This window comes from Protopterus annectens, chromosome 14.part0 (assembly GCF_019279795.1).
Source record: "Protopterus annectens isolate FY-2018-M chromosome 14.part0, PAN1.0, whole genome shotgun sequence".
Classification (NCBI taxonomy): Eukaryota; Metazoa; Chordata; order Ceratodontiformes; family Protopteridae; genus Protopterus; species Protopterus annectens.
Window position 1 is genome coordinate 607,526,271 of NC_056748.1, and position 72,089 is coordinate 607,598,359.

Genomic DNA, 72,089 nt, shown 5'->3' on the forward strand with positions numbered 1-72,089 from the left:
AGACTAGTTACAGAAAAGGTGGGAAAAGCAGAAACACAGGCTTTTAGACCAGAAAGTTGAAGGAGATGGAAAAAACTGCCCAAATGGCCAATAAACTACAATTTCTGGGCCAGAGACCGCTCCTCTTGTGGTAGATAGGCTACCTAGTGCTTACCACTCCCACTGACAAGCTAGAAGGTGTCCGTCTGACAGAGAGGCTTGGGGGCCTCAGAAGCTTATAAACAGTCTTGGATACAGCAAATCTGTATCTGGACTAGACTAGTTATAGAAAAGGTGGGAAACAAGTGTAAATGCGGGCTTTTAAACCAGAAAGTTGAAGGATATGGAAAAAAGTGTTCAAAAGACCAATAAACTATAATTTCTGGGCCAGAAACCACTCCTCTTGTGGTAGATAGGCTACCTAGTGCTTACCACTCCCACTGATAAGCTAGAATAGCTTCACTCAACACAGAAAGTGTTGGGGGGCTCAGAAGCTTACATTCAGTCCTGGATACAGCAAATCTGTATCTGGACTAGACTAGTGGGAGTATAGGGAATCACCAGCAGTGCTCACTTGTAGTAGTGATTTAATTTTTGATCTTAGACTGCAGTTGGCAGAATAGGGTTGCAGAATGTTTAACAGAGCTGTTTTTTTTTTCGGCATGATATAATAGTTTGTGTGCCATTTTTAGTTAATTTTAGGATAGTAGTTGTGGTAGTTCTAGCAAGTTCACTTTATAATCCCGAAATCCTGAAATATTGAACTTCAGAATTTCGAGATCATAAAGCAGAAACCTTACAATTCCGAAACCCCAGAAGCATGAATTTTAAAATAACGGATCCTACACTAACCATACACCACACACATACACATACACACACCTCCCCCCCCCCCCCCACACACACACACACACACACACACAAACCTACACACACCCCCTACTTAAATAAACTAACTCCAAGGTCACACTACACAGACAAACACACAAAAACACCACCACACATCTACATTCCCCTCGCACACATACATCACAGTCACAACACACACTGACATACACTAAAGCCCCTAACCAAGACCATTAAACATAAATACTTACCTGAAGTTGCACCTATCCATTCACACACCGCAACACCAGAAGCGCTACTTCAACATCTCTGAACTTCAGGATTTTGAAATTCGCACTTCTGGGGTTTTGGTGTTCTGAATTTTTGGCTTTATTATCTCAGGATTCTGAAATTCGATATTTCAGAATTTTGGGATTATGAAGTGTTGCCATTCTAGCTAGGATATATTTTTTAAAGAGTGACAGTGGTGTGTCTGATGTGGACAGTCAGCAGCAAATTTTATTATATTGTTATAGCGTATTTCAAGTTTCTTTAAATCTGTCTTTTTAAAATTAACAAGAATTGGGGAAGCATACAGCAAGGTTGACAGGAGTAGCGATCTGGAAATAAGTATCCTAGAAGTATCATTTAGTTATTTTTGTTCCTGTATAATATACCCATTTTTTATTAACTTTCTTGATTGTTTGTGATATATGTAGATCAAATATTAGGTTATTGTCAACTGTTACACCTAGTAATTTTGTTTGTAGTTCGGGGATAATTTTTGCGTTATTGCCAGCAGTAATACAGTGGCAGCCCGTGATATAGGACTGCAGCCCCCCCCCCCCAGCTGTGTCCACACAATGGTACATTCCTCCTAGATTTCCTACATAAACATAATATAATCTGGACTGCTGCCTTCCCAGTCCAGATTCAGGAAGGAGGCAGGAGACTGCTAATTTCCTAGAGGTCTATGCGGTGCTAACCACAGAGGCTGGAAGGGGATCGGACTGCAAGGTCTACAGTCTTGACTGTTGGAACGAACAGGAACCGGAAACCAGAACTGTGTCCAGCGCAATGGTGGCTGCCTTGACGTTAGCTGCCTGGAGTTAAGTGATGATCAGGATTATTGCATTGCTGCTTATTAAGTTAGCTGTTAGTGCCTGCCTTGAAGTTGTCTGGAGTTAAGTGCTGCTTATTAAGTTAGCTGCCGTGAATGGGATCGCAGAGTTAAGTGGAAGGGTTGCATTGTGCTACAGAGGTTATCAGGTGTTACTGCCGTGAACAAACAGGATCACAGAGTTAAGTGGAAATGGAGGTGTGTGTATCTGTGTGTGTGTGTGTGTGTGTGTGTGTGTGTGTGTGTGTGTGTGTGTGTGTGTGTGTGTGTGTGTGTGTGTGTGTGTGTGTGCGTGTGTGCGTGCGTGTGTGTGTGTGTGTGTGTGTGTGTGTGTGTGTGTGTGTGTGTGTGTGATGCCCCAGTTGTTGTATACCGGTGGCTACACAGAACCTGGTGGTGGTTAGAGATCAGGCTTAAACCCTATACCTTGAGTGTAGGTAACAAGAGTCTGAATTCCCTACCCACCACCATTTGTGAAATTTTTGCAGATTTTTGCCTCATATTTTGTTCTGTTCTGTTCTTCATCTGTGGTTTCTGAATACTTGAATCCTTACATATTTGATGGTGCAATGTTGTTGCCTCACATCTACAGGTTCTCTGGTTTGATTCTTGGCTGGGGCGCTTTCTGTATATAGTCTGCATGTCCTCCCTGTGTTTGTGTGGATTTGCTCTTGTGTCCTCCCATGTTACAAAGACATGTGTCTGCATTATTTCTCCCTGGGCCTCTGCTGAATATTATTGTTTTTTTGTTCCAAGTCACACTTTCCTGGTTAACAAGTGTTAAATAAATAAAATTGACAGGCATTTGAATTTCAGACTTCATATTCTTCAGAAAGTACATAGTAACACAAAACCTTTTATTCTAGCAATTTTCTAAGTTTATAAGATGAATATTTGAAATTTATCCCTATTTTTGGGACTGTATTCCCCCATTATTGGCTTTGTCCAGGTTTTTTGTGCTAAGGTTAAGAGCTATGGTGAGAACTGAATTCACTGAATACATTTGAGGGCTGTATTCCCCCATTATTGGATTTGTCCAGGTGTTTTGTGCTAAGAGATTGACAGTTATGGTGAGAACTGAATTCACTAAATGGTAACTATTTAAGTTTCACTCTTCCTCTCTTTCATAAAACAGCTGATTTGGCATAGTGGTATGTTACTCTGAGTGTTTTGCACAGGGACCTGGGTTCAAGACTGGGCAGTAAAATGTATGGTGGTAACACAGCTTTTTTTTTTATTCTAGCAACTTTCCAAGATTATACAAGCAACGTTTAATGTATCCCTGTGTTTTGGGTTTTGTCCCCGCAACAAATTTTGGCTTTTTCCAGATTTCTTGTGCTGCGAAGTTGAGAGATACAGTTGAGTATTGAGTAGATTTTACAAGGAGCAGAGAGCTGCAGGGGAAGAAAAGTTTAGTGCTGCTTATGCTGAGTCTGCTTGCATTGTTAATAGCACAACAGGTAGCGTACTTACTTTTGATGCAGAAGGCAGTGGGTTCAAAACAAATTTAAAACACCCTCTAACAACTGTACTGTATTATACAAGGAATATAATTTAATACAAACAGGAAGGTGTATCACACAACACGTGTTTTATGTGCAAGGGGCCTATCATTTGAAAACAGCCTAAAGTTAATCTTTATACTACCCAAATGTGTGTTCTTTGAATGTGTATTTCAGTGCTGTTTCAATGAATGTGAGTTTCAAGGACAGAGAAGTTTAAATGCTAAGTCTATTTTCATTGTGAGACTGCATTGCTTTGTTCAACAGCTATCTTAGTGTTTGTGCTGTAAAATGCAAAATAAAACTTTCAAATGAAATCCAAATCATCATAGAAGTAAAGCAGTATTCATATTGCACTGTTTATGGTAAATGGGGCAAAATAGCCAAGTAATGGGACATTGGAATAGCTGCAGGGGGTGGCTCCATTCAACCATGATTTTGTGAGGGGGGAGGATGGCAAGCTCAGAAGCCTCAGCTCAGCTGAACTATACCTCTCAACTGTCCAGATTTTCACAGAATGAATAGCTTTTTGCTTCTTATTTTTGGTTTAATCCTCATAAAATTTTTGGTTTTCTGGCAAATCATTTAGGAATTAAATCACTAAATAATTACAGGCAGTGAGTTTCAGACTTCATAACCTTCAGAAAAATGCATGCTAAAGCAAGACCTGTTGTTCTATCAGCTAAGTTTATACAAGAGCAATTTTTGGTACTGTTTGTATGTTCTCCTAATACATTTGGCCTTGTCCAGATTTCCTGTGTTAACAGGTTGAGAGATACATGCAAATTGCTTTATAGAATTGGGCATATCCAAACCTCTCAACTGTCCCAGATTTTGGCTCAAAATGTTGCTTTCCCTCTAATAATCCCTCCACAAAATGGAAATTTTGAAAGAAAATGTGGAGGGTTTACAATTAATAAATAACTGTAATAATCAGAGTTCCCAGAGAAAAAATTTGCTGTTCTGAAAAACACACACACAACACAAGCACACCAAAAACCTTATAAACCTACACTAAACCTTACATACACAACTATCTATGCACTAACCTTAACCCAAACCCTAAGGTCTGTCACTACCGTACACTTACCTTACCCACACCCTAACCCTAAGGTCCATCACTATTGCACACTTACCTTACCCGCACCCTAACCCTAAAGTCCATCACCATCACACACTTACATTACCCGCACCCTAACCCTAAAGTCCGTCACAATCGCACACTTACCTTAACCCGTTCCGTAACTTTTGCACCACAGTGGAGAAAATGTTGAACTGCAGAAATGTTCAACTTAATTCTTTCCCTGGGAAAGAATTCAGACTTCCGTGGCTTCGACATTTTCATTTTTCGAACTTCCAAGTTCGAACTTCTGGTGTTTGACCTTCTGGAAGTTTGATTACGTAATAGGAACCCCTTGGTTCAGACTTTGATTTCCATTTACTGGTAATTGCTTTTTTTTGTCAGCCACCATAATTAGACTAAGCAAGGTCTTACTATGTCGAGGCAATTCCAATTCTGTATCATAGGTCAAAAACTTATTTCCTTAGTTACACCAATTTGCTCACCCAGTATCTGTGACAGAGCAGTGTGCATGGAATCTTTAAAGTCTACCAATTCATTACACTCCCAGAAAATATGTTCCCAATTACATCTTTCTTCCCCATCTCACTTCCAACATATGCTGCCTACCTGAAGAAAAGTTCTTTGGAGTCTGTTTGCAGTATAAAAATACTGGGTCTATAACACATTATCGAAATTCCAAAATATCGAACACCATAGGCTTGACCTTGGAATCTGGAAATGTGATATACTCGAACGCTCAGAACAGCGAATTTTTTCCCTTGGAAAAAATTTGCTGTTCTGAGAAAACACACGCACAGCACAAGCACACCAAAATACATAATCCACACCATACACACTTCATAAAACCCTACACTAAACCATACATACACTACTAGCTATCCACTTACCTTAACCCAACCCTAACCCTAAGGTCACTAACTAACACACACTTACCTTACCCACTCCCTAACCCTAAGGTCTCTAACTATCGCACACTCACCTTACCTGCTCCCTAACACTAAGGTCCCTAACTATCGCACACTCACCTTACCCTCTCCCTAACCATAAGGTCCCTAACTATCGCACACTCACCTTACCCGCTCCCTATCCCTAAGGTCTCTAACTATCACACACTCACCTTACCGTCCATTCGCACACTTACCTTAACCTGGTCCGTCACCTTTGCACCACAGTCGAGGAAATAGTGAAGCCGCAGAAACGGCCCACTGAATACTTTCCCTAGGAAAATATTCGGTGTTCTGCAGGTTTGCTATTTCAAGCGTTCACTGTATAGGGTTCGATATTAGAATGTTTGATGTTTTAACACTTCAGTGTTCTAATATAGACCCAAAAATACCTATGTAAATACTGCCAAGCAAAGATCCTAAATATTCTAGTCTTTGCTGCATATCTGGGACACATACATATATCCACCATTGTTTCTTTGTGAATTGCTTATCCAAGCTCTCTTCCCAATCCTTTATAACCTTTTCTCATTGATTCTTATAGTTATCATGCAATATTTTATATGCTGTACTAATTATTCCTTTTTTAACATTTTAGTAGCAGCTTCTGTTCTAGAGTCTAATAAAACTCTACCAGTGCTGGCCTTTTGCTTAAGATCCCACTATTTATTTCTCTTTGCCTGTACTCTGATATCAAACCTTGATAGGGAAGGCAATCTCTAGCCTGCAGTCCAAATCATTTCTGGTTTCTTCCCATTCTATTACCTTTCCCCCTAATTATTTGCTCCCAGCACCTTGGTTCTTTTGTCAGTTTTCACCAATAAATTCCAGCCATCTCTTTCCTATATTCTGTACCCCTAATTGCAATCATCCCTATAAGCAGAATCTCCTTTCTGCATTCCTGTGTTGGCTTAGTTCTTAGAAAACTTTCTGCTACTTTATGAATATAATATTTTGCATGGTTATTGCTATTCTCCTTAAAGATCTGCATCCAAAATCTCAGTCTCTTCTTGTTTTTTGAGCTTCTCTCTTCTTTCATCATCATCTCTTTCCACTTTGAATTATAGGTTTCTGCTTATGCTCTGTGTAGGGCTCTGAAATACCCCTTCAGATCACTTAATCACAAATTGCCCTGTTCAATTGGAAGAATCAGCTTATCCCACTTGACTCTTGCCATCTTCTCCTCCCAGATAAAATTATTCAGCTCTTTAGTAATTGCTATCCACAACTTTTCCTCCAGGTGATAAAAATATGCCTAACCTGTCTATAAAACTAAAGGGGCATTTAACTGCTTGTGTCTTACTATCCATATTCATATAACAGAGCTTCTGATTCCTCAGTTTTTGTATTATCTTTCATTTAGTCTCTTTCCACATATCCTTAGCTGACACAGGAATCCTTTTTATTCCATACTCCTAAATACTTAATTTTATCATGCCCCATTAAATATGGATATTGCTGAACCAGTTCATGTGTGGGTACATAATTTACAGCTATTGTCTTTGTTTTAGTTTCATTAGTTTTGTATCCCAAACAAATTTGAAACTGCCTTAAAATGTTCCATAGTACTGAAATGTCCTTTTCTGGTTTTATCAGGTATAAAATAATGTAATCTGCAAATAGAGCCAGTTTTTCTTAACTACCATACCAATTATATCCTTGAATTTCTGAGTGTCTTATTTTCTTTGCCATTGGTTCTCAATATAGTGCAAATAACAAAGAGGAAAGAGGACACCCCTGCCTGGTTCCTCTGCTAAAACAGAAATTAGTAGAGAGGAACCCACCCACTTTAATCTTTGCCTCCGATCCCTCATATAGCCTTTTAATCAGCCTTATAATTTTATCTGGGAATGCAAATGTTTTCATTTGCCTTGCTCATAAACTCCCAGCTCACTTTGTCAAATGCTTTCTCTGCATCAAGACCCTCCAACAACAGTGGTATTTGCTTACACTCAGCTTCCTTCTGAATCATAATTTTTCTGTTAATGTTGTCAAATGTTTGCCTCCCCTCCACAAAACCACATTGATCATAAATATCAATTTTGCCATATCTTTTGCCATTCTTTTAGCCATTTTAGACATCAACACTTTATAATCATGGTTTAGGATTGAAATGCACCTGTATGAAGCTGCATCTGATAGGTATTTACCCTATTTAGGTATTACAGCCACCACCACTTTCTTCCAAGATGTTGGTGCGTCTCCTCCTCGTAAAATACTGTTAAACATAACCTTCCAGATCTATCAGTTTTTCTCTGCTAGCTTCCAAACTTCCACAGAAATACAGAACAAGAAGGGGAGCAATTGCAGAATCCTAAGCAAAAAGTAAAGGATCACCTTGATAATATGGATGAGTTTATAAAGACTGCAGTTAAGCAACTGTTTTTTTATGATAATGCCAAATCACAAAAACTTTTAGCGCAATGACTGGGCAACAGAATGTAGAAAGTGTTGTCGCCAAGCTTAGGGAACCTAAAACAAGGAAAATGATAAGAGATCTTGTAGAGGTACAAGAAATATTATGGAAATTTTATGAAAGTCTGTATAAAGTAGAGAAATATGGAGATCAAGAAAAGGTACAAATGGGAATGCTTATGGAAGAATTAAATATGCCAAGGTTAGAGGTAGATGGGGCTCAATTACTAACAGTCAGGAAAGGGGGAGATAGTGCAGATATTTTTAACAACAACTTGGACAGTTATTATGAGAATGATGCCTTGGTATGCTAGCAGGCTAGAAGGGCATTATTACACATACCTGAAATATTTGTATGCAATACCTACAGAAGCTAAAAAGTGTTATGGGATTGTCCAAAAGAAACTGCAGAGAATGTGCTTCAACCATAGTCCTATTAAGAAAAGTAAAGCCATGAATGTTGGTTTCCACAGAGAATTTGATGCTACCATTAACCCAGTGCTATTATTATGTACTCTGAAAAAAAACTGAAGTTACTTTCACTTCCCTTACTTAGTGGGGCAGAAATTATTCCAGTATTCCCAGGATTTGAGATGGCACAGATATACTAGCAGTGGAAAAGAGTCTCCCAAGGAATCCCTGGTGAATGGACACAAGGACCTATCTTAGTATAACTGGCTATTTCAGAGTGCTGTTTGTGTTAACCACTTGTTAGCAAACAATGTCACTTTAAGGAATATCTAAATTGTATTACTACCAAGCTGTTATTGCAGTGTAGACCAAAAAAACAGCTGCAAAACGTGGAGCAAGTAACACAAACTTGTAGGAAAAACCACCTTTAATAACAAAGCAAAGCTTTCGGGCAGAACCCTTCTTCAATACTAATACAATCAAGTCTGCATACTAGAAGCTTATATACAGGTCTAGAAGTCACATGATTAGCAGCCAAGAATCATGTGACGAGCAAGTCTTAAAGTGCAAACAACATAATAAAACTTTAAAAAAATCAATTAATAATATTACGTAATCTAGTTAAAATTGGTTTTAAACTGACTTTGCTGTTAATTCCTGGATGTGAATCAGCAGCTAGTCTTAAAATCCATTCAAATTCCTTAGTCTCAAGGTGATTATTCAAATCTCCACCTCTGGCACTAGGACAATTAAAATCAATAACTCTAAACTTAAAAGAATGTTCAGAGCCATGAATAGTGATATGCTTATATAGTGCATTATTTTCACAACACCGTCTGATTTCTGAATTATGATCAATAACACAATCTTTCAGCTTACAAATAGTTTTTCCTACATAGAACGAGGTGCAGGATTTACATGTAGCCAAATAGATAACACCTGAAGTGTTACAAGTAGCTGAAATTTTAAAATTGAATACTTGACCAGTGCTAGGGTGTGTGAAAATGTCACTACCATTACCAAACATCTGTGCACAAGCAATACAGTTAAAACATTGAAAAGTTCTGAAAATGGATGTTGTTTTGAAAACTAATATTTTTATGTTTAACAAAACTTTATATTTACAGTTAACAGGAATAGCTATGGGTACCTCAGTGGCTAACACATACGCTAACCTAGTCCTTTACCAATGGGAACATAAACATCTGTATAGTAATAGGAATCTTTCTACCTATATTAGTTTTTATCAAAGATTTGTTGATGACTGTTTAATTGTTTGGAATGGTACACTTCATGATCTGGATGTTTTTGTTGACTATTTGAACTCCGCAACTGATTATTTGAAATTTAAAATGCAACTTTCTGAAAATACTATGTGTTACTTAGATTTAAAAATCCAGCTGAATGATGGAATTCTTAATACTTCTGTATATAAGAAGGAAGTTAGCTGTTGTAAATATTTACATTACAGTAGTATGCACGCTCCACATATTTTCAGAAGTGTGGTAAAATCACAATTTATTAGGACAAGTAGGCTCAACACAGATGATGATGTATTCAAGTTACAACTGGATGATTTGATAGTGGAATTTACCTCAAGTGGCTATGATGCCCACCTACTTAATAAGTCAAGAATTGATATTTTAGAGGCTAGGAAGACTTATTTGAAACCTATCAGCTTTAATCAAGGGCAGGATATTTCATTAACTACATCCCAGAAAAATAATAACAGCAATAAAGAGATGACTTCAGTTAGATATATGACTACTTTTAATAGAAGAAGTCACCTGGTTAAACGAATTATCTCAAGAAATTGGATAATTTTATTAGCTTCAGATGAAATGAAAGCTATTGTAGGTGATAAGCCATGCTTCTCTTATAGAAATATGAAGACTATCAAAAGCTTATTGTGTTATAAAGATTTTTATAAACCTAAGCCTATGACATTGGCTATTAAGCATGGAACATTTCAATGTTTTAACTGTATTGCTTGTGCACAGATGTTTGGTAATGGTAGTGACATTTTCACACACCCTAGCACTGGTCAAGTATTCAATTTTAAAATTTCAGCTACTTGTAACACTTCAGGTGTTATCTATTTGGCTACATGTAAATCCTGCACCTCGTTCTATGTAGGAAAAACTATTCGTAAGCTGAAAGATCGTGTTATTGATCATAATTCAGAAATCAGACGGTGTTGTGAAAATAATGCACTATATAAGCATATCAATATTCATGGCTCTGAACATTCTTTTAAGTTTAGAGTTATTGATTTTAATTGTCCTAGTGCCAGAGGTGGAGATTTGAATAATCGCCTTGAGACTAAGGAATTTGAATGGATTTTAAGACTAGCTGCTGATTCACATCCAGGAATTAACAGCAAAGTCAGTTTAAAACCAATTTTAACTAGATTACGTAATATTATTAATTGATTTTTTAAAGTTTTATTATGTTGTTTGCACTTTAAGACTTGTTCGTCACATGATTCTTGGCTGCTAATCATGTGACTTCTAGACCTGTATATAAGCTTCTAGTATGCAGACTTGATTGTATTAGTATTGAAGAAGGGTTCTGCCCGAAAGCTTTGCTTTGTTATTAAAGGTGGTTTTTCCTACAAGTTTGTGTTACTTGTTATTGCAGTGTCACGGAAGAATGTGGGGATGGACATATATAACATACAAACAGTCCAAGACAGGCTGAAAAAAATTAGTGTTGTAACAGAACACCAAATAAAAGTAAGGTGTACAGAAGAGTGGTCTAACCAGTATTTACCATATGGTACTGAGACCTGGGCAGTAAAGGCAGAGCAGTTAAAGAAGCTAGAAATGCTGGAGATAAAGGGCCTGAGATAGTTGATATTATACACACTGTAAGACAGATGAAGAAATGAGGACACAGCAGAAGCCAAAGTAGCTCCAATTGCAGAAGTGATCAAAGAGAACAGATTACTGTGGTTTGGGCACATATGCAAAAAATCAGAAGGCATTGAGTTGGGACAGACAGGAAAAAGGCAAGAGGAAATGAGGGTGTCTAGCAAAAGAGGTGGATGGATTCTGTGGGAGAAGACATGTGACAGTCAGGCATGAGTGTCAAAGAAGGTAGGAGAGTGGCACTGAATAGGGAGAGATGGCAACACATGACACAGCACCCCAACCCCATGTAGAAAATGGGAGAAAGGGGGGTTAATGATGATGATGAGAGCTGACAAAATGAGTCACATGATGAAGGTTTCACTAAGGATAGCAAGGCCTTGGATGATCCCACAGCTGAGGTCATACTCAGATTTTAAACTTCTGTACAGCTCTCTGTTGAACATTTTGGCTATAGCACTTTGTTAAACTGCATTACTGTAGAATGGGTCTAAGTGGAAATTGGGAGGGGAATCATAATAGAGTGCTTACTCACTTTCACTCAGCTTTGGCTTCACTCTGGCATGTGAACCTTCACTTTATGACTGGCACTATGGTACTTCATGAGTTCAAGGATAGCATAGAGAAGCTGGATACCTTTGTCAAGGTCATTAATCAAAACTGAATGTAATTTTGCACACACAGACTAAGATGCCTTAACCTAGTGAAGTAAATAACAATACCTGTACAGGAAAAGGTGTTAGCTGGTTATGGATAACTAGCTACTGTCAGCCACATTCAGCCATGTAAAAGGTGCCTTCAGGTGACTGGAGACAGGTAATAATGTTGGTCCTTCTTCTTGGAAAGACTATCACATCATACATAGCATATGGAGCTAGAGTTACTTGATGCTGATGATGTAATATCATGACTATTTCATGTAAAAGTCCAGCCAGCCAAAAACTGTGTACCCAGTTTATGTGTAGTACACTTCATCTGTGCAGTTATGTGTGATGAATGCTGCTTTCCATGTCCTGATACAATTGTACGAATTATAAATGAATGGATTACAGGTAGTAAGATGCTATACTCTGCTTTTGCTATTAATCAACAGCAGTTATCCATATGTCAAGGAAGTGTATTATGAGCTTCCAGAGCTGTAATTCCTACCAAGCTAAGTTGTAAGGTGCTGGATCCTACACATGAAGGGTACTTGGGGAAGGTCAAAATGATGTCCTTTGTTAAAAGTTTTGTGCATAGAAAAGAAGATTAAAGATTTAGAAAGGAATTGCACTGGTTGGGAGATGAGCCTGATACACCACCCTCAGCACTTCCGCACCCCTGGAATGATCAGCACCACAGCAATGTAATCATACTAATCTTATACACAGATTATACATGGGCCAGATGATGCAGTGTCTATTGTTCCCCCTCAAAAGGTACAACTCTGCACAAGAATTTTATAGAACAACCTCACATACACAACCTGCTGGCCATGCAGCTCATAGACAACAGACATAATTCATTGTGCTACACTGCTTAGGCCTAGCATTTTATACCTTGTATCTTGAATCAGATAAATTCTGGCTGCAGCAACAAGTGACCACAGTATTAGCCATTTGCATTTCTACACTCTACCTACATTTATGCAGCTTGACTTTTCTTGAAGCAGTATAATATTCCAGGCATTGCCTTTAGCTGTCTGCCCAAGACTTTCCTAAATCATATGTAACTTTGCATACTGTATGTACTGTATTTTCCTTCATGTAAATGTAAATCACAAATGCACAAAATGTGTATTCTGTATCTTACTATATGTATAGTATTGGACTATCTAGTTATTGTATTTTGCTTATATTTCTGTGGAACTTTTCTCCTCAGGCCTCTGCTGAAAACAGGCTTCTGGCCCAGTCAGACTTTCCCGGTAAACAAATGTAAATAAATAAATAAGTGTATGTGTGTGTGTGTGTGTGTGTGTGTGTGTGTGTGTGTGTGTGTGTGTGTGTGTGTGTGTATGCTTTTTGCTAAGCATACATTTTAACTAATTTAATGTTTCACTAGCTGTGTACTGAAAGTTGTGCATGGAAGCTTTAGTGTTGTGAGAATATGCCATTACAAAAAAAAAAAAGACATCCAAAACTGATGAGAATAATTTTTCTATCTTTATATTTGAAAGTTGGTAAAGAAAAGCAAGCACAACTAAGTTAATGTTTCTTGCCATAGTTAAGTAACTGTTCTAGTTCCAATGGCATAGAGGGATAAAGCCATGGCTACAGCTAGGTGAGCCAAGTTCATTTAGCAGCTTTTACACAATGATGGGGAAGCGCAATGACAATGTAAAGCCTGATGATTCCTTCTTGGGGGGGATTATGAATATGCTGGGGTATATGGGCAAGGCACAAGCAATGGTGCCTTACCCATCCAATAAACTGATGCTTCATTGTAAAAGAGTAGGCATTTATGGGGCACATCTCAGTGTGAAGGGGCATTTCCCTTTGAACCCATTGTAAGCCCCACCCCCACCCCATCATGATACCGGGTAGCATGTTAGTGGGAGGTAGGGCAAAAAGAACAACCTGTTAGTGAGAGGTAGGGCAAACAGAACTACTGGTTAGTGGGAAGTAGGGAAAACAGAACAACCTACTGGGAGCTGCAGTATGGCATTGCCTTACCTAGCTCTGGCCCATTCCCAGTGCATGGTGGCTTGCACCCCTTTGAATCTACACATAAGGAATTGGAGGACTCCCAAGTGCAGAAGTCTTCTGAAAAGGAGACCCTCCAGGTATAGGTCATACCACTGGGCCATCACATGTGGGTAAACAGCTGATAACAAGAATATCAGGAAGCTGGTAATGAAGGAGCTTGAGGTCAGTAAAGATGTTGTGAAAAAACTGCCTTTTGTAGGCCATGAGAAAAGATAATGAATGTTTAAGAAATATTGCCAACTCTGGTGCCCAAAAATCTCATTTATTTCACTGGGATTTGGACATTGTTAAATTTGATCAGGATGACCTATTTGCATTCAGATAGCTGAAAATATCCTGTGGGAGGTGTAACCTCTAGAGAGTACTACAGAAGGAGGGATACTTCCTACAGAGTCAGGGGGAGCATTTCAAACCATTTCTGATGCTAAACAAACTTTAAAAGAAATAAAAAAGATGTTTTGCAATTATCATATAGAAACATTGTGATCAAACCGGTAATATAATTAGCCCAGTGAAAAGTATTTGTTCTCATTATGTTTTAATTATTGGGTTGAAATGCTAATGTACATCTAAAATGTTCATTTACTAACTAGTTCAGAAACTCACTTCAAGAGAATGTTTTAAGGATCAGATGCAACAAATGAGGTCTGCTGAACTGAAACAGCTTTTATTCAACACGTTTTTGTTAACTTGAGTAGGCTGCTGGCAAAAAATTCATCATCTGAGTGCTTTCAGGTGCAGCACAGTTTGTCAAGGCTGTTTAACATTCTGCATTGAATGAGTCCTTTTATTTAACATACAAATCGGCCCTAATTAAACCCATTAGCATTCCACTTGTCTTTTCTAAAAACTGACTCATGCTAATAAAGCATGAAGAGATATAACTCATTCACCTTCTATTACTGCTAACATTACAGTAATCAGACAAAGCCTTTACTTTCAATTTTCAAATATGACTAACTGAAACTGTTGACTACATTCCTTTCCCAAGTAATTTAGAGACCAAAGTATTCATGGACAATGTGCTTCTAATAGTAAATCGTATTATCTTGTTGCCATAAAAGCTACCAAAACATCCAGTATATGAACAGAAATGTTCTATCACTATCGTTTGTTTTTATACATTTGCCAGTTGGAGAACATTTTTGTTCATGTTTATTTTTCATTTCTAATATCATTCAGATGCTAACTTCTAGGTCTCTTCCTCTTGAGCTTACCCATACCTGTATATACTGCAACCCATTTAGAAGTTGTTGCTTTACACTGCTTTGACAGCAGAATGAGACAATTAGTTCACATAGTTTGTCCTTCAAATACATTAAACATTCTAACTCCCCTTCATTCCTCCCCCCTTTCCTTTCACTCCTTCTCTACCTGTCATATGCCCTCTTGAATGTTCCCATGATTTCCCTCTTCACCTTCTATTTTTGGTAATTCATTCCATGTGACCTGAGCCCACTTTGTAAAGATGTATTTTTTACAAATCTAGAAAGAAAAGAAACTGGGCCCTGTTAAGTGTGTGCTTTCCTCTCGGAATCATTCTGTTTATAGTGATCCATTCAGATGTCCATAGCATGATATTCTGCAACAATAAATAGTATGACCTACCTCTTCTAGTATCAAATCTTTGGTCTTACTTATTCTCCTCCATGCCACAGGCCCTTCTGGGAGCTTTCCTCCAAGCTCCTTCCTGCAACCTGATGCCCCTGTCTTTGGGCAGCATTCAGCATTGCACACCATAACCAAGTTGCCACCTGCCTGCACCTAACACAGCAGCAATATTACTTTTTGGACACCAGAAGCTATTTCCCCAGCATTTTGCTTTTGGCTGCCATGCCCCACTCACTATTTTGTTGGCTGTCTATTACAGGTGCGATTGTCACCCCCAGATCCTTTTCCTGCTCTGCGCCTGTAAGTTCCAGTTCTTCCAGCAAGACATTCACACAGGGGTCATTGTATCACAAGAGCAGCACCTTTCATTAACTGTACTGAATCTCACTTCCACTGTTTTTGTCCATTTGATCAGTCCTTCCTTAGACTCTGTCACCATTCTCTACCACTGCATCTGTCTTTGTGATATCAGAGAAGATGTTGCTCCTGTTTTGTTTTCCCACAGATGTTTTTGCGAGTCCTTAAAGGACCATTTTCTCTGTGAAAGGAATGAGATCATCCCATTACTCTGGGACATACTAGTGGGGAGTTTAATAGGTAACCCTCATTTTCCTAAATATTTATTTACAAGGGATGTGTCTTGATGCATATTTCTGCCTAACACCTATCCACATTTTGCTTCCCTGTCTCTTCTTTCATATTTTTTTATCTCCCATGTGTTTCTGTAAAAGTTTCTTTTGTCTTTACTAAAGGAAGTGGCTTTTTTTTCTCTGATCAAGTCTTTTCTTTCTTTTATAAATTTCCTACAAATTCCCTTTTATGTTAATTAGCATGCCTGCCTATTTTCTACTGTCTGTGTTTCTTCATAATTCCTGATCATTTAGGTTTTTTCCTTCTTCACCCATACCTCTTTTGACAGTCACAGTATTTTTTATATATTTAATAAATAATTTCATATATCTTAAGTTCTTTCTATGTGCTTGTGCTTCCAGTTAAAACTAATGTGGTTACCACAAACATTTTCACTCTTTCTTATGCCTAGAATACTTTACTCTGACAGAACTTTCTTAACATTTGGATCAGAATTCTACAGTTATTTTTTGTGAAGCAATAGCAAAACATGGGGAAGGTGATAATAATGTGATACATATTATCTCTTTAGTAATATACCCTTTATTATTGGACACTGCTGTTCTAAACTGTCTTCACGAAGCTGTCTTGCTGGAGAGGCCAAACTCTTCCTTGGGTCATTTTAGCATTCAAATGTTTGGATGTAATAATTAATAGCAAGGACCTTAATCACCTTTTCACAGTATCAATATTGTTTTGAAAACTGGATAAAGGTTATTTTGGTTCACCTTTCTGAAGGACAAGGGTCATTTCTCTTATAAGTGCATGTAGCACTATCAAGACAATCTTATTCAGTAGTCTGTTTTTGAATCAGTTAGAGTCAGTTTGATGTGTGTTTGTGTGAGCATCACTGAGCAAAGTAATAACTGAAGATTCTCAGTGAAGCAGCATCATTAATGCACTTATCCTGTAGCCCTTTGTGGTTTAGGGGTTCACCCTGCATGTCTAATTGTTTTTCTTTTGACATGTGAGTGGCACAGTTATGAGTTAGCATTATTCTGAATGCATTTTACCAGAAAAGTTCCAGAAGAGAAAGTTTAATTTTAATTAATCCTTTGGCCTAGGCATCATCTTTGATCATATATTCAGCAATCAAAATCAATATTTCTATTACACTTTCCAGATTCATGCAAATTATGTCAGGTATATACCAGTTAGTGATTATCATCAAAATGCTTGCTTTATTTTGCCCTCTAGTAAAAGCTAATTATTTTATCAGCTCAGGTACATTTTTTTGTGTCCAGTATTGTTACTCTAGTAGCATATGTGTACAAATCAAATTACATGCTTTTGTGGAATCCTATCCTATATTTTATGCAATATCCCACATTGAAGTCTAATTTACTTTTCTGTTGTAAAAACAGTAAAATGTTAATGTTAAGTATAGTATGTGTTGAGAATGGCAGTAGTTATGGTGCATATAATGTGGACTGTTCTTGTAGACCAAATGAAAAGTATTCTAAATACTTTAATTGCTGGGTGATGTGTTCTAAGGGGATTGTATTAAGAGTTTACATGTGTTTAGCTGGTTATGTTAGGATTTGTTAGGACTGAGTCGTGGGTTGGTTAGCAGTTCTTTGTCTTAGCATTGCTGTTGTGAGACATTATTAACAGCATGGATTTTTACTAGACTACTCTTCAAATGATGTGAGTGGTGGTGCTGCGTTAGCATTGTCGCCTCACAGTAAGACGTTGTCTGGTTCGATTCTCAGCTAGAGCGTCTTCTGTGTGGAGATATGCGTCAATGAGCGTACCTTCGTTGAAGGTTGTGAGTCAGGGCCGGCAACTCAGCATGTAAAAATCTACTGCCAATCATTAGCGGACCGGAGTTCCGCTGTGGCAACCCCTCACTGGGAAAAGCCGAAAGACACAACAACAACTCAAATGATGTGACAGTCATAATGCTATGATGCTATTTTATGTTATCTATTCTCTGTCTAACTGAAGGATCAGCTAGGTATACATAATTTTACCTTTCTAAAAATTGGTTTATGTGAGATAGCCAAATTAAATAGTTTTTTGCAGTCTGCATTCCATTCATGTGGTAGCTAATAGGAAACCTTTTTACTTTTCAGCATTTATTTTCCAGTTTGAAAAAAAAATCATCTGGGTACATTTCAGTTTGATATGTACAAAAAGAAATAGGAACCACATTTTCTGATTTCAGATAAGTTAGCCAGTGGTTCTAGTGTGCCCATCCTGATTAAAAGAGATTTCCCATGTAGCATATTACAGATTAAGAAAGATACCCAAGGAAGATTTGTTATAATAGAGGGTATCTAGCTACTCTTCTGCATCCCTTTATTTTGATTTCAGTAGCTGTACTATGTTAAGATGGAGACCATTTCTTCTTTCCAGTTTTCGAGATTTACCCAGTTTCAACAGTCAGAGTTTTGTTTTTAACTATAGATTGGGACTGAATTCTTAGCTCTCCCCTAGATAAACATGGATCATGTTTACCTTATAATAATACAAACATACAGATATTATCAGATTTCTATAACAACATATGACCTTTTTGATCCTTATCATGTTTTACACCCAATGGGGAAATAGTTCATTTTCTTTGCATCGTCAAATAGATCTTGTTTAAAGACTGATTTTTTTTCTGTTTTCTGGAAGCTTTCAAAGTTCTAACCTTGAATATCAGATGATTTATTAATCCAGCTGAAACTTACTATGCAGCCAAATAACAAAATTTGTGTCAGCTGAGGTTTAAATTTATTGCTACTTCAAAATAAGGAAGTTGAAGATCATTTCATAGTGTTGATAATTTTACTATTCATATGCCATCAAAATAAGGAACTCCTGATTGTTATTAAAAGGGCTGCTTTCAAAGCCACTGTTAGATGCCTGTTGATTGGTAATATATATATATATATATATATATATATATATATATATATATATATATATGGGTCCCCTTCAGAAGGACAAATGGCTGAAATCTCGAAATGCATATGGTCATGACCATATGCTCGAAATTTCAGAAGCTCGACCTTCTGAATGGGGATCGGCATACAGCGCAGAACAGGAGATTTCCCTTTCTGTGCTGTAGTGTGATCTCGGAGTTGAAATAAATAAGTAGCGGGGGTGTGGGTGGTGCAGGGTGGTGCCCCCCTGCAGAAACATTGTTTTTTTTTTTTTTTTTTTTAATTTTCCTTTCAGAAGGTTGAGCTTCTGAATTTCGAGTATTTCAGCCATTCGACCTTCTGAAGGGAAATTATATATATATATATATATATATATATATATATATATATATATATATTTAGGTCCACTTCTAAATCTCGAGATCTAACAATCTCGACTTTGAAAATCCTGAAGCCATAATGTTGAGGTTGTGGAATCTCAAAATTGTAAAACAAAAAAAAAAAGATGACAACATTTAAAAACATGTTTTTGCAGGGGGCAAGCCCTCCTGCACCCACCACACCCCCTGCAACATAAATATACTAATTCCGAGATCGCTGTACAGTGAAGAGAATGGTAATATAGATCACTATATGGTGTGGAACGAGAACTTTACCATTATCATCACTGTAGTGCGATCTCGGAGTTAGTATATTTAATTTGCAGGGGGGTTGAGGGTGCAGGAGGGGCTTGCCCCCTGAAAAAACATGTTTTTAATTTTGTCATCTTTTTTTGTTTCTTTTACAATTTCAAGATTCCACAATCTCAACATTATGGCCTCGGGATTTAGATAGTCGAGATTGTGGGATCTCAAGATTTCGTAGTGAACCTAAATATATATATATATATATATATATATATATCAAAAATGCAAGTTAAGATGAATGTTTACTCCTGAAAACTGCATTTTGCAATTAGGCTCCATATTTCAATGTAACTTTGATCCTGATAACTTTACATCATTAATTGTTACACAGTATGAACTTATGTCACTGAATGCTTCTTCTCCGTTATTTTTATCTGCTATCCATGCCAAACATGCCAGTTACTCCATCAAAACTGCTTATTAAATCACAGCTCTAATGATGTATCATCAGTAGCAGAAGTTAGTAAACATTGTGCAAAACCAGAGGACAGTCTCAATATATCTTACCAAATGTAAATGGGAAACAGGAAATTCATCCCTGGTTTGGCACCTGTGTCATTAATGAATAGAGGCAGCCTGTAAATGCTTTATCTCCCAGGCCTTTGCTTGTAAATGTTTCATTTGCCAGAGATTTAGGATGCATGGCTAGGCTTAAAAAGGCCCTAGATGCTGTTACTGTCCTATACACATATGGAACTATGAACCTATGTATGTGAAAATATATATATCTAAAATTGCTTGTATAGATAAAACTAATAATGATTCCTGCCTAGATTTTCTTTAGATGCATTCCCAGAAAACTATATTTCAAAACTGGTAACTCACATAATGCTGGAGGAAATTATTCATGATATATATTGTTTCTATTAAAACAAAGCTCCAGGATCTACAAGTTTTTCTGTGTCATTTTTTAAGTTAAAAATTCTGTTAAGTCCAGTGTTGGTAAAATTGTACAGTTATATTTAAAATAATGCCATCAGTGATAAACATATTAACCAGTCAAGAACAATTTTTATCTTTAAACCAAATTCAGATCCTCTTTTAATTAAAAAATATCATCCAACATTGCTGATTAATCTAGACAATATGATTTACTCAATGATACTTGCTGAAATACTTCAACTTGTTGATAATTAAATTGTATCAAAATTCCATTAGGAATTTATGAAATCAAGATAGAACCATGATAACAATACTACATTAGAACTAATCTTCCATCATAGCATGAGTTGGGAGAACCAACATGGACTGTTTGCAATGATTGCAGTCAAAGCATTTGACTGTACATGTTCCCTTTCTATTTTAAATATTGCAGAAATCTGCCTTCTCAGACAATTATATTCATGCTATCAAGGTCTTGTTTGATTCAACTTCCAATAGTTTAGCAGTCAATAGGAGATCATCTTCTTATATAAAGATTTCTTACGTGTACTAAGCAGGAGTGCCCTCTATTAACCCATGTCTTTCTTTCTCTTTGTAACCATTTTTTAGATTCCTCCATGTACCTACTCTAATAGGAACTAACTTCCTTAAGAGAAATGTTTTGCTTTCCTTCATTTGCCAATGACAAATTCAGCTTGATCTGTTCTCCATTTTCTACAAGTGATCAAAGATTATAGCAAAGCTCCAGATTTCAAGTTAAACATTAAAAATCAACCCCTATTGCTTTGAATGCCTTGAACAAAATAATTAGCTTTTCTTTGGCAACTAGTATTCATGTCTGTCTGAACAAACTTAAATATTTTGGAGTTAACCCAATAAGAAGCATTACTTCACATCTGTTTATAATTCAGTATAGAATTCTATTCTGATACACATTCTTCTAATTAGTGTTGATGTTTTCGTAAAGCAATAGATATTTTTCCTGACAGGAATCAATTTGCTGCAATGTATACATGAATTTAATTTACCTTTCGCTGAATCTGTACATCTGCAATTCAAGCTCCTCCAAAGTGCCTTCCTGACTCACTATAAATTAGTAATAATGGGCAGACTGTCTCCCCATACAGTAACATCTGTGGAGAAAATTCTGTGGTGGATGTTTTTATATCTTTTGGACATCTAAAGCCATCCAGCCTGTTGGCCTTTTCTGTTAACAATTCAAAAGTAATTGTGAATATATTTGCTTGACGTACATATTTATCATCTTTTGAAATAAAATTCTTATTTAGTTTGTGTACTAACAGCTTGTATTAAACTTGACATGCCAAACACTGTACAAAAAGTAGTAGTATGCATTTACTAAGAAAGCATGTGATTAATGGAAGTATAGACAGAAAAATCTTCAGGTCACCATCAAATTCCCTAGCTTATGTGTCAGTTTTGACAAAAATTTTGTTTGAAGACGAATCTCCTTAATATCACATGCTTGTTAATTTGTATATACCATCTGCAAGGTAAAATTTTAGTTTTAGAGCTATTTAATTAATACCCTCAACTCCAGTGTTACTTGCTATATTATTTTATAGAGTTATAAATAATGGCACTTACATATTATTGCAACCATGCCTTCATGGCAGTCAGGTACGCTTTCTCGCTAGCTTCCACCATGCTCCACTTTGTATGCAGCTTAACCATAAGCTACCTCGGGATGCACATAGTTATGAGCATGACAGGAACATTTAAATTCATTTTTCTTTTACAAACAATACATCCTCACATATCTCCCTCTATAATACTCTCTGTATCAAGCTTTCTCTGTGGCCTGTAATTATCCCTACCATGGGTATGACCTGTTAGTATCACTACCACACGTTATAAGTAACCTGTTATTTGTGTCTGGAGTGTAATACTATGTGTTAATATGCTTTCAAATTGATTTAAATTTAAGAAAATAATTAAAATTTATTGTTAATGCATTGCACTGTAGCACCTACATTTCAATGCATTTCACAAAGTAAAAGGCAGTTTCCCTTGTTTGTATGCAATTTCATGGAACATTTTAAAAATGTCTTTAACTATTACATGTACAGTCTTGGGAGGGAGAACAAGAAAGCAGGTCAGAAGCAAAAATATGAAAGTCAGACTATGGATCAAATCTTTTAATATATAGTACACTAGTAGAGTTATTAACTAATTGATTGATCGGATTAAGTAAAGATCAACCCACTATATGTTGTGTGGATTTTGAATTTGATATGGAATCGTTCAGTGTTGAAAAAACTAAAGATTCAGTATTATAATGTACTTGGTTGCGGTAATACATCATTGGGAAAATCAGTTCATGACTAAAATATTACTTTTATATTAAGATGTATTTTCTTTGCATAATTGTTCCACGGTTAAGCTGCATACACAGTGGAGCATGGAAGAAGCTGGTGAGAAAGCGTACTTGCAACTGCCGCAAAAGCGTGGTTGTGATAATATGCAAGTACCTAAATAATTGTATTTATACTTTGGCTTTGGCTTTTTTTTGCACTATGTTTTTGCTGAACTGTTCTGAAAATAAAAATCATGATTTTTAAATAAAAAACAGGCAAGCAAATAAATAAACACATACTATACATTCATACATATAGATAGATTAATAAACAGATAGCTATAGATATACATACGTACATGATACAGATATAGATATATACATACATACATGTATAACATCTGGGACCCATAATCAGAATAATGCAAATAAAAGCTTGTAATTGGTGTCACCAGACCCCACCTGACTCTACTTCTCACTTTTTGATGGAAAACTGCAGCACACCACAAAGTTTAACTCCTAGTCCTTAGACATCAAATCCTAATAGCACAAACACTATGTAGAAGACATACGAAAACCTTATACCAAAGGGGCCATGGCCAATATGTTTAATTGACAGCAGCAGCTGGTGAAAACTCTGTGACTGAAAACTTTTCTCTGGCAGAAAATATAATCAGAAAATTAAAATTTGGAGATCCTTGTTAAGTAACTTTATTTATTAATAGTCAAAGTACTTATAGCTTCAAATTCTTCAAAACTTGTAATTTTCCTGTCAGAATTTCAACTACTTGATGAAGAGAGAAGAGACATCAGCATGAGCCTCTTAAGAAATGATACTCAGGACTCTCGTGTTACAAAAGACATCCTGTCAATAATATCTAGTATGTAGGATGTCTTACCAAAAGTGGACAAACTGGATAACACAATAGAAAGTTTCAAAGAGACCAGAAAGAAGATGTAACATTTAGAAATTCTTATGAAACAACAAAGCACATAAATCAGCATTATGGAAGAAGCTTTAAAGGATCATGAAAGGAGAATTACTGAAGGTGAATCTCAGATTGAATTTCTTTTAAAACAAAATGACTAACTCATAGATAAAGTTGATTTAGAAAATAGACTGAGCTGAAATAACATTAGAATGTATGGTGTATCTGAAAAGTATGAGGGAAACAATATAATACATTTCCTAACAACCTGGCTACATAAAACATTAAATCTACTTGAAACTTTATATTTTGGAATTGAAAGGGCACATAGATCGCTGAGAGCACCTTCGAAGAAGGAAAAATGACCAAAGAGGTTCCTCACTAAAAGAATACAGGATGTAAGTAACAGATCCTATACAGACTGCCTCAAGGTCCTATCCCTGTATTCTGTCTCCTACTGGCTGTTGAGGGGCGATCTATGCCTGGCATGCAAGCCATCGTCAGACCCCACTCTGATGGACTTCCTAAATATCTGCAAAACAAACAGCACCAGAATTGCCTTTTCTAAAGACTTAAACCTTACCTGTGATATAAGTAGGACCTGCAGGAAAGATAGGAATGTATCCCACAGACTACCCCTTCTCTGGAAAAGGCTCCCTATCCATGTGAAGCAGAGTTCCTCTCTAACCTAATTCAGTGTAACTTGAAAAATTGGATGGGGAACAGGAAATTCATCCCTGGTTTTGCACCTTTGTTTCTAATGGACACAGGCAGACTGTAAATAGTTAATCTCTGAGGCACCTGTTTGTAAATGTTTCACCTCCCAAGCCCCTGCTTACACTTTTCAAGGGTACCTGGAGTAAGATATTTGGGATGCATGGCTAAGCTTAGAAAGCTTAAAAAGGCCCATGTAGTCATTAGCCTGAAAAACACCTATGAACCACCACCATGTTCAGTTATAGTTAAGTTAATGTCTAGCTTAAAATCATCATCATTATCATCATCATCCCCCTTTTACTATTTTCTACATGGGGTTGGAGTGCCATGTTAACTGTCACCATCTCTCTCTATTCAATGCCACACTCCTGCGTTCTTCAACAGTCATGCATGACTGTCGCAGATCTTCCCTCACACAATCCATCTTCCTCTGTTCCTTTCACCTTCTTCCTGTCTGTCCCAAATCTTCTTCACCAGATCATCTTCTGCTTTTCTGCACATGCACCCAACTCTCTTTGATCTTTTCTGTAATTGGAGTTACTTTGGCTTCTTCTGTTATGTCCTCATTTCTTCCTCTGTCCCTCAGTGTGCATCCTACCACCCGTCTCTGCCACTTCATTTCCATCACATTTAGCTTCCTCATCTGCTCTGCCTTTGCTTCCCAGATTTCTGTACCATACAGTAGTACTGGTTGTACCACTGTTTTGTATACCTTGCTTTTCAGTTTCTTTGGCATTCTTCTGTCATACACTACACCTAACATTCTATGCCAGTTGGTTGCAACCCCTCTGATTTTAGCTTTGACCTCTTCATTCAGACTTCCTTTCTCTTCAACCAACCCTCCCAGATACTTCAAGTTATTAATCTGTTCCACTATCTTCCCTTCAATCTCAACTCTCAGCTTCTTCTGATTTCCCCAATTTGCTGCAATTACTACTGTCTTATCTGTCTTTTCATCCCATGTGTCTTCAGTTTTGCATTCCATTCCCCTACCCTAGGGTGGGCTCCTCTTCTTCTCTCATCATAGGCTGTGTCTTGAGCAGTACATCTTCTGTGGGGTTTTCTTCATTTATAAGCTGCTGGAAGTATTCCTTCCATCTGCCTTTGAAGTCCTATGGACTAGTGAGCAGGTTGTTGCTGACATCCCTTAAGAAGGGTGTCTAACTATCTTCTTTATCTTTCTGTCACTGCCTTCCAACCAGATATAGGTTCTTTGTGCCAAGTACTGAGTCACTTTCCAGAACTTGGTAGAGTGCCTCTGATACCCTATTCTTTGCTATTGCAACCCCTTTCTTAGCTTCTTTCTCAGCCAATCAGTATCCCTTCCTAGCCTGGTCTGTCTTTTCTATCTTCCACTTTTTCCCACATTCCTTCTTTCTTTTGATGACTTCCTGGACTTCTGCCTTTCACCACTAGCTTTTCTTATGTACCTTATTTTCATACCTGGCATGGCCAGATATCTGTTCAGTAGTCCTCACACATGTTGTTTTGAGGCACTGCCATTCTTCCTCAGCTCTACCTATTTCCTCATTTTCTTGGGGTGCTAGAGCCCTGAGTGATTCCTTGAACTGTTGTACTTTCTCTCCAGTCAACTTCTAGGTCTTCAGCCTCGTCTCTGTTAACCTTAGAGCCTTGTCTGACCACTGCTTGCAGCTTATTGTGGCAACCAGTTGTTTATGCTGTGGGCCAACTTTTTCACTGGGAATGACTTTTTAATCATTGATTCTACCCCAGTGCCCTTTCCTTACTAGGAAGAAGTGTACCCGAGTTGCATGTTGGCTACTCTTATATGTGATCTTGTGACTGTCTCTCTTTCTGAACCATGTGTTGGCTGCTATCAAGCCTTTTACCAGACAGAAGTCTAGAATGGCCTCTCCTTCTTTATTACTGTTGCTGCACCCATGTGGACACAGGCAGTCATGATATCCTGTTCTGTATACCCCGATATGTACATTCATGTCACCCATTATCAACACCAAGTCATGGTGTCCTACTTTATCTATTAGGTCCTGTAACTGCTGTATGAATGTACTCTTTTTCCCAGTACCACAACCCTGCCATGGGGAATAGGCTGATATGAATAATACAGCTCTGTCATTGCACTGGAGTCTGATTACCATGAGTCTGTCACTAATTTTGATGACATCCTTTACTGCCTTCTGAAGCCTCTCTCTCATCACAATTCTGACACCATTTCTATCCCATCCTCCTTCTGGGTAGTAGACTCTGGATCCCAGGCCAACTGGATTTGCTGCACTAACCTTCCATCTTGTCTCTTGGATACATAGGATGTCCAGCCTCCTCCATACCATCGTGTTATCTACTTCCAAGGTCTGTCCTCTTAGTGAATCTACATTGAGTGTAGCAGTTCTTAGTTCATGCTTGGCAGGTTGACTGGTTTTATGTTCAGCTGTCACTCAACAGAGCTATCCCAGGTAACCCAGGCTGGGCAGCTGGACACCAGCCAGCCAGTAGCATATTGACTCAGGACTGCTGAGCTTTATAACAGGCACATACTGGCCAATAGGTGCACTTACACCCTTCCCACTGGTAACATGGTGTAGGTCAGAGTAGGCAGGGTCCTCAACCCATTTATCACTGGTAACTACCCATGCCCATTTGATGACATTAGTCAACATGACCGAATCAACTAAAGCCATATTTTACACCCACATGCCACATCATGCAGTCTGTGATACATGCTCTCCTATCTTGAGGATACTACACACCACAGTAGATGCCCAATGTTGTTGGTCTATGCAACTCCTCCCCCTATAGGACACCACAAAGAGTCTGTATTGATTCCCAACAGCTTACATTCCTTTCTAAGTTTGAGATTGAAACATTCAGTATGTTTTCCTGGAGGTGGGAGGAACCCATACAGACACAGGGAGGATGGGAAAACTCCAAACAGGCATTGGCCGAAGGTCAAGATTAAATGTTGTACATTGTGCATGGAAGGTGAAGACATTAGCTATTTTACCAACTGGTCTAGCTTAGAAGAAGATCAAATACTAAACAGCATGGTCCAGCCCACCTATTAAAATAGGTGAATATGTAGTCAGATCTGGTAATGCTTATTCCAGTAAAGTAATGAGTAAAAGAAAATCCTGCTTACCACTAAAAAATGAATAAAAAGAACAATATTAAAGCCACTTTGATGTTTCCTTTCCTACAAAGATCACATTATTTCTTTCTGAAGGAACCAAAATCTTTGACACACTGGAGGAGGCATCCATTTTGTCATCAAAAGTAAAATCCTTAATACTGAAAACAATGGATTGGAACTGTATACCCTCAAGAGAAAGACTGAGTTGAATTCCTGGAAAACTGCTTCTAAAATTTAAAAGTTTATAATCAAGTGACCTGTATACTCTGATTGCAGTACTTCTATTTTCTGAAACAATGGCTTTACCCTTTGAGTAGAAGCTTTGTATTAAACGTTAACCTTCAAAATATGTAAGTATGTGTTTATATTTTAAGATAAAACATTTTTTATGATAAGGAATATAAATGGTTAGTTTTATTATATTTACAGTAAAAGCCTTAATATATTTAATTTAACTAGATTTATAAATGTATTTATAAATGTTAAACAAATACTTCCTGTAAGAGAATGCCATTAAATTATAAGCAATAAGATTGGTAACTTTAACACTGGATAAGTTATGAATTTCATTTTATTTGTTTAACTTTGCATAGTATATGCATTGCTGCATTAATTGAATGTCATTAATTGAATGTCAGCTTAAAAACCTCAGCTTTGGCCGGCTAAGAACTAGCTGTATTCAACTGGATGTATAAGAGAATTTAAGTGCCTTTATCTGCACTTTTTTTTCCAAAAATACAGTATTTAAATTGATTTTAACTGTGTTGCTGGAATATTAACTGAACTGGAAGTTAGTCAGTGTTTGCTGAATTTTGTTATTTGCTAGTAATTATAGATGTGGGGGCAGCCACATTCTTTGATTTCCTGTCCTTGCCTATTTAAGTGGTACAGTGTGAAATATTTTCTGCTTAAAAACCTCAGCTTTGGCCGGCTAAGAACTAGCTGTATTCAACTGGATGTATAAGAGAATTTAAGTACCTTTATCTGCACTTTTTTTTCAAAAATACAGTATTTAAATTGATTTTAACTGTGTTGCAGGAATATTAACTGAACTGGAAGTTAGTCAGTGTTTGCTGAATTTTGTTATTTGCTAGTAATTACAGGTGTGGGGGTAGCCACATTCTTTGATTTCCTGTCCTTGCCTATTTAAGTGGTACAGTGTGAAATATTTTCTGCTTAAAAACCTCAGCTTTGGCTGGCTAAGAACTAGCTGTATTCAACTGGACGTATAAGCGAATTTAAGTACCTTTATCTGCATATTTTTTTTCAAAAAAATCAGTATGTAAATTGATTTTAACTGTGTTGCAGGAATATTAACTGAACTGGAAGTTAGTCAGTGTTTGCTGAATTTTGGTATTTGCTAGTAATTACAGGTGTGGGGGTAGCCACATTCTTTGATTTCCTGTCCTTGCCTATTTAAGTGGTACAGTGTGAAATATTTTCTGCTTAAAAACCTCAGCTTTGGCCGGCTAAGAACTAGCTGTATTCAACTGGACGTATAAGAGAATTTAAGTACCTTTATCTGCACTTTTTCTTTTCAAAAAATACAGTATTTAAATTGATTTTAACTGTGTTGCAGGAATATTAACTGAACTGGAAGTTTTGACTCTGCTCTTCAGTTAGTCCCACCCACCCTCCCTGTTTTTGTTTTGGTGTTAATCTTAGTGGCCTTGAAACTGCCCGCCCCTCTTGTAAATTTGTGTTTGGATACTCCTTCTGGGCCCATCTCATTTGCTCACTCAACTGAGTGCAGTGAGATCATATTCTGATTTCAGGCACTCCTACTGTGTACAAAGAGAGCATCTGGGAAACAGAAAAAAAAATTTAAGCTTGTTTCCTGCCTTTCATGTTAAGTGGTATAGACTATTTGTAGGCTTCTGAGCCCCCAAGCCCTTCTGTGTTGGAGGGAAGCCTTCTAGCTTAGTTTTTTTTCTTATAACTAGCCAGTTTTCTAGTTTCAGCACTCAAATCTGTTTCTTTGATCTCAGCACTTGTTCAGAAAAAAAACAAATAATTCATCTGCTTTTACTGTACTTGTGTTTCTACCTACTTTATTTTACTTTTGCATCATCTTAAAAGTACTCAGTTGTATTTATTACTGCTTGGCGTAACTCATTCTAAGCCTTTTGGTTTAAACACTTGGGCTTTGGACCAGTTGTTTTGCACTGAGAGGGTTTGTGGTCTGCACTGTGGTGGCAGAACAGGTAGCTTACATCCTTCTAGGTTGGGAACTGCTGATTGAGGGCTCAATGTCTTTTATTCTAAAAGTGTATTAATTCTGGTTTAAGCACTTGGGCTTTCAGGCCAGTTATTTTACATTAAGAGGGTTCGTGGTCTGCACTCTTGTGGGAGGAGAGGCTGGACTCTGCCCTTCTGAGCTGGGAATTTCTGGTTAAAGGCTTATAGTGCATGCATATCTGAACTGCTTCTTACTGAAGTTGGTGCGCCTTGTTTGCTGTGGCATAGACTGGATTCGGGCCTGCTGGATCTAGCTTTGTTTGTGTAACTTGAGCACTAATCCAGGCATTCTCTAAAGTATTCAATTGTATTTATTACTGCTTGGTAGTAAATTGATTAAAGTGTAGCTATCATTCTAAGTCTTTTGGATTAAGCACTTGGGCTTCAGACTGGTTGTTTTACATTAGGAAGGTTTGTGGCATGCACTGTGGTGGCAGGACAGGTAGCTTTCATCCTTCTAAGTTGGGAACTACTGATTGAGAGCCCAGTGTCTGTTATTCTTAAAGTGTATTAGTTCTGGTTTAAGCACTTGGGCTTAGGCCAGTTATTTTACATTAAGAAGGTTCGTGGTCTGCACTCTTGTGGGAGAAGAGGCTGGACTCTGCCCTTCTGAGCTGGGAATTTCTGGTTAAAGGATTATAGTGCCTGAATATTTAAACTGTTTCTTACTGAAATTGGTACACCTTGTTTGCTGTAGCATAGACTAGATCCAGGCCTGCTGAATCTAGCTTTGTTTATATGCTTGTTGTTTGTTTGCTTGTTATTTCCCTGGAACGCTAATTCCACCTAATACGCGGCTTCTCAGCACTTCTGTGGATCACTAGTGATATCTGCATTGCTTACTGTACTTATTTCCTTGTTTCACTTGAAAGAAAGTTACTGTTTGTCATTTTTGCATTTAAGTTACCTGTAACACATTGCACTTAAGTTACCTGGCACTTGCTCACTAAAGCAATTATATAAGTCAGCACTAAAAATTAAAAGCACTACACCCTCACTCCCCACTGGCCCTTGTTTTCAATTATAAAGGAATTCCCAATATTATTCTAGCATGTCCAAAGGTCAGTTGTCAATCTCCTCTCCGGCCCAGCTGGTGAATCTGGGAATCATGAGGCAATGTTACAACTGCCTCATGTACACAGACAACCCTCTCCTCCTCCCAACAAATTCCAACACATGTGAGAGATGCAACCATATAGCCAAAATGGAGGCTAAGCTCTCTCAACTCAGTACTGGCATAACCAGTCAGGAGGAGAAGGAAACCACACTCACTACAATTCCAGTCTCACATAGACCTACCACGACAGCAAACCAAACACATAATCACACAAAAACATACTCGGAGGCTCTAAATAAAGATCTGCCTAAGCAGCAGAGACCTCCAAAGCAGACACCCAAGCAACCGCTACCCCAAAACAAAACACGTGCAACACATATCTCACAAAGCCAGTGTGCCGAACAGTCACAGCCCTTAAGACTAAACGACACACCTGATACACTTGTAATAGGTGACTCTATCGTCAGGCACACTGACGTCCCGCTCACCAGGCTGCACAAGTTGAGGGTCACGGTGAGCAGACTGTCGGGCGCTAGGATCCGCCACATAACACAAGCACTCGGGTCACTCCAAGGCAAGTACAAATATGACTCAGTCATTGTCCATGCTGGTGTGAATGACCTGAGATGTACCTCCTTGGACTACATGAAAAGAGACATAGAGGAGCTCTCTAAGCATGTAGCCCAGGCCGGTATGACCCTGACCTTGAGTAGCATCTTACCCTCACCAAGAATGATGCCACAATATGAAGACAAGATGATCAATTTCAACAATTGGCTTAAGTACTGGTGTCATTCAAAGGGGATCCAATGCCTGTCAGCTTGGGATGATATGCTCGACAAGCCACAATGCTTTGCTAGGGACGGCTTGCACCTGTCACCCCTGGGCTTTTGGATATTGGCAAAGGCTCTTGCTACCCCCATAGTGCCTGTTTTAGGCAAGGCTCAAAAGACAAACCCACCTCCATAGGTATCACAAGGGATAAGAAACAAAGGTAATGCTACTCAACGCCAGAAGTCTAAACCTCAAGATATACGCACTCAAAACTCTCCTTAACATGGAGAACATCGATATCTGTGCAGTAACAGAAACCTGGTACAGGGCTCCTGAGAGCACTGCAGCACTACCAGGTTATACCTCATACCATGCTTTTCGGCCCCAAAACTTGGACCGAACCACAAAAGGAGGGGGAGTATCGATATTCATCAAAGATTCCCACACCTCCAGGTTGGTGGCAAAGCACGAAGCATCAGAGACTATCCATGTGCAGCTAACAGTGGGTAAAACTGCCTTCCAGTTTATTGCCTGCTACAGACCACCCTCCCAAACCCAGGAACCCCACTCGGCCTTCCTGAGAACACTGGAAAATATGAAGGTCTCTCCAAACACCATTATATTGGGCGACTTCAACTACCCAAACATAGACTGGGAGCATTACTCTAGCTCCAACACCCTAGCCCAAAGCTTCCTAGAATTTATAAACTCAAATGCTATGGAACAACTTGTTACCACTCCCACAAGAAGGGAAAACATACTGGACCTGATCATCACCAACATGGAGACTCTATGCTCCAGACCAGAAGTGTATCCCTCACTGGTAAGATCAGACTATAAACTAATCTCACTGGATATTCACATCCCGACCCCACCCCCTGCCCAGAAAACCACAGTGAAAAACTTCTCTAAAGCAAATTTAACACTTCTCAAAACCGAGGTGGAATCCTTCAAAGCCCCCGGGCCTGTGGAAAATACGGCCCAGACCGCAGAATCCTTTATAAATGCATTCTATGAACACCTTCAGGAATGCATGGATCATGCGATCCCAAATAAAACCAAGACCCAATCCTCCAAAAGCAGATGTCCTGTCTGGTGGACCCCAGCCATAAACAAATTATACAATAGAAGGAGGAAGCTACTAAATGCTAGAGCAAAATCCCAAAAAGGGAAGGCATCACTGATCAGTATTAGCAAAAAACTACGGGCACTCATAAAATTGTCTAAGGCCAGCTTCAAGAGAAAAATTGCACAGGACACTAAGGATAATCACAAGGCTTTCTTTAGTTATGTTAGGAACCTGGGTGGTAATTCCCAGATATGCTCAGAATTAGTCCAAAATGACAAAAAATACACCGAACCCACAGACATTGCCAACATCCTAGCTGACAGGTTCAGTGCAAACTTCTCCCCCCCCCCCCACCAAAAGGGCAAATATCTATCCCAGCAGAGTGCTGCCACTCTGACATCTCAGATGCTCAGGTAAGAGCCGCCCTCTCCAAAGCAAAAAACACAGCATCAATGGGACCAGACGGTGTTCCGGGCTGCGTCCTACATGAACTCCAAGAAGAGCTAAACCCAAACATAAAACTACTGTTCAATCTCAGCCTTACTACAGGATATGTGCCCAAAGAGTGGCGTACAGCAACAGTGGTCCCTCTCCATAAAGGTGGTGCCTCAACAGATCCTGGAAACTATCGCCCCATAAGCCTGACTAGCTTGGTCTGCAAAGCTATGGAAAGGATCATCATGGACCTCATAAATAAAGATATTGGGGACCTACAGACATTGGATCCTACCCAGTTCGGCTTTGTTAAGGGCAGATCCTGCCTCTTAAACCTGGTTGATTTCTTTGAAACAGTCACCAAGGCCATTGACGAGGGGAAGGTGGTCCACACAGCCTACCTGGACCTCGCAAAAGCCTTTGATACAATACCCCACTCGGGCATTATAGATAAGCTCACCAGCTTAAATATAAACCCCTATGTCACTAGATGGATTGCAAACTGGCTCAAGGATAGAACCCACATGGTTAGAATTGCTGGAGCCATGTCAGACTCCAAACCAGTTACAAGTGGTGTCCCACAAGGCTCAGTCCTGGGACCTCTCTTGTTCGGTATATATTTCTTGGAATTACAGGCCAACATGGAAGGACTGTGGCTGACCAACGTTGCAGATGACTGCAAACTGGGTGCCATAATCGACTCTCCAGCCGACACAAGCATCCTCCAAAAGGGCCTCATAGAAACAGACAACTGGTGCCAGAGCCATGGCCTCAAGCTAAATGCCAAAAAGTGTATAGTCATCCCCTTTGGCAAAAACAAAGTGCCCACAAATTACCACATAGGTGGTAATCCATTAAGTAAAGAAGAAGTAATTAGGGACCTAGGGACCCAAGTTGATAGCAATCTCTCATTTGACAACCACGTGGCCAAAGTGGTTAGAAAAACATTTTATATAGCCCACCTAATCATGAAGGGATTCACATCTAGATCAGGGGAGGTCTTCGTGCCTCTTTACTCATCCCTCATCAGGCCCATAATTGAGTACAATGCCCCTTTTGGGATGTACCTTACCAGACACCTGCAGCAACTGGAAAGACCCCAAAAGTACCTCACCAAGAGGATCAAAGGGCTCAAACAGATGCCATATGCTGCCCGGTTAAAGAAACTCCAGATCTACTCAGTGGCATACTGCCTGTTCAGAGGCGATCTGTGCCTGACATATAAAGCCATGTCCAACCCGGAATTAATGGACATGCTGCACCTCAGAAAATCCAAATCCCATCGAGCTACGCGCTCGAGAGACTTGAACCTCAGCACTGAAATAAATAGGACATGCTGGAGGGACAGATTCATAACCCAGAGGCTCCATTCACTCTGGAATAAAATCCCAGTCCAGGTTAGGCAGAGTTCCTCATTGACTCTCTTCAAGAGGAATCTTGATGAGTAGATGGGAGATCATAGGTTTACCCCGGGTATCACTCCTGTGTCACTGTTAGACAGAGGCACAGTATACTAACCTCAAAAAAGGGCATAGCAAATTAAATTTAAAATGGGTGGCGAAAGCCAAATACATTCTGGCTAGGCTTATAAATGCCCTAGGGCAGATAGCCTAGTATGAACCTATGAACCTATGAACCTATATCTAAGTAATGTACTAATTAGTAGTGTTGAAAGTACTGGTGATTTTGTTTTCTTTGTTCCTATGTAACACATTCCTTTTACACTTAAAAAAGCTTGAGAAAAAAAGAATGTTTCAGTTGTCAGAATGCTGGATTCTTGCATACTTTGCTTCCCACCTTGAGCTGATCTGAAGAAAATCTAGTTCATCGCTGGTGTCTGTGAAAACAGAAAGGAACTTTCCTTTTCAAGTATATATATGAGACGTCTATTTAAAATAACATAATTTTTTTCTTTTCTTAGAAATGAAAAATTGGTAAAACAAAAGCTATAGTATTGTGAGCTGTTGCTGACATATAATTTGCTTATATTTTGCTGATTGTTAATAGCTTATGCTGTAGTGTTATTGTCTCTAACTGTACATATTAATGGAAATAAGTAAAGTTAAATGTTTGTTGCTGATTAGAACAGTTTAAAAGAATTAAGAAGATTGAGAAACCTACAGTGGAAATTAGCCACTACTGTATGCTGAGAGTGTCATTTTCACATGCTGTAATCAAATTTTAATGTCAGGACGTGAAGCTTAGATCAGAACAGCAGTTCACAATGGCTAAAAACACGCATTCAAACTAAACAAGCAGGACTTTTATATATATATGGTTCTAGGTTACATAACCGACAGCTGCTTTCACCGACAACACAAACATCGACACCACATAATCAACAAACCATAAACACGAAACCTCACATGCCCGACAAACAAATAACCGACGGTCCACAAACACGAAACCTCATACGCTGCACACACCACAATAACAACAATCAACTAACAAAACACATCCCCTGTCCAAAAACCACAAACAGAACACAAGCACACCAAAATCCTCACAAACCCACACTAAACCTCACATACACAACTATCTACAACCCTAACCCAAACCCTTATCCTAAGGTCCGTCACTATCGCACACTCAGCTAACCCGCGCCCTAACCCTAACTCACTTAACCCTCCCCTAACCCAAAATATACTACTACCGCACACTTACCTAACCCGCGCCCTAACCCTAACTCACTTAACCCACCCCTAACCCAAAAAATACTACTACCGCACACTTACCTAACCCGCGCCCTAACCCCAACTCACTTAACCCGCCCCTAACCCAAAAAATACTACTACCGCACACTTACCTAACCCATGCTCTAACCCTAACTCACTTAACCCGCCCCTAACCCAAACACTATCACTACCGCACATTTACCTAACCCGCGCACTGACCCTAAATCACTAAACCCACCTCTATCCCCACAGACCGTCAATATCCACACTTACCTTACTCGCACCCTAACGTCCGTCACCACCGCATACTCACACAGCCTTTTTCCAAGTCACTATCCTTGGCGTCGGCATTTTGATCTGTAGCGTCGGTCTTCCGCATGTCGATCTTCTGGCGCCCGCTAATCCGTTGTCAGTGAAAGCAGCTGTCGGGTATGTAACCTAGAACCATATATATATATATATATATATATATATATATATATATATATATATATATAGTCAAGATTGCTTGTAATGCTACAATTCAAAGAATAAACATGTTATAAATAATGTGCATATGTACAAGGAATGAAATATCTGCTATGTAAGATTAATAAAAGAGCAGTATCTATTAGAGCTAATAATTAGTTCTTTGATGGGAGATTTTAGAAATACAAGTTATATAGAATAAATTAGAATATTAGCAAGAAAACAAGACAGATATATATATATATATATATATATATATATATATATATATATATATATTTTTTTTTTTTTTTTAAATAAACTACTTATAAGAAATATATGTATTACATATATATGCATATGGCAGAAATCTGCATGTACAAGATCTCATATAATTTATATAGAAAATTATATAAAATATTTGAAAATATCCTGAAAGCTGAAATTTGAAGCTTGGTCATGTGAACCTTGAAGCTTTTTGCATATTGTATGTTATTAGATTCACAAATGTTACCAGAAATAACATATGTCAGAAATCAGAGCTGAAATTTGAGTCTTATATTGCTCAGTCAGTACATCTATTTTGATAGAAAGTAAAGAAGATTTTTCAATATGTTTCAACCCAGGAAGAGAGAATGGGGTTTGAATTAAGCACATTGTAACATTTGAATACAATATAGACTGCAATTGTTTGACTCCATAGTAATAGCAAGGCATTCACTTTTACCTCAGTAATGTATATATTTTTATATTATTTTATGTTTCACTATTTATGGTTCAGTGTATTTGAAGATATGGAAAAAAATTAATAAAAAATTATTTGAGTAGTAATGTACATATTTTTATGAGTTAGTTTAATAAGCTAAAGGATTTTTAAATGTTTTGATATTTCTCATGTTAAGTGTGTTACATAGTTTTGTGATATAGATACTTGTACTTTAAAAATGAATTCAGAGCTTTTGTTAGATCTATAAAATATGTGTTTATCTTTTAGCATGATGAATATATATGTTCATTGGTTTTCCTTTTGTATAATAGGTTAGTATAATATTACCTGTCACCTGTAAGTTTATAGATATCTTTATCTCTTCAAGTCTCACTTTGTTCTCTTTATTCATTTAGAAATTTAGTTATAATAATGTTGAATGAGCAAATAATTTAGGAATATATAATGGGTAATTTATACTGCTGTTACATAAACAGGTATATAGTGCACTATTTGTTGGATTATTTAATATTTGTGATTAATAGAAGTGGATTATTAAACTTTTACATAGTCTTGTGGAAAGATTTAAATGGCAAAATATTTAACTAAATTACTAATCTCTTGTTATTTTTAACTTACATATAATATTATATTTATTATTTGTAAGTCCTAGTTGCTTTTGGCTAGTTTTGTGATGAACTTTTAGGTATTGGTAGTTAGATAGTATAGTAGTTTGTCCATTTGATGAGCAAACTAAGAACTTTGGTATCCATGGTACATTGTGTTTTATTAGTAATATAACAGTTATAGTTGTAGGATTGATTTTGTTATTTTAGTAGTTTAGTTTGTAGAAAGGAATAGTTCAAAAACATTTGTAATGTTAACATAATGTTGGAGGAATGCATTATAGTCTTATATACAATTAAATTAATATGGTAGATAAATGTGTCATATTATCTTTTAAAATAAATCTTTTTTAAATACAAAGTATGGATAGTTTTATCTATGATCTATTAATGTAAATGGATTAAATAGGTGCAACAAATGAAAATAGTTAATGAGATATCTAAAATTCAATAGAGGAGACAGTATATTCTTGAAAGAGACTCACTTGATAGTTAAAGATATACAGTATTGAAATAACTTAGGTTACAAAATGTTATCATCTGCTTCTTTTAACAGAAAGAGGAGAGAAACTGCTGTACCTTGAAGAAAATCTACTGTAATGCTTAAGGCCATGGAATCAATTAATGATCCCAAAGGAATGTATAAATTTGTAATAATTAAATATAATGGCAAACTCTATACACCAGCTAAAGTTTACTGGATCCATGGAATATGTGCAAGCATGGCTAAAGATCACTTATACTTACTACAAAGTCATTTAAAGGGTAGTTTGATTTTAGGGGTCTATATTATAACATCGAATGCTCAAAATTTCGAATGTTATAATATCGACCCATTTCAGTCGAACAATCATAACATTCAACACTCAAAACAGCAAATTTTTTCCCACGGAAAAAATTTGCTGTACCAAGAAACATACACACACACAACACAAGCACACCAAAACAACTGCAATCCACAAGCATACACTTAAAATCCTACATCTAACCCTACACTAAACTGTACATACACTACTATCTATCCACTTACCTTAACCCAAACCCTAACCCTAAGGTCCGTAACTCTTACACACTCACCTCACCTGCACCCTAACCCTAACTCACTTAACCCGCCCCTAACCCTATAGTCTGTTACTATCGCAAACTCACCTCACCTACACCCTAACCCTAACTCACGTAACCCGCCCCTAACCCTAATGTCTGTCACTAACGCACACTCACCTCACCCGCGCCCTAACCCTAAAGTCCCTAACTACCGCACACTCACCTTACCCCAGTCCGTTCGCTCACTTACCTTAACCTGGTCCGTAGCCATCGCACCACACTTACCTGAACCCAGTCCATAACCTCCGTTCGCTCACTTCCCTAAACCCAGTCCATAACCATCGCACCACATTGCTGTAAATAGCAAAGCCTTGGAACGGACCACCAAAATCTTACCCTAGGTAAAATTTTGATGTTCTGAGGCTTTGCTATTGTCAGCTTTCACTCTAAAGGGTTTGATATTATAACATTCAAAGTTTTAAAACTTCGATGTTATAATATAGACCCGATTTTAGTAGGGGATTTTAACTGGATATAGAAGAGACAAGTGAACAAAAGAAAGCTAAAATTCTGGCATCAGATAAAGCACTAAACAGATGGAATAATAATAATAATTTAGTTGAAGTAATCGAAAACCATGCATAATATATTAAAATTATTTTTTAAAATTGGATGTGGTTTCTGTAAGGACTCCTTACCTTGGATTTTTTATTATGGATTTTTATAATGGATTTTTAAATAACTTAGAAATATTAGTCAGTGTAGGAATTGCAACTAATATATATTTTGTTAGGATATTTTGGTTAGGATTTTGAAATGATTGGTGTTGTACTTGTATTTGTATCTGCACAGAAGAAATGAGCTACATCTTTAAAGTCCTGTTTGACTAATCACTAAACAAGCTGTTAATTGATATGATTAAGAATTATTCAAATGGTATAAAATGGTCCCAGTGACTTATGTTAGTAGATCTGATGAAGCGTGCGCTCCAGCACGTGAAAGCGCTTATCTTCTGCAGTTTTATGGAATAAAAGATTTTGTGGATTATCTTGGACTTCTCGTGGTGTATCCTGATTACTGTTTTACTTTTTTGAATTCTTCTACACGTTTTGCAGCAGGATACTTTGGGAGCACCAGCGGTAATTTTTTCGGTTTGTTAATTGAGCTTGTCAAGAGTTTGTACCGCTGCCTCCACGCTATGGAGAATGTCGAAATAGAATTAGACTATAATCCTGGAACAAATATGATTTTACCCACTATAGAAGCATTTCTACCATCTATGAACAATCCATTGCTTACACTAGACTTTGCTGATATTAGCAGTGCAAGGGTACCTAGGAATGTACCAGGAGTCAATATGACTGAATTTTTTGAACTAACTAAAGAACTTGAAAATAATTTATACAGATTACAGAGACTCTCCTGGCAAAGAAAACACCTACAGGCTTGCATTCACTTTAAAATAATACCGAGAGGAATGAGAGTTCTCTGTATGCCTACGTATGGCCAAACATATCCCAATCTGTTAAGAAAATGGCAAAATTTAAACATTGAACTTGGCTATAAATATATAGATTTGTTACTTGAACACTTTGAACCCATAGAGTCAGAACTCCGCACGAAGACTGACTCACTATATCAGACATTAACCGAGCGGTTCAAAACTGACATTTGTATACAAAAATTAAATGATATCTCGGCTCAAATACGTTTATATGGAGAGAAACTTAAAAATATAAAACAACGTAAATTGGCCCGTGATGTACAAGATTTCAAATCAGGGAATATCTTTGTATGGCCGAGAACAGTAAATACTACCATTCATAGCACTACGCCTGATACTGTTTCAGATCGGGTTACTGAACCGGAAACTGAAGGAGAGAGTAGTTTGAATTTGGCGCCACAATCTGATACTGCTCGTATAATCAACACTCCGAATCTCTCCTGTTTGGAACACAATACCAGCAATGTGGACACATCGACCCCGCCACCTAACCAACTGGCCCTTCATCCTAATGATGATCCGTTAAGAACAGGAGCAGTTAGACGAACCAATTCCACTGTCAATACGCAATTGAATGCCCCTTTTCCAATCCGTACCTACCACTTGAACAGAGGGAGATCCTTAAGCAGAGGACCGAGGAAACGGAAGGTATCCAGAGACAGATACGAGCAGCCGAAGATGAAAAGGGACTGGAATTGACTTTGGTACATAATCTTTCTATGTATCCTCTATCGACTTCTGAATTGTCCCTTTTGAACAAAGGACTTAATTTTGTGCCTTCGCAAAATAGTAAGTTATCTGAGACTGTAACAGACTTACGGCTTTTTGCTAGAAAAATAGCTATTAAGTTATTTTTTAATAATACTAACAATGAACAAGTTAATATGAATGTGAATATGTTTAAGCGTAACAGTAGCTTTAGTCCTGCTTTACCACCGACTGTAGAGAGTTTTGTTAAAATCTGTGAGAAGGAAATATATGCATTGTATGCAAGTAGAAGCATTAAGAACAGGTATTTTAATCTCAACAAAGATGAATGTATCTCATTGAGTAAATTGAGGAAGAACACTGATATAACAATACTACCCGCAGATAAAGGGGGTGGGGTAGTATTGTTAGATAGAGTGAATTATATAGAAATTGTGGAAAACATGCTCAAAGTTGATGACACATATAAGGTTCTTACTAGGAATGAAGTAGTAAAAACAACGAATGAGGTCAAGGAGAATATATATGATCTCTTGATGTGTCGTCAAATTAGCAAGGAAATTTACGATTATTTTTATGTTGAAGAACCACTGGTTCCAATTTTGAAATGTCTTCCTAAAATACACAAAGAAATGGTCCCTATACCTATGAGGCCGATTGTAGCAGGAAGACATTGGGTAACATATTATATGTCTGTTTTTATAGAAAAGGTTCTGAGACCGCTGGTAGATAAAGTCAGTACTATATTGAAAGATACATTACAACTTTTGAAAGATTTGGAAACAATAGATCTTAGATATACATGCAACCATGACTTAATACTAGTCACGTTGGATGTTTGTAATTTGTTTACTTGTATTCCCAATGAGTACGGTCTTCAAGCCATTAGGGAAGTAATGATAAAAGACAGTAACTTCTCCACTGATAGACAGACCCTTATAGCGCAACTACTGGACATGATTCTACACAATAATATATTCATGTTTAATCAGTCATATTACTTACAGACATGGGGAGTCGCCATGGGGACACCATGTGCGAACTCCTACGCGAATCTTGTCTTATATCACTGGGAACAAGAACATCTGTTCCACAGTGAGTGGATGGCGAAAATAGTAATTTACAGGAGATTTGTGGATGATATCCTACTCCTTTGGAATGGGACTAGTGAGGAATTACATGAGTTTGTTGGATATCTACAGAATACTACTGAGTTTCTCAAATTTACATATGAATTCTCAAAAGAGAATGTGAACTATTTAGATCTGGCTATATCTCTTGATGCAGAGAAACAGATCCACACTGGTTTATTTAGGAAAAAATGCTGGAAGAACACAATGCTAGAATTTAGCAGCATGCATCCCAGGTACATCTTTACAGGGATAATAAGAGGACAGTACTCTAGAATTCTGAGAATATGTAAAGATTTAAATGTTTTATATGAAGAAGCTATTATACTAGAGAGAATTTTTGTAGAGAGAGGATATAATGCAACTCTAGTTAAAAACATTGCGAAAGAATTACTGTCCCTCACAGGACATGAGTTATTACCTCAGAATAAGCCTATAGAAAAAGGAGTAGGTAGGAAATATAAATCCAAGAAGTATAGTTCAACAGTTGCCAAAAGGAAAGTCCCACAAAGAATAGTTAGTTATGCTATGAAATATACAAATGATAACTTTGAAATAAGAAAAATTATAACAAAACATTGGAATATACTAAGTTTAACAGAAGATGTTCATAAATTAGTGGGGAATAGACCAACATTTGTCTTCCAGACCTGTGACAATTTAAAAGAGATATTTTCGAGAAACATCCATGGAGACCACAAAAATGTGAGTCACAATATTAAGAAAGTAGGAACGTTTCCATGCTTGAGTTGCAGGATGTGTCAATACATCACCGCTGATCAGAATTATGTGCATCCAAATGGCTATTTCAAGTTTACACCAAGAGCATACACAGATTGTAACACCAAGAACCTAATTTATATGGCAAATTGTACACAATGCACAGCATTTTATGTAGGTCTTACGAAAAGAAAATTAAAAGAACGAGTGTACAATCATGTGTACGATATAAGAAAACAAAATGAACTAAACGCACTTGCTAAACATGTTAGAGAGTTTCCGAATCATGGATTTAAGTTTAGGGTCCTGCAAACACTAAAAGAGAATATAAGGATGGGAGACATGAACAACCACCTACATAAATTAGAACTAGAGTGGATTCTCAGAACAGGAGCACACAGGGAACCAGGTATTAATAACTACTTATCATTAAAACCAATTTTGAAATAATAAAGTAATTTTATCAGCAGAGTAATATATTTGTATTATGACACAATTCATTATATATTAATATTTTGGAATGAAGATGGTATGAAGCATTATACAAACAATAATCGTTGTTTGGTTTTTATTAGAATTTTTAAACATTTTTAGTATGTATAACTAAGTAGATTCAGGTATTAATTAATTAAGTTTCACTTGATTTAAGAGAATACCAGGGGTTTTGTTATATATAATTGACCATAATCCAGTTAGAGTATAAGAAATACCATCCATGATACTTAGGAATATAACCAGTAAACAATAATACATACATAGTGTAGTTTTAGAGTTTATAGAAACAATTAATATTTTTATGATGGTTTTCACATGTTTTGCACATTTAGATAGGTATAATATGAGACTTCTATTATATGAGCAATGATTTATTTAATATTGTTCTTAAATAGCACTTTATTTGATTATATAATATAAGTTCTAAATTCTTAATATCTAAATTAATTAATAACTAGTTTTTATAATACCACTTTATACATGATATTTATTATTATTTCTTTGGTATATTTCATAACAGTAATTATAGGAGCAGTTGCATTCAAATTATAGATTAAACAAGTGGATTTGGCTGATAGTGTATTAGAAATATATTTATTTATTTATTTATATTAACTCAGATAGATACATGTTTCTACATTGAATGAATTTTTAGTATCTCCAGTACATACCTATAATATGTTTATAGACAATTAAATAAATAATACCAATTCTTGGAATCAATACTGTCATAGGTGTTTCGTTTTTTACAATCAAAGGAATATAGAATTGTACTTTACAGTAAATTATAGGTACGTTTAGACTTATACATTATACAAAATCATGAATATAGTGTCTAGAAATTAATTCATGATTCCCGTACACTATGCAATCTAGGTACAAAATATATTTAATTCAGGTAACAAGATAGTTTTGGAGACTGAATGACCAGAGTAATTAATATGGAAATAAGGATCACAAAAAATATTTTAGGACATAGTACACAAAGTTCAGTTCAGAATAGACAAAGTAATGTGGACTGCGGCTTGAGAGCAATATGAACTGCTCTCTATAAATCACAAGAGAAATAATATAACATTTACACTCTAGATGCGCTCTTTGTTTTTAGTAGACATAGCACATAATGTCAGTACATAGGGAATCAGTAGTTTAAAAGTAAAATGAACGACTCATTGTTGGAGCGTTTATGAATATAGATCATGATGCTTAATGAGAGCAAAAATTGTAGATAGGATCGTATGATTGATGCGTGTTCATTTTAATATACATTTTTTGCATATTAGTTGAATTTTATACTTGATTTATTTTATTGTCACACGCATCCAGATTGTAGGTTTCTCATAAATAAAATAGAAATATAAACACTGAATAACCTATATGGAGTATGTGAGAACGAATGAAGAACAAAGTAATCGAAAACCATGCATAATATATTAAAATTATTTTTTAAAATTGGATGTGGTTTCTGTAAGGACTCCTTACCATGGATTTTTTATTATGGATTTTTATAATGGATTTTTAAATAACTTAGAAATATTAGTCAGTGTAGGAATTGCAACTAATATATATTTTGTTAGGATATTTTGGTTAGGATTTTGAAATGATTGGTGTTGTACTTGTATTTGTATCTGCACAGAAGAAATGAGCTACATCTTTAAAGTCCTGTTTGACTAATCACTAAACAAGCTGTTAATTGATATGATTAAGAATTATTCAAATGGTATAAAATGGTCCCAGTGACTTATGTTAGTAGATCTGATGAAGCGTGCGCTCCAGCACGTGAAAGCGCTTATCTTCTGCAGTTTTATGGAATAAAAGATTTTGTGGATTATCTTGGACTTCTCGTGGTGTATCCTGATTACTGTTTTACTTTTTTGAATTTAGTTGATTTAATAGTAAAAGCAGAAGATAAGTAATTGTTCATCACTCATTATTCTTATGGGCATGGGACTCAAACTATAATTGATGGAGTTTATGCCTGTACAGATTTGCTTAATAAAGTAAATTATTTTAAAACTATTCCTTGTTCTTTATCTGATCGTAATGCACTAAGTATTAATATATTAATGGATATAAGGAAACTTCAGATTATTTATAGAATTTCACCATATATGATTAAAATAAAATATTTTATGAGTTATCTTAAGGAACAAATCAAGATTTTTTTTATCTTTGAATGATAATGGTCACCTTAGTAAAGTAATACTATGGGACTCCTTAAAAATGCATATTAAAGTTACAATGGGAAAATGGGCTAGTCATAAAATAAAAGAGTGGGATAAAGAGTTTTTAGAAATGCAAAATGAAATACACAAGGTGAGGTTTGAACAACAAACAAAAAAATTAGATAATACTGTAAACAGTTTTAATGCATAAAGTGGAGATAGCTTTAGAAAAAATAAAATTGCACAGTTATTCAATGGCTTCAAAAAATCTCCATAGATTTAGCTAATAGAAGTAACATGTTACACAAAAAGGCACAAATCAATCATATCTGAAATTCTCACACAAATAAGCTTACTTCAGACATGCTTAATATTTTTAAAACATTTAATGAGGATGTTATTAAAGATAAAAATAATATTCTGATGACTACAAAATTGACAAGAGTATAAAGGAAAATGTTATTAATAAACTTATTGGCCAACAAATATCTCTGTTGAATAAGCCTATTACTCTACTAGAAGGTAAAGAAGCTTTAAAAAAGGTAAAAACAATAACACTCCAGGGTTAGATGTCTTAAGTATGGACTTATATAGTCTGCTTCTGTTAAATATTTTAGAATTACAGTGTGACATATTCAGCATAAGTCAGAGTGACAAAATAAATCCTCCCTCACGGAATTTTTTTGTAATCTCACCTATACTTAAACAAGGAAAGGATAATACGTTTGTTTCTTCATATAGACCTATTTCGTTATTAAATGACGACTATAAAATATTTGCATACATCTTTGTTACCAGGTTAAAAGATATAGTAGATTAATTAGTTAAGATCAAACAGGATTTACAGTCAGTAAATTAACATATGATAATATAAAAAGGGTAGCAACTATCTTAGATTTAGCAAAATGAATGAACAAGATATTGGCCCTAATTAGCTTATTTATTGAGAGAGCTTTTAAGTCTGTAAATTGGAATTACTTGTTTAAAACTTTAGAAGCATTTGCATTTCCCAAACAATTTATTGGAATATTAAAAAAAAAAAAACTATAGAGACTCCAAAGCATATGTTATAATTGCATCTTACATTTCTCAAGCATTCACTTTAAACAAAAGCACAAAGCAATGATGTCCCTTGTCCCTTCTACAATTTGCATTAGTTGTCAAACCCTAAGTTTATAGTATAAGAAGCAATGAAAAAATGTATGGATTCTCAATTACCAAGGATTGTCAATTTAATATACAGCTTGTGCAGATGATATTTTGCTAACTATAGGAAATTTATTTATTTTATTTTATTTTACATTTGTTGACCAGGATAGTCCGACTAGATTCATGTCCATTTTTAGTGGAAGCCAGGGAAAAAAGCTCCAAAATTTATGAAATAGTAATTTAAAGTCAAGTAAAATATAAAAAGTTATATACAAGAAAGTAAAGTGTAAAATGTTTAGCAGAGAAAAAACTGATACACAGTTCAGAGATCTATACTTAAACTTATACAGTTTTGCATAACACACAATATATACAACTGACAGTCAGAACAAAAGTTCATCTCTCTCAGATATTATTATTATTATTCCTATTACTTGTACCAGGATAGGACTTGTAAATACGAGTTAGGGAAGGTAGACTGTGGGTAGACATTAGTCAGGTTTGGTACAGGGACATAGCTAGTGAGATTTAAAATAATTGGTTAGATTTTTTTTTGTTTGACTAAGTGAGGGGTTCAGAGTTAGGTCAGAAGGAAGCATGTTCCAGATTCTGCCAACTGAATTAGCAAAAAAGGATTCTCCAGATTGGTTGTTGGTTTTGGCTGTCTGAATCAGAAGTTTAGTAGAGGATCTAAATAGCCTGGCATTTTTGTTGGGATAGATAATGCAGAACAAAACACTATTCCCCATTATATGAATATATGGATGCTATCATCGAAGGCAAATTGATCTATATTGGAAGCTTTTCCAAGTTAATATAAGTTAATTATAAATAATAATAATAGTAACAATAATAATAACAATAATAAAAATGTTTATGCAAAATTCTGGAACTTTTTAGTTGGTAGTGGATTGAGTGACTCAATAGATGTTAAGAATAAAACTTTGTTACTTAATTCAGTTAGTCAAATTGTCTTCAGTTTTATACTGGAAAGTTTTTATGTGGAAATATATATATGTAAAATGTTTGTGATTCCCTATAAAATCTTTACGTTTAGTAAAATGACTTCTTCAATCTGTTGGAGATATAGTAAAGATGCAAAAGCTGATTAGACACACACATGTTTATGGACTGTGAACAATTAAATGTATATAGAGAAGAGAAAAGTATGTTTTTTAAGAAGTTATGATCTGATCATTTTTCTTTGACTAGATCAATAATATTAATTAATGTTCCACTCTTTTATCTGTAAAAGTAAAACAACAAAAAGTGTTCTGTAATCTCTTGGCAGTAGTTATTACAACAAATTGGAACTTGAACTCAGTTCCTACATTCAAAGAATTTTTAAATTTAATAGCAATACTAAGTAAAACTGAAAAAAAGTGATCAGAATAAGATCAATACATTTTCTAAGACTTTTAGTGGTTGCAATAGCCTTGAAATGTTACTGAAATACTGTGACTCTTAATGTGTTAATTATATAAGATTACCTTGATGAGTCAATGTATTCCTAACATTGTATAACAGTATTAGATGTTGAATTTCTTTTTTTCTGTGTATATATTGTAAATATGCTAAATAAACAGAAGTTTTCTTAAATAAAAAAGAAAGCCTTATACAGCAGTACAATTGCAGGAAAGAGGATAAAACTTACTAGCAATCATATATATTATATATTTTGTGACTGAAGCAGTCTCTGAATTTTTAATTTGTTTTCATTAAACTATATTTACAGTCAGACAAAAGTAAAGATTTGATTTTTTTTATGTAGCAGCTTAGAAATTTCTATATGAATGCCCTCAAACCCTGGAACTCATTTGAGTTTTACACCACGAGTTCCAGGCTAGATGAATTCACTCAGTTTAGTACACAGACTGATTTATTAAAATAAAAAAAAAAAACTTCTGCAGTAAAAGTTAACAGCAAAGCTTCAAACTCTTATACCATTAGGAGCAAGTAACACTTCTCTGGTGCATCGGCTTTCAGAAAAGCCTTTTCAGAGTACATCTTTCTGCTAGTAAGCGTACACTTAAATACATGCATTTAATCTATTAAATAATCATCCAATTAAGAATTCACTAAAAAAGCCAACTAAAAAGGTTAACTTTTAATATTCTATTTTTAACCTTCTTATATTAAATGCTTTCAAGAGAATTCCCTATTCAAACCTCTGGGAAACATTGTATCATATTTTAAAATAAATATTACTTCCTTCCTTCTTAAGTTTTCCTTAATTTTTTCATCAGTACCAAAGCTAGTATTCACTTGTTCCAATTTGCCACTTTTAGTAGTGGAGCGAAGGGACAATGGAAGTTTGTTCCATGAGTATGCAGTTGAATGACTGTAAAGTGTTTTTCCAATATTTTTGTTAGGATTGGTCACCTGAAGTATTGGGTGTATAGGGTGTAATTATGGATGTAAGGGCAGGGCAGGAGTTGGGGCTATATAGGATGCCATGTGCAATTTGTAGTTGCAATATTTAAAGCATTGGGGGAGCTCAGGCCATCTTAAGCTTTTCAGGAATATACAATAATGGGATTTGTAGCTATTACTGACTGTGAATCTGGCTATCTTGTTATAAGTGGTTTCTAGTTTGGTTAAGAGATTATTTTGGAGGTTAGTAAGTATGGGAGCAGCATAACACAGGGATGGAAGAATAAATGTTTGAGCCAGTATAGGTCTAGATTTGTTAGGTATATATTTGTTGTTGCAGTGTAGAAGACCTAGTTTTTGATTGAACTTTTTGATACAGTTTAAGATATGTAGGTCGAATTTTATTTGGTTGTCTATAGTAATGCCAAGCAATTTGGTGTTTGAGGCAACAGTGACAATTGTGTTATCTAGCTGTCTTGAGGAATTTTTGGAAAGAAAAGGAGAAGTGCGGTCTCTTTGGGATTGTGAAGCAGGTTGTTTTCAGTTAACCATTGTTCTACTAGGTGCAAAGATTGCTGAGTGACTGTGGAGATTTTGTATATTGTTGGAGGTGTTAATAATTTTGGAATCATCTGCATATTGTATTAGGGTAGAGTGGGGGCAAGAGACATGGAGGTTATTTGTAAATATATTAAAAAGTAGGGGGCCCAAGACAGAGCCATGGGGACCCCTGATCTTAACAAGATGGAAAGGGAGAAGGATGTTTACCATCTGATAGACTGATATCTGCTTGAGAGGTAGCTGTTAAACCAGGAGGTAGTGGAGGTAGTGAGTTATAGGCTGGAAAATTTGTTTAGGAGGATGGGATGAGAAACAATATCAAATGCTTTGGATAGGTCGAGGAATAGAGCTGATGTGAGTTTATTATCTATGGCTTGGGCAATGCTGTGTATGAAAGATAGGAGGACATTGGTAGTACTGTGCAAGGGTTAGAAACTGTGCTGTGTGGGTGTAATTAGGTTTGCCTGTAAGAGGTGGTTTAGTATTTGTCTATGTATACTTTTTTCCAGTATCCTGGATAAGGGGGATAATATGGTAATAGGCCCGTAATTTGAGGGTTCTGTAGAATTTTCTTCCTTGTGGAGGGGTATTATGAAGAGTTTTTTCCAGATATTTGGTACTGTATTTTCTTGGATGGCTCTATTTCTAAGTATAGATACAGGGTAAGCTACAGATCTGGCTGCATGTTTGAGAAATAATGGAAGGAGTTTGAGGCTGACGGGAACAGGGTTTGAGTTTGTTAAGAAGCGATCTGATGAAGGAAGCTGCTACGAGTGCTAGTCAGAATGAGGGAAGAAATGAGGTGGGAGGTGGAGTCTTAATATCCAGAGTTTCTGGTTTATTAAGCTTTTCTACTGTTTTGATGAAAAAGTTGTTAAGTAGAGTTGCAGTTTCACCAGAAGGTTTCTTAGGAAAGGGGTTTGGTGAAGAGGGGCTTCCTGGAGATAGTAATTTGTTTACTGAGTGCCAGAATTTCTTGGGGTTGGAATGTGGGTTACTCAGAAATTTTTGATAGAATTTTTTTTTGTCCAGTAGGACCTGCTTTTTGGTTTGGTTGTGAAGTGGTTTATATAACTTCAGGTGGAAAGTTTTTTTTCTATGTTCTCCAGGCACTATCTCTGTTATTCATAAGTGATTAAGTTGCCTGGTTTAGCCATGGAGCATAATTACATTTTAGCCTAATTTTTCAACTGGGAGCCAGGGTGTTTAGGGTTTCTAGGAATATATTGTTGAAGCTTTGGACAGCCTCATCAAGGAGTAATGTGTGTAGGAATGACCAGTTACAGTTGACAGTAATTCATTTAGGGTGACAGGGTTGCAGTTTTTAAGGTTACAAGATTCTCTGTATTGATCACTTTTGTTAAGATTGGGAGAGTGCCTTACTACTGAAGTAGAGAAGTGGTCACTAAGGAAGTTAGGTAGGGTGGAATGGTTATGCTAGCACTGGGGTTAGGCTATTAATATTCAGTCGATGACAGAGCCATTCTGGGAATTTTTTGCAGGTGCTTGGGCAAGTTGATCAGCCTGGTAAAGCCATAAAGGTTTATAGAGTGGCTAGTGGTGGGAGTATTAACAAGGTTCAAGTCAGTATTCACATCCCCAAAGATGAAACCATTTATTATAGTGTTTTCTGCCTACAATAGTGTAGCTAGTAGCTGTAGCATAGTTTCCCACCATTCCTCCCTATTGTTGTCTTGTTCTTAAACTTGGTGGCTTTGCAGTTGCCCACCCCTACTATAAATTTGTCTGGAACACTCTTCCCAGTCTGGTCTCATTAGTTCATTCTACCTAATACAGAAAGAACATTTGGGAAGGCCAACCCCTTTAGTTTCTTAACCTTGAATTATATTCTGCTCATCCTTTCTCCCTTTCCACTTTACTGGAAAAGAAAACATTTCATTCAGATGCTTTCACAATATTTGTGTTTCCTCCTCCTACTCTATTACTTCATCCTGCTTTTTCTGCTACTTGTTTTCTAAACTGTTCAATTGCATCTTTTTTGCTGCATTTATTACTGCTTGTTTTTAGCCTCTTTAAATTGTAGGTGTTATTCCAACCCTCCTGGTTTTGGTTTAAGCACAGGCTTTAGGGCTACCCCTTAGCTCTCCCTGGCCTCTCTCCCTCAGATTCTGACAAATATGGATGGACAATTTCCTATAGTTTCTCATGTCAGCCTGGTTGATATGGGCATCATGAGACAGTGTACCAACAGCCTCATGTACACGAACAGCCATCTACTACTACCACCTAGGAACGCAAGTTGTGAGAGATGCAATTACATTGAGAACCTAGAGTCTATGCTCTCTCCCTCACAAGCAAGTATATCTGGCACTGAGAAGGTTGTCAACACAATTACTACACCTCAGACACCACCCACAACTGCACAACACACATCCACATATGCAAAGTTTCTCAACAAAAACAAACCCAAACAAAGGATACCTCAGAGGCAAAAATGCACACAAACGCCACAATCCTCCACACCACATACCATGCATAGTCCACACACATGTGTCTCGCAGCCACTAAGGCCTAACTATAAACCCAACATATTAGTCATAGGAGACTCCATTGTGAGACATACAGATGTGCCTCTTACCAGGCTGGATAAGGAGAAAGTCATGATTAATTGTTTGTCAGGTGCCAGAATCCGCCATATCACACACGCGCTCAGGTCTCTCAACAATAGGTACTGTTATGACTCTGTCATACTCCATGTTGGGGTGAATGACTTGAGACATACCTCCCTGGACTATATGAAGAGAGAAATGATTGAGCTCGCTGAATATGTGCCCCAGGCAGGTATGTCCCTAGCCTTAAGCAGCATTCCACCATCACCCAGATTGTTGCCACAATACAAACAGAAAATGATTGACTTTAACAATTGGCTTAGTTTCTGGTGTCATTCCGGGGGGGATCCAGTACCTGACAGCCCGGGAAGATATGATCGACAGACCATGATGCTTTGTTAGAGATGGCCTGCATCTGTCTCATCTGGGCTTCAGGCTTCTGGCAAAGGCCCTTGCCTCCCCCATAGTGCCTTTTTTAGGAAAAGTCATGAGGTCGATACAACCAATATAAAACTTTCAACACAGTGCAAATTAAAGGTCACATTGCTAAATGCTAAGAGTCTAAACATGAAATTGCACTCATTGCAAGCATTCCTAACCCTGGAAATTGCTGGCCTTTGTGCAGTCACAGAAACCTGTTTCAAAGCTGTGAAGAGCACCCTAGCCTTACCTGGTTACTTATCCTATCATACATTCAGACACCAAACTGTGGGCAGCAAAGCCAAAGGAGGTGGAGTTTCAATATATATTAAAGACATTCACACCTCCAGGCTGGTCAAACAGTATGATGCACAGGAGACACTCCAGGTGCAGTTAACCATTGACAAGTCCCCGATTCAAATCATAGCTAGCTACAGCCCCAAAATGTGACTCAAGTTGCCCACTCCACCTATCTGGACCTCTTCGAATCTATCAAGATTCAACCCTTTACACTGATCCTGGGTGACTTTAACTACCCAACCATAGACTGGAAAAACTATTCATGCCCGAACACAAATGCCCAGAGATTCTTCGATTTTATCAATGCAAATGTCTTGGAACAGCTAGTCGATACCCCCACAAGAGGTGATAATATCTTGGACTTGGTATTAACCAACACGCGTAACCACTGCAGCACCCCTACAGTATCATCCTCCCTGGTAAGATCTGACCATAAAGCAGTCACTTTCAAAGTCAGCATATCCCCTGACCCCCCTCTAGCTAGAGTCAAACAAAAAACCTCTCCATAGCTGATTACAACCTCCTGAGGGATGGTATAAACAGCTTTACAGCCCCCTCCCCCCTCTGTAGAAACTGGCACCAGTGTCCAAATTTACGCCAAAAAATTATATGAGCACTTATATAGATGCATGGAATCAGGAATCTCTGACAGGACAAAATCATCCTCAGCAAGGAAGAGTAAAACTGTCTGGTGGACATCTGCAATAAATAAACTCTATAACAAAAGGAAAAAATTGCTGTCCAGGACCAAGAAGGAGCAGGTGCCCAATTGAAAGAAATCTCTCCTTAGCCTGAACAAGCAAATAAGAGCACTAATGAAATCCTCTAAAGCCAACTTCAAGTCCAAATTGGCCACATCTACTAGAGGCAATCATAAGGCCTTCTTCACATATGTCTGCAATCTCAAAGGAAGCACCCAGATCTGTTCAAAACTGGTGGTCAAGGACACCACATGCACAAATGCTATAGATATAGCCAACCTACTGGATGACAGATTCAGTGAAAACATCACCCCTCTACCCGCCCAATCAGTAAATCAGGACATTCCCAGTACCTGCCCCACTCCCCTTATCTCTAGGGAACAGGTCATCACTGCCCTCTCAAAGGCAAAAAATACAGCCTCCATGGAATGCAATTACATCCCAGGCTGCATCCTACATGAACTCAGGAATGAACTTGCAGCACAATTAGGCACCCTATTCAACCAAAGTCTGAGTACCAGCTATGCCCCAGCCAAGTGGAGGACAGCCACTGTCATCCCTTTACACAAAGGTGGAGCATCCACCAATCTGGGAAATTATAGACCTATCAGCCTAACTAGCCTGATCTGCAAGGCCATGGAATGGATTATCATAGACCTCATAAACAGGGACATTGGCAACCTCCAAACACTTGACCCAACACAGTTTGGCATTGTCAAGGGGTGGCAATGTTTATTAAATCTGGTCGACTTCTTTGAGACAGTCACCAAAGCCATGGGCAAGAAGAAGATGGTGCTCACCACCTACCTTGACCTGGCCAAAGCCTTTGACACTATTCCCCACTCAGCCATAATAGATAGACTCTCTCAACTAGGCAACAATCCATATGTTACCAGATGGGCAGCAAACTGGCTCACTGATAGAACCCACCTAATCAAAATAGGGGAAGCCAACTCAAGCAGTAGACCCATAATGAGTGGCATACCCCAGGGATCAGACTTGGGGCCTCTGTTATGTGTGATGTACTTCTCTGAGGTGCAGGCCAAAACCAGTGGCCTATGGCTGATGAAGTTTGCAGATAACTGAAATCTGGATGTGATCATCAGTTCCCCAAATGATGTGGATGCCCTCCAAGAGGTTCTCACTCAAAAAATTGACTGGTGCCAAAAACATGGCCTCAAGCTGAATGCCAAAAAATACATCATCATCATCCTTTTTGGGAAGAATGACATCCCCACATATTATCGCATTAATAACAATGTCCTAAGTACGCAATCAGTAGTGAGGGATTTGGGCAACCAAGTTGATAGCAACCTGACTTTTGACTATCATGTTGCTTCTGTTGTACAGAAAGCTTTCTACATGGCCCACCTCATTAGTAAGGGTATGTCATCCAGGGACAAGGAGATCATAACATCCATGTATTCTTCCCTTATAAGGCCAATTATTGAGTACAACACTCCCTTTGGCATGTACCTCGCAAAGCACATGCAGCAGCTGGAGAGACCACAGAAGTTCCTCACCAGGAGAATCCAGAGCCTCAAACATCTACCCTACACCGAGAGGCTAAAAGCCCTGTCCCTCTACTCAGTTTCATACAGACTTCTCAGAGGTGACCTCTGTCTGGCATACAAACAATCTCAGACCCCGCCTTGATGGGACTGCTGCATGTCCACAAGTCAAGCTACACTCGAGTATCCCACACTTGCAACCTCAACCTGGTCTGTGATATTAATAGGACTTGTTGGCAGGACAGATTTGTGTCTCAGAGACTCCCCCCATCTGTGGAATAGACTCCCTCTCCAAGTCAAGCTGAGTACCTCATTATCCCTTTTTAAGTGTAACCTGGATAACTGGATGGGAAACCAAAAATACACCCCTGGGATTCCATCTGTGTCCCTGCTGGACAGGGGCTTTGGGTGCTGACTTGTCTAAACATGAACTAAACTCTTGACTAGGCTTATAAGGGTCTTGGGGCCAAAAGCCTAGTAACTTCTAATGATTCTATGATCCTATATAGAAATCCGAGAAAGAAACTGCTCAAGTATGGGAACGTTTTTACCTGGGGGTATATAGATCACTGCAATGGCAAGTTTTTTGTGTTGATTTAGGTTATAGGTTGCTATAAGTATTTTGGCTGGGCAGAAATCAGGATAGCTATTGAGAGGGGAGAGAGAGAGAGAGCTTGTCAGAGTAGAGTACAGCTACTCCTCCACTTTTTATTTACTTCATTCCAGTCAAAGAATATTATAACTGGAGGGAGAATTTTGCAGTTTGTAATATGAGTTTTTAGCCATGTCTCAGTTAGGACAAGTATATCTGGGTTATATTGAGAAATCCAGGCATGAAGGTGGTTGCTTTTATTGGCAATGCTTTGTATATTCATTGACAAAAAAGGCTTGTGATCATAATGAATTATTTGTGAGGCAGTTGGAAGGGGAGGTGCTGTATAAGTATGGTTAGAATGCTGTTGGCAAGGGCCTGGGTTGGGATGAATATCACCAGATAAGAGTAGTACTGTGCTTTGAAGTATTTGTAGAAAGAAATATTTGCAAAGGAACTGATGTTTTGTTTTGATGAGAGGTTGGGCATTCGGTATATACAATACTTTGAACTTGTTAAATGATATAGTGGTGTGGTTAAAGAGAGAGGGGGCAATAGGGGGGTTTCTAGTTATTTGTATGGTGGGTAGTGGGATAAGAGAGTGTGGGAGATGGGGTGGTAAGCAGGAGAGGACTATGGTAAGTGGTTAGAGCTGAGAAAAGAATTAGAAAAAGGAGTGAGAGAAATAGAATTTTGAAAGGTATAACTTTGGTTTACGTTCAGGTCAGAAGGAATTAAAGAGTAAAGAATGTATTTAAGGTTAGTAGAAGAAATCATGATTGATTGAAGGAGTTTTATTAAGTGAGTGACTGAAAGAGTTCATAGCAGGTAAGGCTCAGGGGAAGGGGAGTGGGCATTACAATTAATGGTGATGAGGGGTATGAGTAGAGGAGTTGGGGTGTCTATTGGCTAGTATGAAGGTGGGGCAAAGCAGGTTTACCTATAAAGGAAATGATGTCAAGGGTGTGTGGGAATGGGGGTAGGTAAGGGAGCGGAGTGAGTCCGAGTGCAGCGAGGGCGAGCAGAGTAGAATGAGCCAGAAAACTGAACCAGGCTGGCTTCCAAGAAAACAATCAGGAAACCCAAGTTCACTCAATTCCAGGTCAGTGTATTGTGTATCTTCCTAATAACTAGAAATCTTGTGCTACTAATCTAGTACAGTATAGTGACAAGGACTATCACCACTACTACTTCTGTAGGGAAAAACATTACAAGTATGGGCTGCAGGTACATAGGTAAACCTTTTTCAAGAGAAAGAAAGAAATTAGTTTTAAGTAATTGACCTAGGATTACAAAAGGAGGAGAAATTGGGGGGTACCAGTAGTGTACACATTAACAGTAAAAGGCTATAGCAAAAATGTCTTCAGTTTAGAGGACAGATTAAAGACAACTCTAACATACACTAGTTTAGCTGAAAGCACTTTAGCATTCCACCAATGCAGGGTCTCACAGTGCAAGGCAACTGGACAGCCTTTGGTTTATTGGAGGTTGGCCAGGACACAGATAAATCTTTTGCTGAGGGGACTGGAAAAAAAAGGAAATGTAGGTAAATATTATGTCTGAAGTTTTAAAACACTCTGATTGCCAAGTACTAAGAAGATAGAGGATGCAGGGGAAGGGAAGCATACCTTGTAAGAAAAAGCACAATTCTTTGAGCAACACAAATGCAAGGAAATCAGAAAACAACCCACAAAAGGTAACCGCAGTTGATACCAAGCTATTATAACATACATTACACTATATGTATTGTTATAAAGGTATGAAAAGCAACAGTAACTACTAAGATGCTACACACAATTTAGCATTCTTCATTAAAAGTCAGTAATAACAAAGGTGGTATTATACAGAAACACAGAGTCACTTGTATCCCTCAGAGGTTACAATAAGTACTATTCTAATTGCCAAGCAGGTTACTGATATAAAAGTGCAGACAGCAGGTGACAATATTCACTTTAATGAATAAAGCAGCATTGTACTATTTTTAGATGATTACATAGTTATATTCAATCCTGGAATTGTCTTGATGTTCAGGATGGTTTCTTATTGCTTTTCGTGTAATGATACCTCATATTATCACTTTACAGGGTTGCACCACTGTGCCAAAGTTATTTAACAATGAAGTTGTCATTTGGCTATGATGTGCTCTAATCTGTTTGTATTCTACCGAATGGTATGATATCTGTATAGTGACTGCACAACTTGTGGCATACTTCTAGTTCATTTGCTATTGGAGAACTGCAATTTGCAGAATTCATTGTACCACAATATTCCATAAAAATCCTGTGTCTAACACATTATGTAGTTCATGCTTGTCCAGAATGGTTTCAATAGATGAATCTTGATAGTAAAGTCTTTAGATGTATTATTAATGTACCATCCTCAGAAATTTCTATTTGAACACATTCCATTTTTTGTTATTTACACTATAGTGCAAAGGTGGAGGTAACCAAACCATCCAAAGGACTACTACACCATAAAAACATTTCCTTTCCCAAGAGTATATTTTCCTCCTTTGAGAATTATCCACATACTTTTCCCATATCAAAAAATGATAAGTTAACAGTTTTGTGGCATCTTGTAACATTTCTGTCATAATCAGCTTCCTCAGTGCAAACCATGGAATTTGTCTCCCTTTGTCTTGCATACATCTCCCTATGTCATCTGAAAGTCTTTTGCCAAGGAAATGATACAGCAAGGGACCTGTGTCTGTTTTTTGTTAATTCACACCCACTGAAACCTATTCAAGATCAAAATTCACAACTCTCTCACTTTGGCTGTCATATAAAGCTGAATTATTTCCCTTTCCTGGGGCTATACCTCATTGAGCTAGTTTTAATATGAAGGTGAATAAACCTGATTATAGTTGTCAGCAACTTCATTAATTAGTTGAGATTTGCAAGACAGGAAAGATGACATTCGGGCAGACTTAGGAGATGAAGGAAGGAAAGATCCACAACTCACAAAAGACCCCTTAAAAAAGCTGTTATGAAGTTATTTCTTTATGCATTTTGCAATGCTTCACACATAAGTGATACATATGTAAGATACAAATTTGTAAGAGTTACAACAAAAAGTCATTGAGTTTACTGGGGATACTCACACTTAGCAGTAATTCTCATCACTTCCATTCTAAATGAATGGGACTGTGATCTGACAAGACAGAAGTGCACTGTAATCTCATCAGCTGTGCCCTCACAATGCATAATGGGCAAGAAGAAGCTTTCCAAGAAAACAATAGCAAGTCAGCATGTCTGGCCCAATGATGGCAGAGTTAGAAAAATAAATAATTAGTAACTAGTAATTATTGTTTTGCTGAAAAATTTGGAGTATGCAAAACTTCATAGAAAGATAAAAAAAAGTTTACATTCTTTGCCCTTAGTGGTCCTTTAACTAATAATAGTGCTCCGCAGAGAGTGAGTTGTGGGTTTGACATTTTTCTTAATGCCTCTTTTTGCAAATGTTATATTGTATGATTTTCAGCACACACATGCATACACACACACACACACACACACACACATACACACATATATATATATATATATATATATATATATATATATATATATATATATATATATATATATATATACATATATAGGTTTACTGTTGAAATGCAGAAAGCACTTCCATCATTTGATTAAATAAGTGAAATATACTGGACCCATAATCCTAATGCCTACACAATACTGACCGTCAGTTCACCAGTGCCCGCATTCAACATAATTTGACATAGCTTTAGGTGATCTCAGTCACCCAAGCTGTGCAGTGTAACATACTGTTAGACTGTCAAGTCAACTGCACATGGTTTTTGCTGTTTTCCAGGGAGGCAAGTCCCCTTGCGCCCCCATAGGTTCATAGGTTCATAGGTTCATACTAGGCTATCTGCCCTAGGGCATTTATAAGCCTAGCCAGAGTGTGTGTGGCTTTCACCACCCCTTATGATGAGAATACTATACCCATTAGTTTGCTGTGCCTCTGTCCAGCAGTGATACAGAGATGATTCCCGGGGTAAACCTACGATCTCCCATCCACTCGTCAAGATTTCTTTTGAACAGAGTCAGTGAGGGGCTCTGCCTCACATGGACTGGGATTTTGTTCCATAGTGTAGGGAGTCTCTGGGTGATGAATCTGTCCCTCCAGCACATCCTATTTATATCCGTGTTGAGGTTTAAGTCTCTTGCTCTCGTGGCTCTGGTGGATTTGGATTTTTTGAGGTGGAGCATGTCCATTAATTCCGGGTTGGACATGGCCTTGTATGTCAGGCACAGATCACCTCTGAGCAGACGGTATGCGACTGAATAGAGCTGGAGTTTCTTCAGTCGGGCATCGTATGACATATGTTTGAGCCCCTTTATCCTTTTGGCAAGGAACTTTTGGGGTCTTTCCAACTGCTGCAGGTGTCGGGTAAGGTACATTCCGAATGGGGCGTTGTACTCAATCATTGGTCTGATAAGTGAAGAGTACAGGGGTACAATGACCTCTCCTGATCTGGATGTGAATCCCTTCATGATCAGGTGGGCAATGTAGAAGGTCTTCCTAACCACTTTGGCAATGTGAGTGTCAAAAGAGAGGTTACTGTCAACTTGGGTCCCCAGGTCTCTGATAACTTCTTCCGTGTTTAATGGATTACCACCTATGTGGTAATTAGGGGTTACCTTGTTTTTCCCCATATGGGGGACTACTCCCCCACACCCCCTGCAGAGCGTATATACCAATTCTGAGAACCCACTACACTGAGGAAAAGGGTAAATTCCCTGTTCCTCACTGTACCGCAATCTCCACTCACAATACCAAACTCAGACTACCGAATTACATTGCACATTCACTATTGGGAATTTGCAGTATTCCAGTTCAGCATTGTGCCTCTTTGAAAACTGCCTTTCTACCACATGTTGTTCAACCACCTGCACCATGGGATTACAATAGTAAAACATATATATACATACATATTTCACAGTCACAGAAATGCATTGTACATTGGTAATACTACTTCAGAAAGATGAGTCTAAAATGTTATTTGCCATTTTCAGATCACTTTCTGTATAAGTTTTCCATTTATTATTTTACCAATTCTTCACATCATCACATGTTTAGAAGGCATAGACATAGGTCTGTAAAATGATACTAGCTAAGAACACCTTAAAATTTAAAAGTTTCTATGCATTATTAGTTTTATACCTGTAGCACACCTTTGTTGCACAATACAGCAATGAAAGTGGCCAAAGTAGTTACCTGAACAACTGTATTCCCAAGGTGATCATAAATATGGCTGGAAAGTGTAGAGGTACAGGGTTGTTTCTATCCATGTTTAGGTTTGCAATTGTTATTAAACATAAGTTCAGTTCAATAATTAAAATTTTGCCTAGTTTGGACAAGTGCAGCAATGTTACATTATTTGGTTGTCATTAACTATGCATAACAGTAAGTTCTCTTTAAGTTCGTTCTATGAGAACCCATAAAATAATGTAACTAGCTGCCCCAATAGGCATTAATTCAATAACGACTTCAAGACCTTCTGTCTACGATGCAAAAGAGATGAATAGTTGTTCCATATTCCTGAACACATAGACCCACTTTAGATAAGTCCTTGGCTTGCAGTGCATATCCAAGGTCTAAAGAGTGATGTCTCCCTTGGTTCTGTCCCTGCAAAGAAGACATGGAGATAAATAAGCTGATTTACAGAAGTGTGGATTAGTCTTACGGGATAACCAGTACTTGTAAATAACTAACTATGCCCTGCAGTTCAAAAGTCCAGCAAGGAGAGGTGCAGGTCACCACTAAAATCGCTTTCCAAAAGATGAGGGCAACTGGACCAACCATTTCAATCAGAAGATAGGCAAACCTATTAATTATGAAGTTCATTCCTAAGGAAGAGAGGATTTTGTTTTAAATGAGGTGAAGATTCAGATTCTCTTTAAGGAAATGGATGATCAACTAGTGCCAAGCCAGATTTGCCCTTTCTGAGATCAGAATATGCAGAGTTGTCTGAAGTTTGCAGTCTGACTATGAAATAACTGAAACCGCATCATTTAGGGGGTCTAAGGATCACCATGATCCCCTACACAATAACCAAATGAGGTAGCATGGGCATTTCACTCCCTACGTGGAGAAGCTCATTTAGCAGACTAAATCTGATGACAGCAAGGCTGCCTTGCAGTTATCTTCACATTTGATACTCCATCCAGAAGAGCCAGCAACATAAAGGCATCAGAGCAGCCATGGCCTAAGGTATGACCAATCATCATCACAGCCATGGAGGCAATCTTGCCTTAGACTGGGATAGTTTTCTAAACAGTCACAGATGCGAGAACCAATGACTACACATTATTGTGTCACCATGAAGCAATGAGGATCAGTTTTGATCTTTATCCTTTGAATTTCTAAATCATATGTAGAATCAGAGGGAACGGGGAAAGGTGTATAGGAATTTTCCCTGCTAGACTAAGAGGCAAAAAGGAAGGAGAATATTCTCATGTATAGTAAACAGGTCACTCTTTTGAATACCACAAAACCAGAAGTTCTTAACCAGATGGGATTCCAAAATCTTTTGCTCCATTAAATAACTGGAGATGAGAATCAGAGTGTATGCCAAGATATATACTTCTCTTGGGATTTGAAGAGCTGTACGGGTCATGTAAGACATGAATCACCTCTCTGAACATGGATTATGAGTGTACTAGTATGTGTGTGACATGCTTGACAAAGTGCCAGCACTGTAGAGCACTGCTTTTTGTGGAGACACAGACTTTGAGGGCATTCTTGTTCTCTTCCTGTAGAACTGAGAAGAGTCAAATGGAGGTCCCTACCTTTTTAACAAACTATCTATCATCAGGAGATAACATTTGTGATGCAAGAATGGAAGACTCACAGTGGGATTGGTCAGAAGCACTTCTCACTTGAAGCCCAGCATTTAGAGTCTGACAGCAAAGATAGGTCAGTGAGAGCATGTAAGCTCTAGAGTCACTTTCAGCCCATCAACCACTTTAGCCCTCTCATCTTTAGGCATATGAAAGCAAGCGTGAAACATTGGCCATCTTTAGGTTAAATATGCTCAGGAGGTTTACCCAGGTAGACAATGCCATGATATTCTGTGTCCCCTGCATGGGTAGGAATGAAACACTGCCCTGTTTAAAAAACCCTCAAAAGTTCAGAGCAGATTCCTTCCAATTTATGGCAACCCCAAGATATGAAACTATGTGAATATGTAAATCAAAGATGCTACCGGTGAGTCAGATAGATCCTACTAGAAACCATCTATGCAGTTAAGAAAATGCATAAAGGACTTCATCCACAGTTTCTAACATCTTGCTAAAACCTCTGGGTAGCAAGGAGATATCAGACAACAAAGGTCTGTACTAAAATCAGTTCCCCCTATAACAAACCAAAGAACTCTCCTGTGTGGATCCTGTATAATGATGTGACAAAAGACATCAGTTACTTCCACTAATATCACCCAGGTTCCTTGCAGCAGCAGAGGTAGGATCCTTGGAGACTCACTATCCACAACTTAAAATGTTGAATGTGCTCATTGAGGTTGCTGAGGTTCAGAATGAAAATGAAGTCTCCCATCACCTTTAGAACTAAAAAGAAGGAGGAGTTAAACATAAACCCTCCATCTGAAAGCACAGGCTGTATGACTCAGTTTGGGAATCGAGCCTGTGCTGGTCACAAGAGTTTTGAGAAGATGGTTTGGTCTGTGAATAAAGTCCTTTCTATGGGAGAACCTAAAAGTTGTAAAACATGGCATATCTTGACCACACCTAGAACCCACTATTCCTGTATTATGGTTCTACAGGTTTTGTCAAGGAGTAAGGTGGAAAGTTGCTGTTGTATTGGGAATCTATGTCTGACACAAATGTGTTTCTTCATCACTGGCAAATGAGTCCTGGGAGGCCTGAATAGGAGATTCTGTAACCAAGATTGCAAACACTGAATCACTGTTGGGAGCACAAGGGATCGTGTCATGAGAGCAGGCCAGGAAGAGACATACTCCAGATGTTTGGCTGACAATGAGGTAGTGGGAATAAACTGGGATGTACCCCCAAGTTGCTTATTGTGGTTGCATCTCCTTAGACCTCTCATCATTGCTAAAGATAGGATAGAGCCCAACCCCCCTATTAGTTAAGGAGGTATTGACAAGACAAAAGGACCATGGGGGTCACCATGTGGGTAAATTTGTTAAGATGATGATGTGACTGATATCTGACCACTTAACTATTTTCACCATCGTTTGTTACTCTGGGACCATCCTTGACTACACCTTGGGCCTTCTTGCTATTCACAGCATTAGGCAACTTTGATTGCTACCTGTCCAAAGAGTTGAGATAAGCTTCAAGCTATTCCCTTCTATATCAGTGGTGCCTGAGTTGAAATGATGGTGCTTATGGAAGTGCCATCTTGCTCCTCTTCCAAGCAGTAGAGGCAAAGCTGGCATAGGTCCTCACTTGTGAAGGATGGGGGCTTGTCCATATGTGGGTAGGGCTCCCATGCCTCTAAAAGCCATGCCCGAGACTTTCAGACAAAGCCAAGATCACTACATGATAACAGGGAGAATTTTTAAATATTATTTGAAGTCACTTAAAAATGAATAGAGTAACAGGTCTTGCATCCTGATGGAGTTTATGAGCAATGAGAAGAATGAAACTGTAATCTCTAGCATTATTTATTGACTAATCATCCATGATTTACAAAGAGCAAGAAAAATAAAAAACTACATCAGAGACATTCTGCAAACTCAGGGAGAGATAAGACTTATGGAGGTGTGTGTGTGTGTGTGTGTGTGTGTGTGTGTGTGTGTGTGTGTGTGTGTGTGTGTGTGTGTGTGTGTGTGTGTCTGTCTGCATGTTTTATTATTGTGCATGTTTGAAGGAGAATGAATGGGCTGCCTGCGCTAATGCGATGCATGGGCCACTTAGGTGTTTATCACAGGAAAGTGCTGATTAGCACTAGTGGTATCACCATGCAATTCAGAGATATGCAAATGAGATAATAATGAGGTCTTTCCTTATTGCAGCTAACATGGCACTGAAACGCATTTCCTGCAATTGCAGAAACTGCTGCTTCTGGCAGCAGTAGTTTTTGGAAGCACATGATAGTCTTTCTGAATCCTGACAAATAGGGTTGCAGACAGTATTAGACAATATATTGCATAATTCTTATCTCAAAGCCTCATATAGTACAAAGAAATTCCCAGGCATTTCCTTCTGCTATTGCCATGTTGAAAAGGGATAGAATGAAAACAGTAAAAGACAGTATCTTAGCAAGGGATAAAGTCATTATCCAGCAAAGTATTATAGCAAACAGCTAAGCAAGTAGTACAAACTCAGGCAGGAGTATCATGTTTTTACCCCTCCCTTTCCTGCACAGAGAAGTGCACATTAACAAAACACAAAATACATACACACATACACACGTGAATGGGCATTCATAAACAGACACCCAGAAACACACACATACACACACACACACACACACCCACATGCACACCTCCCTCTCTCTCTCTCTTTTGGCTTTTCCCGGTTAGGGGTCGCCACAGCGGATCACCTTCTCCGCTCATGATTGGCAGTGGAGTTTTTACGGTGTTGAGTTGCCATTCCGGTGCCCAACATTCCACAGAAGGCACATACATGCACGCACTCATGCCTAGGGCCAATTTTAAGGTGTCCAATCCACTTGCAGCATGTCTTTGGGAATGTGGGAGAAAAGCGGAGAAAACCCACATGACCACAGGGAGGACATGCAGACTCGGCACAGAAGACACCTCAGCTGAAGATTGAACCGGGGAGCCTCTTGCTGTGAGGCGACAACACTAACCACTGCACCATCGCGGCCATCCTGCACACATGCACACCACACACATGTCCATATCTAATACATTTTTCCAGGAAGTTTTTCCCTACAAAATTAGGACTTGCACAAAACTTAATTTTAAACTAATGTGAATGTTGTTTGCTGAAATATGCTACCCATAATGGTGGTGCATCTATTCCCTGGAGTTTTCAAACTGAAACATCTTTGATTAGACTTTAATTCAGCATGCTTTTTCATATTAACTCCCCTGCATCTACAGGCAGTCTAGACTAAAGCACCATTCCATTATAAGTACATTTAATTTTGATGTTAAATCATTGTCTTAAAATGCAAAAAATGAAAGCAATGCAGAGCAATGCATTTAAATTTAGATATGGGAAATAAATTTAAAAAAGTTCACAGACGATAGGCAATAAAAAAAAGTTACTTGAGTTACAATATAATACGAAAATAAGAACATTATGAGAAAGGGCTTGTCTTTGTAAATCTACCGAGATTTTCTTCAGTCAGGCCCTTTATGATTCAGCAAATTACCATGGTTACCAAATAAACAAAAGAAGAAAAAAAACAAAAGAAAACTGGACCTTAGGCCTCCATCCACAACAGATTAAATACAACAACAGTTGAGCTAAAATTGATTTGTAAGATTTCCACATATAAATGCAAAGAAAATTGGACTGGAGAGATAGGCAATGTCATGAATAGGGCTGATAAAAAAGCTGCAGCTTTTAAAAGCTAAGGGACATAAAAATCAAGTAGCAGAAGAAACCAAGTTAGCTCATCAACTGCATACATCAGTGTAATACTAAATTAAAGAGGCTGGCAAAACATCCAGTATGACCTGAAATTAAAAACAAAATCTGCTACAGTCATGTCAGAAAATAAAGAAATAACACTCTTAATTAAAAATATAAACACTTTCAATAAAATAAATAATCTCTTTTGTCTTAACATTGAAAGCAATTATTTTATACTTTGTACTTCTTGCTCAGCTGTTTGTTGCAATGCTTTCCTTGATAATTATTTACCCCTTGCTCAAATGTTGCTCTTTTATTGTTCTGCCCCTATTACAGTGCTCTGAAAGATAAGGCATGTCCTTTTTTATTTTTTTTTTTAAATGTGTAGATCATAGATTTTAAACAAGACAGACAATCTTACATTACTTTCACAACAAAACAGAGAAAATACAATAGAAACAACAATGAATGTCAAGTAAGCACAAACTAATGTCAGGACAGGTAACGGATGAGCATAAAATTGTTGTTTAGGCTGAATAAAAATACCAAATCATGGGACAGAAAGCTATCAATATCAAGTGAGAAAGGACAGACAGAAACTAATGGAGATAGAGAACATTTGTAGGAAATGTGACACACTAAAAATATAATGAAACTACACTGTGTAAAGGCATGACATGAAGCAATGTAAGCTTTCCTCCTCTGCAAGAAGACATTAGCATAATTATTTATGTCACTATGAAAAGCAAGTAAAATTTGATAATGTCTTTCAGTGGGAACTTGTGTAAATATTTATAAGTAGGAACATCTAGGATTGTTGGTCTGCTTAAAACTTCAGAAGGGCATGCTGAGAACATTTATAAATTTTAAACCCAGCTTTCTCTCTATTTACTTTTTCTTTTGAAAGATAAGCTTATCTGAAATGTGTGTTATGCTGCATTGAGCAAGACTGAACTTCCATCAGCTTACAATTTATGTTTGTGATATCCAGGCACAGTATGGTCTGGAATCTCTAAACAACACTTTTTGTTAAATTACAGTGCTAAATTTAAAGCTGTATAAACCTAGAGTCAAAAAACTGAGCTATTTTGGGCTGCCTTAACTCTCTATAACTTATAGCAGGGTGCCTCTTCCCTCTTCAAGAAGAAGCTTTCTTAAACACCTCACAGATGGTACAAAAAACAAAAGCTGTTTTTTCTTATGTCTCACCAGTTCCTATTTCACTAACAGAATCTGATGCAGTGTCATTCCTTTCATCTTAAAACTATCAAGTGACCAGGGTGCTACTCTGAACAGCAACAACAACAACGTCAGTCTATAGAGCAGCACATGAACATTTGTTATAAGGCTATGAAGCTACATCAGCTGACTGAGAGATACTCTGTAACAGAAGAATCAGAGATTTAATGTAAGGAAGGGAAGTTACATGTGGCTTTATAAGTAGGGTTTCATGTACTAGGTTCTCAGGTAGTTTCTGAACAAAGTGAGAAAGACAGACAGGAGATAGAAATAATAATACAAATGAATATTTATAATGGTGATCATTGTGTTTATTTGTTTCTTAAGCCGTGCTTATCTTAGATTGAGATAATTATCTTTTCAGTCCAAATCAAGAATCCAGCCATAACCAAGACTGAAAAGATGTCACTGTTATTCAATTGCATCCAGATCTCAATGAGATGTATTTTTAAAGAAGGCTTCAGTCATAACATGCACTATTGACAGACCCTGTGATTCAGTAACACCTACACTAAGTGTACACCATTCCGAGTGAACAGACATCACAGACATAACTCACACCTTCTTCCTCCTAATTTTAGTTTTTCTACTGATATTCTTGCAGCTTTAAATATTGACAGGGATTTGTAATGGTTACCACAAAATGTAGACTATATGTACACTTAGTGTAATCTTTCAGAGTGATTAGCACAAAATATGTGATAAGAATGTTCTTGATAACACATTGTGTACACTTAGTGCGTAGGCTTTATTGAATTGGGCCCAGAGAGTCAGTCATGCTGCAAGCTGTACAGGTAAGTGCAGTAATGAACAAATTAGCAGATACAGATATTTAAATGTCAGGAGAGAAACAGGAAAAAGGAAATTTTGAACCTTACAGGCATGAAAGAAACAATGTTTATGATGGTTTGCTGCCACTATAATACAACGGATAACACAAATACTCACACATTATTTGTGTTTATTTTCTTAAAGCTAACTTTAAAGATCCCAGCCAAGGGGGAAGTGGAATATTCAGGCATTTATTTGAGATGATGCAATGCACTTTGGCACATAATGAAACCAATCAACATTAAGATAAAGAAGGTGTTCACAACAATAGGACCTTGTAAGAATGTCATATCATAATACAAAATAGAAGGCAGAGTCTGGTTGTTATTTTAGATTACATTAAGAAAGTGTCAGTAGGTTAAAACTTCAACCAGATTACCAATTAATCTGTTTCTTAGGTACAGAATAATATAGCAATAACCCACGCCTGGGTGTGGGTAATGCTGGATTTACCCATGGTTGGCGTGGTTTGGTCACGAGGGCGAAGCCCGAGTGGCCAAACAAAGCCAAACGTGGGTAAATCCAGCATTACCCACACCCAGAAGTGGGTTATTGCTATTACACAATGACATTATTTAAGAAAAAAAAAATTACTTTTCTTAAATAATGGCATTGTATAATGCCTCCTTGCTGCCCTTCCGCAGCTGTCTGGTATTCTGCGGCAGTTCTGATGTACTGCGCATATGCCTACACAGTACATCAGAGCTGTGGGCAAAAGCAATGGAGAAAGCAAGATTTCCATTGCTTTTTACTGTTTCGCTATGTTAAATGGGTTTAACATAGCGAGACAGCTTTAAAAAAAGCAACGGAGAATCTCCGTTGCTTATTTTAAAGCTGTCTCGCTATGTTAAACCCATTTAACATAGCGAGACAGTTTTGAAAAAAGCAACGGAGAAAGCAAGATCTCCGTTGCTTTTTACAAACTGTTTCACTATGTTAAATGGGTTTAACATAGCGAGACAGCTTTAAAATAAGCAATGGAGATCTTCGTTGCTTATTTTAAAGCTGTCTCGCTATGTTAAACCCATTTAACATAGCGAGACAGGTTTAAAAAAAAAGCAACGGAGAAAGCAAGATCTCTGTTGCTTTTTACACACTGTCTCGCTATGTTAAAGGAGTTTAACATAGCGAGACAGCTTTAAAAAAAGCAACGGAGATCTCCATTGCTTTTTTTAAACCTGTCTCGCTATGTTAAACTCCTTTAACATAGCGAGACAGTGTTTTAAAAAAGACTTATACTAATGGAAAAAGTCCGGGCGACCGAACCTTTTTCCATTAGTATAAGTCGATTTACAACATGCATGCTGACCAATCAGCGTGCACATTTTGGAATATTAATGGGGGGTCATGGTATAATATACTGTAAAATAGTGTTAGACCACTTTCCTACAGCCACATATCCAATCAAAATTTCTCTTAGCTTTCATACAAATCTGGAATATAAAACATTTGTATGCAAATGTTTGGCTGATTACTTGAAGACTGAATATTTATTAAATAAAACATGTTTCTTAAGGTTATAGTGGCCAAATGAACCCTGACACTAAAGCCATGAGGCTCTCTTGTAACTACCACTGATAAAATTTAACTGAAATCCATATTGTAACTTCAGAATAATCAAATGAAGTTTTACATAACCTAAGCCACGAGCAGGCAGTTTTGTGGAAGTGAGTATTGTCATGTCTGGTTTTCTCCCATGTAAGATAGCTAGAAGGAAAATTCTGGCCTCCCCCAGGAGGATGCTAATGTCTGATATATTACTATGGGAGATTTATATTCATAATGTCTGTTGTTTAGTATTTAGCTTCCATATCAAAACCTGTATGACAATTGATTCACATATAACCAAGCAACATGGGTGAACAATGTGGAGTACTAAAGAAGTTCACATTATAGGAGCAACACTGATCAAATATTCCTTTTGTATTGCGCTTTTACGCCATCACATGTCTATTGAAAGTTCAGCTTTTAGGATTTTTGAGAATTTAAACAAAATTGCTGTTATGAAACATTTTGTGAATTGTGCAGCCACTGAATTTTATTGTAATATAGTGCATGGTCTGTGCTTACTAAAGTAGGATTTTGACCACTGTATTAGTAATATAGTGTTTGGATGTGCCTTATTGGAGCTAAAAAGTAATCACTATAACTGTGTCAGCATACAATCATTCTGCATCGGGGAAAAAGTGAATAGATTGCTTCTGTGTCATGGCAGCAACTAACAGCTGTCTATGCAGACACTGCCTTGCAGTAAACCACTGAAATAGATTTACTTTGAAAGCAAGTCAGTTTACTGTTTAACTCATTATAACTACAAATTAATACTAACTTCCCTTTCGAAGAGTTCACCCAAAATAGTACAAACACCCAGGATAATCCCTTTCACTTTACCTTGCACCCAGTGTTGACCAAAACTATTTTGAAACTCCTCCAGAAACTTAAACCAACTACCTTAGCCACAGACAATCTACCAGCTGAATACCTTCAGATACCTGCAGAGGCAATAGCCTATCCTGTAGCCATCCTTATTAATAGATCCATATCTCAGTGCCAGGTACCTACTATTTGGAAAATCTGCCGTATAGTACCACTACACAAAGGCGATAATTCCTTAGAATTCACCAACTACCATCCAATTGCTATTCTACCCCCCTTATCAAAAGTATTAGAAAGAGTTGTTCACACTCAGCTAATGGACTACCTCCTACATAACAATCTACTGGCTAAATCTCAGCACGGCTTTAGATCCTTCCACAGTACCACCACTGCACTACTATCCTTTACCAACGCAGTTAACCACCACAAAAACAGTGGACAATTTGTGTCAACTGTATTCTTAGATCTATCTATGGCTTTCGATATGGTCAGCCACAATACACTTCTTAATACCCTATCCACCCTAAACCTCAGCACCTCATCCATCTCTTGGTTCAAAAGCTACCTGTCCAGTCAACAGCAAGCAGTGCAATGGCAGAACTAACTATCCCCTCTCTTACCAGTATCCTTAGGGGTCCCATAGGGATCCATCCTTGGCCCATTACTCTTCTCTCTATTTACCAACCAGCTATCTTCCTCCACATCCAATGCCTCAGTAGTCCAGTATGCAGATGGTACCACCCTTATATGTTCTGCCCACACATTAGAGGACCTTAACTCCCTAACCCAAAACTGCTTTTCACTAGTTGAAACATGGTTCACAAACTCCCAACTCATTCTTGACCCTAATAAAATAAAGCTACTTATTTTCAGCCCAAGTAGCTCTCCCCCAAGTAAGAATTTTAGCATCATGTCCAGAAACAAAACCAATATTTCCCCAACCACCTACACAAAACTGTTAGGTGTAAAAATAGGCAACAACCTATGTTTTAATATTCACATAGCCCAAACTATCAAGAAATTTTACAAAAAAATAGGACTCCTCTATCAGAACAAGCAATTTCTCACTAAACACAGTAAAGCAACAATAGCAAGAACACACCTCTTAATCCACCCTCCAATACGCATCCCCAATTTTAACCAACCTTCTCAAGGTTGACCTAAGCAAACTAGAATCTTGTTACAACAAGATTGCTAGGTTTGCTCCAGGAGGTTCGTATAGGACCCATCACTGTGTATCACTCAAACAACTAAACTGGCTTGAGCCTGCAACTCAATCAATTGCCACTTGCACACAAACTATACCACTACCCTAATAAAGTCCCAGGACTCCAGAATCTAATTCAACACTATACATCAACTAGATCATTGAGATCTAGCAACCAAAACTTCCTAAATGTCATTAAATGCAATAAAAATGCCGGAAAATCTCTCTTTGGCTACTCTATTTCTAAAGTTTGGAATACTCTACCTGGCCAACTGACATCTATTACCTTTGTGGCCCAATTTAAAAAACTCTTAAACACAAGCTATAT